The sequence below is a fragment of the Carcharodon carcharias genome, chromosome 8 (genome assembly GCF_017639515.1).
Source record: "Carcharodon carcharias isolate sCarCar2 chromosome 8, sCarCar2.pri, whole genome shotgun sequence".
Taxonomy (NCBI): Eukaryota; Metazoa; Chordata; class Chondrichthyes; order Lamniformes; family Lamnidae; genus Carcharodon; species Carcharodon carcharias.
Genome location: NC_054474.1, coordinates 146557379 through 146624619, shown reverse-complemented (window position 1 = coordinate 146624619; position 67241 = coordinate 146557379).

The window sequence follows — 67241 nt, the reverse complement described above, 5'->3', positions numbered from 1 at the left end:
CTCGTGTTTCGCTGTCTCAGTGTTTGGCTTTCTCGGGGTTTCACTGTCTCGGTTTTTCACTTTCTCGGTTTTTGGCTGGCTTGGTGCTTGGCTGTCTCAGTGTTTCACTGTCTCTGTGCTTCACAGTCTCAATGTTTCACTGTCTCAATGTTTCACTGTCTCAGTGTTTCGCTGTCTCGTTATTTCGCTGTCTCAGTGTTTGGCTGTCTCAGTGTTTCGCTGTCTCGGTGTTTCGCTGTCTCGATGTTTCACTGTCTCCGTGTTTGGCTGTCTTGGTGTTTCACTCTCTCGGTGTTTCGCTGTCTCGTGTTTCGCTGTCTCGTGTTTCTCTGTCTCGTGTTTCGCTGTCTCAGTGTTTCACTGTCTCGGTGTTTCGCTGTCTCAGTGTTTGGCTGTCTCGGTGTTTCACTGTCTCGGTGTTTCACTGTCTCGGAGTTTCGCTGTCTCTTGTGAGGCTGTCTCGATGTTTCGCTTTCTCAACGTTTGACTGCCTCGTGTTTCGCTGTCTCAGTGTTTCGCTCTCTCGATGTTTGACTGCCTCGTGTTTCGCTGTCTCAGTGTTTCGCTCTCTCGATGTTTCACTGTCTCCTGTTTGACTGCCTCGTGTTTCGCTGTCTCAGTGTTTCGCTGTATCGTGTTTGACTGTCTTGTGTTTCGCTGTCTCAGTGTTTCGCTGTCTCGATGTTTTACTGTCTCGGTGTTTCACTGTTTCGTTGTTTCACTGTCTCAATGTTTCGCTGTCTCGGTCTTTGGCTGTCTCGCTGTTTCGCTGTGTCGATGTTTGGCTGTCTCGTGTTTCGCTGTGTCGATGTTTGACTGTCTTGTGTTTCGCTGTCTTGGTGTTTCGCTGTCACACTGTTTCACTGTCTCGATGTTTCGCTGTCTCAGTGTTTCACTGTCTCGGTATTTCGCTGTCTCATTGTTTGGCTGTCTTGGAGTTTCACTGTCTCGGTGTTTCACTGTCTCGGTGTTTCGCTGTCTCTTGTTTGGCTGTCTCGATGTTTCGCTTTCTCAACGTTTGACTGTCTCGTGTTTCGCTGTCTCTGTGTTTCGCTCTCTCGATGTTTCACTGTCTCGTGTTTGACTGCCTCGTGTTTCGCTGTCTCAGTGTTTCGCTGTCTCGTGTTTGACTGTCTCGTATTTCGCTGTCTCCGTGTTTCGCTGTCTCGATGTTTCACTGTCTCAGTGTTTCACTGTTTCGTTGTTTCACTGTCTCAATGTTTCGCTGTCTTGGTCTTTGGCTGTCTCCATGTTTCGCTGTGGCGATGTTTGGCTGTCTCAGTGTTTCACTGTCTGGGTGTTTCACTGTCTCAGAGTTTCGCTGTCTCGTCTTTGGCTGTCTCGATGTTTCGATTTCTCGACGTTTGACTGCCTCGTGTTTCGCTCTCTCAATGTTTCGCTCTCTCGATGTTTCACTGTCTCGTGTTTGACTGCCTCGGGTTTCGCTGTCTCAGTGTTTCGCTGTATCGTGTTTGACTGTCTTGTGTTTCGCTGTCTCAGTGTTTCGCTGTCTCGATGTTTTACTGTCTCGGTGTTTCACTGTTTCGTTGTTTCACTGTCTCAATGTTTCGCTGTCTCGGTCTTTGGCTGTCTCGATGTTTCGCTGTGTCGATGTTTGACTGTCTCGTGTTTCACTGTCTTGGTGTTTCGCTGTCTCACTGTTTCACTGTCTCGATGTTTCGCTGTCTCGGTGTTTCACTGTCTCGGTGTTTTGCTGTCTTGATGTTTGGCTCTTTCGTGTTTCACTGTCTTGATGTTTCGCTGTCTCACTGTTTCACTGTCTCAATGTTTCGCTGTCTCGGTGTTTCACTGTCTCGGTGTTTTGCTGTCTTGATGTTTGGCTGTCTCGTGTTTCGCTGTCTTGATGTTTGGCTTTCTCAATGTTTCACTGTCTCGGTTTTTCGCTGTCTCATGTTTTGCTGTCTCAGTGTTTCGCTGTCTCGGTGTTTCGCTGTCTCGGTGTTTCACTCTCTCGGTGTTTCGCTGTCTTGTGTTTCGCTGTCTTGTGTTTCGCTGTCTCGTGTTTCGCTGTCTCAGTGTTTCACTGTCTCGGTGTTTCGCAGTCTCATTGTTTGGCTGCCTCGGTGTTTCACTGTCTCAGTGTTTGGCTGTCTCGGTGTTTTGGTGTCTCGTGTTTCGCTGTCTCAGTGTTTTGCTGTCTCAGTGTTTCGCTGTTTTGGTGTTTCACTGTCTCGGTGTCTCACTGTCTCGGTGTTACGCTGTCTCGTTTTTTGCTGTCTCGGTGTTTGGCTGTCACGATGTTTCGCTGTCTCGATGTTTGACTGCCTCGTGTTTCGCTGTCTCAGTGTTTCACTGTCTCGATATTTCACTGTCTCGGTGTTTCGCTGTTTCGGTGTTTCACTGTCTCAATGTTTCGCTGTCTCGGTCTTTGGCTGTCTCGATGTTTCGCTGTCTCGATGATTCACTTTCTCGGTGTTTCGCTGTCTCGGTGTTTCACTGTCTCAGTGTTTGGCTGTCTCAGTGTTTCACTGTCTCAGTGTTTGGCTGTCTCGGTGTTTCACTCTCTCAGTGTTTCGCTGTCTCCGTGTTTCACTGTCTCGTGTTTCGCTGTCTCGTGTTTCACTGTCTCAGTTTTTCACTGTCTCGGTGTTTCACTGTCTCAGTGTTTCAGAGTCTCGGTGGTTCTGGTGTTTCACTGTCTCCGTGTTTCACTTTTTCGGTGTTTCGCTGTCTCAGTGTTTGGCTGTCTCGGTGTTTCACTGTCTCAGTGTTTCAGAGTTTCAGTGTATCTCTGTTTCACTGTTTCCCTGTCTCAGTGTCTCAGAGTCTCGGTTTTTCACTGTTCTCCTGTCTCAGTGTTTCACTCTCTCAGTGTTTCACAGTCTCATTGTTTCACTGTCTCAGTGTTTCCCTGTCTCGTTATTTCGCTGTCTCGGTGTTTCACTGTCTCAGTGTTTCACTGACTCGGTGTTTGGCTGTCTCGGTGTTTGGCTGTCTCGGTGTTTGGCTGTCTCGATGTTTCGCTGTCTCGACGTTTGACTGCCTCGTTTTTCGCTGTCTCAGTGTTTCGCTGTCTCGATGTTTCACTGTCTCGGTGTTTCGGTGTTTCAATGTCTCAATGTTTCGCTGTCTCGGTCTTTGGCTGTCTCGAAGTTTCGCTGTGTCGATGTTTCGCTGTCTCGGTGTTTGGCTGTCTCGGTGTTTGGCTGTCTCGATGTTTCACTGTCTTGGTGTTTGGCTGTCTCAATGTTTCGCTGTCTCGATGTTACACTCTCTCAGTGTTTCACTTTCTCGATGTTTCGCTGTCTGAGTGTTTCGCTGTCTCGGTATTTCGCTGTCTCGATGTTTGGCTGTCTCGATGTTTCGCTGTCTCGATGTTTGGCTGTCTCGATGTTTCACTGTCTCGATGTTTCACTGTCTCGATGTTTCTCTGTCTCGATGTTTCGCTGTCTCGGTGTTTCATTGTCTCGATGTTTCACTGTCTTGATGTTTCGCTGTCTCGGTGCTTCACTGTCTCGATGTTTCATTGTCTCAATGTTTCACTGTCTCGGTGTTTCGCTGTCTCGATGTTTCACTGTATCAGTGTTTTGCGGTCTCGGTGTTTCGCTGTCTCGGTGTTTCACTTTCTCGGTGTTTCGCTGTCTCGGTGTTTCACTGTCTCAGCGTTTCACTGTCTCGTGTTTCTTTGTCTCAGTGTTTCACTTTCTCGGTGTTTCGCTGTCTCGGTGTTTCACTGTCTCAGTGTTTCGCTGTCTCAGTCTTTCACTGCCTCAGTGTTTGGCTGTCTCGATGTTTCGCTGTCTCGATATTTCACTTTCTCGGTGTTTCGCTATCTCGGTGTTTCACTGTCTCAGTGTTTGGCTGTCTCAGTGTTTCACTGTCTCAGTGTTTGGCTGTCTCGGTGTTTCACTCTCTCGGTGTTTGGCTGGCTCCGTGTTTCACTGTCTCGTGTTTCGCTGTCTCAGTGTTTGGCTTTCTCGATGTTTCACTGTCTCGGTGTTTCGCTGTCTCACTGTTTCACTGTCTCCGTGTTTCGCTGTCTCGTTGTTTCACTGTCTCAATGTTTCGCTGTCTCGGTCTTTGGCTGTCTCGATGTTTCGCTGTGTCGATGTTTGGCTGTCTCGTGTATCGCTGTGTCGATGTTTGACTGTCTCGTGTTTCACTGTCTTGGTGTTTCGCTGTCTCACTGTTTCACTGTCTCGATGTTTCGCTGTCTCGGTGTTTCACTGTCTCGGTGTTTTGCTGTCTTGATGTTTGGCTGTCTCGTGTTTCACTGTCTTGGTGTTTCGCTGTCTCACTGTTTCACTGTCTCAATGTTTCGCTGTCTCGGTGTTTCACTGTCTCGGTGTTTTGCTGCCTTGATGTTTGGCTGTCTCGTGTTTCGCTGTCTCGATGTTTGGCTTTCTCAATGTTTCACTGTCTCGGTTTTTCGCTGTCTCATGTTTTTCTGTCTCAGTGTTTCGCTGTCTCGTTGTTTCGCTGTCTCGGTGTTTCACTCTCTCGGTGTTTCGCTGTCTTGTGTTTCGCTGTCTTGTGTTTGGCTGTCTCGTGTTTCGCTGTCTCAGTGTTTCACTGTCTCGGTGTTTCGCAGTCTCATTGTTTGGCTGCCTCGGTGTTTCACTGTCTCAGTGTTTGGCTGTCTCGGTGTTTTGGTGTCTCGTGTTTCGCTGTCTCAGTGTTTTGCTGTCTCAGTGTTTCGCTGTCTTGGTGTTTCACTGTCTCGGTGTCTCACTGTCTCGGTGTTACGCTGTCTCGTTTTTTGCTGTCTCGGTGTTTGGCTGTCACGATGTTACGCTGTCTCGACGTTTGTCTGCCTCGTGTTTCGCTGTCTCAGTGTTTCGCTGTCTCGATGTTTCACTGTCTCGGTGTTTCACTGTCTCGGTGTTTCTCTGTCTCAATGTTTCGCTCTCTCGGTCTTTGGCTGTCTCGATGTTTCGCTGTCTCAATGATTCACTTTCTCGGTGTTTCGCTGTCTCGGTGTTTCACTGTCTCAGTGTTTGGCTGTCTCAGTGTTTCACTGTCTCAGTGTTTGGCTGTCTCGGTGTTTCACTCTCTCGGTGTTTCGCTGTCTCCGTGTTTCACTGTCTCGTGTTTCGCTGTCTCGTGTTTCACTGTCTCAGTTTTTCACTGTCTCGGTGTTTCACTGTCTCAGTGTTTCAGAGTCTCGGTGTTTCTGGTGTTTCACTGTCTCCGTGTTTCACTTTTTCGGTGTTTCGCTGTCTCAGTGTTTGGCTGTCTCGGTGTTTCACTGTCTCAGTGTTTCAGAGTTTCAGTGTATCTCTGTTTCACTGTTTCCCTGTCTCAGTGTCTCAGAGTCTCGGTTTTTCACTGTTCTCTTGTCTCAGTGTTTCACTCTCTCAGTGTTTCACAGTCTCATTGTTTCACTGTCTCAGTGTTTCCCTGTCTCGTTTTTTCGCTGTCTCGGTGTTTCACTGTCTCAGTGTTTCACTGACTCGGTGTTTGGCTGTCTCGGTGTTTGGCTGTCTCGGTGTTTGGCTGTCTCGATGTTTCGCTGTCTCGACGTTTGACTGCCTCGTTTTTCGCTGTCTCAGTGTTTCGCTGTCTCGATGTTTCACTGTCTCGGTGTTTCGGTGTTTCAATGTCTCAATGTTTCGCTGTCTCGGTCTTTGGCTGTCTCGAAGTTTCGCTGTGTCGATGTTTCGCTGTCTCGGTGTTTGGCTGTCTCGGTGTTTGGCTGTCTCGATGTTTCACTGTCTTGGTGTTTGGCTGTCTCAATGTTTCGCTGTCTCGATGTTACACTCTCTCAGTGTTTCACTTTCTCGATGTTTCGCTGTCTGAGTGTTTCGCTGTCTCGGTATTTCGCTGTCTCGATGTTTGGCTGTCTCGATGTTTCGCTGTCTCGATGTTTGGCTGTCTCGATGTTTCACTGTCTCGATGTTTCACTGTCTCGATGTTTCTCTGTCTCGATGTTTCGCTGTCTCGGTGTTTCATTGTCTCGATGTTTCACTGTCTTGATGTTTCGCTGTCTCGGTGCTTCACTGTCTCGATGTTTCATTGTCTCAATGTTTCACTGTCTCGGTGTTTCGCTGTCTCGATGTTTCACTGTATCAGTGTTTTGCGGTCTCGGTGTTTCGCTGTCTCGGTGTTTCACTTTCTCGGTGTTTCGCTGTCTCGGTGTTTCACTGTCTCAGCGTTTCACTGTCTCGTGTTTCTTTGTCTCAGTGTTTCACTTTCTCGGTGTTTCGCTGTCTCGGTGTTTCACTGTCTCAGTGTTTCGCTGTCTCAGTCTTTCACTGCCTCAGTGTTTGGCTGTCTCGATGTTTCGCTGTCTCGATATTTCACTTTCTCGGTGTTTCGCTATCTCGGTGTTTCACTGTCTCAGTGTTTGGCTGTCTCAGTGTTTCACTGTCTCAGTGTTTGGCTGTCTCGGTGTTTCACTCTCTCGGTGTTTGGCTGGCTCCGTGTTTCACTGTCTCGTGTTTCGCTGTCTCAGTGTTTGGCTTTCTCGATGTTTCACTGTCTCGGTGTTTCGCTGTCTCACTGTTTCACTGTCTCCGTGTTTCGCTGTCTCGTTGTTTCACTGTCTCAATGTTTCGCTGTCTCGGTCTTTGGCTGTCTCGATGTTTCGCTGTCTCGATGTTTGGCTGTCTCGATGTTTCACTGTCTCGATGTTTCACTGTCTCGATGTTTCTCTGTCTCGATGTTTCGCTGTCTCGGTGTTTCATTGTCTCGATGTTTCACTGTCTTGATGTTTCGCTGTCTCGGTGCTTCACTGTCTCGATGTTTCATTGTCTCAATGTTTCACTGTCTCGGTGTTTCGCTGTCTCGATGTTTCACTGTATCAGTGTTTTGCGGTCTCGGTGTTTCGCTGTCTCGGTGTTTCACTTTCTCGGTGTTTCGCTGTCTCGGTGTTTCACTGTCTCAGCGTTTCACTGTCTCGTGTTTCTTTGTCTCAGTGTTTCACTTTCTCGGTGTTTCGCTGTCTCGGTGTTTCACTGTCTCAGTGTTTCGCTGTCTCAGTCTTTCACTGCCTCAGTGTTTGGCTGTCTCGATGTTTCGCTGTCTCGATATTTCACTTTCTCGGTGTTTCGCTGTCTCGGTGTTTCACTGTCTCAGTGTTTGGCTGTCTCAGTGTTTCACTGTCTCAGTGTTTGGCTGTCTCAGTGTTTCACTCTCTCGGTGTTTCGCTGGCTCCGTGTTTCACTGTCTCGTGTTTCGCTGTCTCAGTGTTTGGCTTTCTCGGTGTTTCACTGTCTCGGTGTTTCGCTGTCTCACTGTTTCACTGTCTCGGTGTTTCGCTGTCTCGTGTTTCGCTGTCTCAGTGTTTCGCTGTCTCAGTGTTTCGCTGTCTCGGTGTTCCGCTGTCTCAGTGATTCGCTGCCTCGGTGTTTCGCTGTCTCGTGTTTCGCTGTCTCAATGTTTGGCTGTCTCGATGTTTTGCTGTCTCAATGTTTGGCTGTCTCGGTGTTTGGCTGTCTCGATGTTTGGCTTTCTCAATGTTTCACTGTCTCGGTTTTTCGCTTTCTCATGTTTTGCTGTCTCAGTGTTTCGCTGTCTCGATGATTTACTGTCTCGGTGTTTCACTGTTTCGTTGTTTCACTTTCTCAATGTTTTGCTCTCTCGGTCTTTGGCTGTCTCCATGTTTTGCTGTGTCGATGTTTGGCTGACTCAGTGTTTCACTGTCTCGGTGTTTCACTGTCTCGGAGTTTCGCTGTCTCGTCTTTGGCTGTCTCGATGTTTCGCTTTCTCGACGTTTGACTGCCTCGTGTTTCGCTGTCTCAGTGTTTTGCTCTCTTGATGTTTCACTGTCTCGTGTTTGACTGCCTCGGGTTTCGCTGTCTCAGTGTTTCGCTGTCTCGATGTTTTACTGTCTCGGTGTTTCACTGTTTCGTTGTTTCACTGTCTCAATGTTTCGCTGTTTCGGTCTTTGGCTGTCTCGATGTTTCGCTGTGTCGATGTTTGGCTGTCTCGTGTTTCACTGTCTCAGTGTTTCGCTGTCTCAGTGTTTCGCTGTCTCGATGTTTCGCTGTCTCGATGTTTCACTGTCTCAGTGTTTGGCTGTCTCGGTGTTTTACTCTCTTGGTGTTTTGTTGTCTCGTGTTTCGCTGTCTCGTGTTTCTCTGTCTCGTGTTTCGCTGTCTCAGTCTTTCACTGTCTCGGTTTTTCGCTGTCTCAGTATTTCACTGTCTCGTGTTTCGCTGTCTCAGTGTTTGGCTTTCTCGGGGTTTCACTGTCTCGGTTTTTCACTTTCTCGGTTTTTGGCTGGCTTGGTGCTTGGCTGTCTCAGTGTTTCACTGTCTCTGTGCTTCACAGTCTCAATGTTTCACTGTCTCAATGTTTCACTGTCTCAGTGTTTCGCTGTCTCGTTATTTCGCTGTCTCAGTGTTTGGCTGTCTCAGTGTTTCGCTGTCTCGGTGTTTCGCTGTCTCGATGTTTCACTGTCTCCGTGTTTGGCTGTCTTGGTGTTTCACTCTCTCGGTGTTTCGCTGTCTCGTGTTTCGCTGTCTCGTGTTTCTCTGTCTCGTGTTTCGCTGTCTCAGTGTTTCACTGTCTCGGTGTTTCGCTGTCTCAGTGTTTGGCTGTCTCGGTGTTTCACTGTCTCGGTGTTTCACTGTCTCGGAGTTTCGCTGTCTCTTGTGAGGCTGTCTCGATGTTTCGCTTTCTCAACGTTTGACTGCCTCGTGTTTCGCTGTCTCAGTGTTTCGCTCTCTCGATGTTTGACTGCCTCGTGTTTCGCTGTCTCAGTGTTTCGCTCTCTCGATGTTTCACTGTCTCGTGTTTGACTGCCTCGTGTTTCGCTGTCTCAGTGTTTCGCTGTATCGTGTTTGACTGTCTTGTGTTTCGCTGTCTCAGTGTTTCGCTGTCTCGATGTTTTACTGTCTCGGTGTTTCACTGTTTCGTTGTTTCACTGTCTCAATGTTTCGCTGTCTCGGTCTTTGGCTGTCTCGCTGTTTCGCTGTGTCGATGTTTGGCTGTCTCGTGTTTCGCTGTGTCGATGTTTGACTGTCTTGTGTTTCGCTGTCTTGGTGTTTCGCTGTCACACTGTTTCACTGTCTCGATGTTTCGCTGTCTCAGTGTTTCACTGTCTCGGTATTTCGCTGTCTCATTGTTTGGCTGTCTTGGAGTTTCACTGTCTCGGTGTTTCACTGTCTCGGTGTTTCGCTGTCTCTTGTTTGGCTGTCTCGATGTTTCGCTTTCTCAACGTTTGACTGTCTCGTGTTTCGCTGTCTCTGTGTTTCGCTCTCTCGATGTTTCACTGTCTCGTGTTTGACTGCCTCGTGTTTCGCTGTCTCAGTGTTTCGCTGTCTCGTGTTTGACTGTCTCGTATTTCGCTGTCTCCGTGTTTCGCTGTCTCGATGTTTCACTGTCTCAGTGTTTCACTGTTTCGTTGTTTCACTGTCTCAATGTTTCGCTGTCTTGGTCTTTGGCTGTCTCCATGTTTCGCTGTGGCGATGTTTGGCTGTCTCAGTGTTTCACTGTCTGGGTGTTTCACTGTCTCAGAGTTTCGCTGTCTCGTCTTTGGCTGTCTCGATGTTTCGATTTCTCGACGTTTGACTGCCTCGTGTTTCGCTCTCTCAGTGTTTCGCTCTCTCGATGTTTCACTGTCTCATGTTTGACTGCCTCGGGTTTCGCTGTCTCAGTGTTTCGCTGTATCGTGTTTGACTGTCTTGTGTTTCGCTGTCTCAGTGTTTCGCTGTCTCGATGTTTTACTGTCTCGGTGTTTCACTGTTTCGTTGTTTCACTGTCTCAATGTTTCGCTGTCTCGGTCTTTGGCTGTCTCGATGTTTCGCTGTGTCGATGTTTGACTGTCTCGTGTTTCACTGTCTTGGTGTTTCGCTGTCTCACTGTTTCACTGTCTCGATGTTTCGCTGTCTCGGTGTTTCACTGTCTCGGTGTTTTGCTGTCTTGATGTTTGGCTCTCTCGTGTTTCACTGTCTTGATGTTTCGCTGTCTCACTGTTTCACTGTCTCAATGTTTCGCTGTCTCGGTGTTTCACTGTCTCGGTGTTTTGCTGTCTTGATGTTTGGCTGTCTCGTGTTTCGCTGTCTTGATGTTTGGCTTTCTCAATGTTTCACTGTCTCGGTTTTTCGCTGTCTCATGTTTTGCTGTCTCAGTGTTTCGCTGTCTCGGTGTTTCGCTGTCTCGGTGTTTCACTCTCTCGGTGTTTCGCTGTCTTGTGTTTCGCTGTCTTGTGTTTCGCTGTCTCGTGTTTCGCTGTCTCAGTGTTTCACTGTCTCGGTGTTTCGCAGTCTCATTGTTTGGCTGCCTCGGTGTTTCACTGTCTCAGTGTTTGGCTGTCTCGGTGTTTTGGTGTCTCGTGTTTCGCTGTCTCAGTGTTTTGCTGTCTCAGTGTTTCGCTGTTTTGGTGTTTCACTGTCTCGGTGTCTCACTGTCTCGGTGTTACGCTGTCTCGTTTTTTGCTGTCTCGGTGTTTGGCTGTCACGATGTTTCGCTGTCTCGATGTTTGACTGCCTCGTGTTTCGCTGTCTCAGTGTTTCACTGTCTCGATATTTCACTGTCTCGGTGTTTCGCTGTTTCGGTGTTTCACTGTCTCAATGTTTCGCTGTCTCGGTCTTTGGCTGTCTCGATGTTTCGCTGTCTCGATGATTCACTTTCTCGGTGTTTCGCTGTCTCGGTGTTTCACTGTCTCAGTGTTTGGCTGTCTCAGTGTTTCACTGTCTCAGTGTTTGGCTGTCTCGGTGTTTCACTCTCTCAGTGTTTCGCTGTCTCCGTGTTTCACTGTCTCGTGTTTCGCTGTCTCGTGTTTCACTGTCTCAGTTTTTCACTGTCTCGGTGTTTCACTGTCTCAGTGTTTCAGAGTCTCGGTGGTTCTGGTGTTTCACTGTCTCCGTGTTTCACTTTTTCGGTGTTTCGCTGTCTCAGTGTTTGGCTGTCTCGGTGTTTCACTGTCTCAGTGTTTCAGAGTTTCAGTGTATCTCTGTTTCACTGTTTCCCTGTCTCAGTGTCTCAGAGTCTCGGTTTTTCACTGTTCTCCTGTCTCAGTGTTTCACTCTCTCAGTGTTTCACAGTCTCATTGTTTCACTGTCTCAGTGTTTCCCTGTCTCGTTATTTCGCTGTCTCGGTGTTTCACTGTCTCAGTGTTTCACTGACTCGGTGTTTGGCTGTCTCGGTGTTTGGCTGTCTCGGTGTTTGGCTGTCTCGATGTTTCGCTGTCTCGACGTTTGACTGCCTCGTTTTTCGCTGTCTCAGTGTTTCGCTGTCTCGATGTTTCACTGTCTCGGTGTTTCGGTGTTTCAATGTCTCAATGTTTCGCTGTCTCGGTCTTTGGCTGTCTCGAAGTTTCGCTGTGTCGATGTTTCGCTGTCTCGGTGTTTGGCTGTCTCGGTGTTTGGCTGTCTCGATGTTTCACTGTCTTGGTGTTTGGCTGTCTCAATGTTTCGCTGTCTCGATGTTACACTCTCTCAGTGTTTCACTTTCTCGATGTTTCGCTGTCTGAGTGTTTCGCTGTCTCGGTATTTCGCTGTCTCGATGTTTGGCTGTCTCGATGTTTCGCTGTCTCGATGTTTGGCTGTCTCGATGTTTCACTGTCTCGATGTTTCACTGTCTCGATGTTTCTCTGTCTCGATGTTTCGCTGTCTCGGTGTTTCATTGTCTCGATGTTTCACTGTCTTGATGTTTCGCTGTCTCGGTGCTTCACTGTCTCGATGTTTCATTGTCTCAATGTTTCACTGTCTCGGTGTTTCGCTGTCTCGATGTTTCACTGTATCAGTGTTTTGCGGTCTCGGTGTTTCGCTGTCTCGGTGTTTCACTTTCTCGGTGTTTCGCTGTCTCGGTGTTTCACTGTCTCAGCGTTTCACTGTCTCGTGTTTCTTTGTCTCAGTGTTTCACTTTCTCGGTGTTTCGCTGTCTCGGTGTTTCACTGTCTCAGTGTTTCGCTGTCTCAGTCTTTCACTGCCTCAGTGTTTGGCTGTCTCGATGTTTCGCTGTCTCGATATTTCACTTTCTCGGTGTTTCGCTGTCTCGGTGTTTCACTGTCTCAGTGTTTGGCTGTCTCAGTGTTTCACTGTCTCAGTGTTTGGCTGTCTCGGTGTTTCACTCTCTCGGTGTTTCGCTGGCTCCGTGTTTCACTGTCTCGTGTTTCGCTGTCTCAGTGTTTGGCTTTCTCGATGTTTCACTGTCTCGGTGTTTCGCTGTCTCACTGTTTCACTGTCTCGGTGTTTCGCTGTCTCGTGTTTCGCTGTCTCAGTGTTTCGCTGTCTCAGTGTTTCGCTGTCTCGGTGTTCCGCTGTCTCAGTGTTTCGCTGCCTCGGTGTTTCGCTGTCTCGTGTTTCGCTGTCTCAATGTTTGGCTGTCTCGATGTTTTGCTGTCTCAATGTTTGGCTGTCTCGGTGTTTGGCTGTCTCGATGTTTGGCTTTCTCAATGTTTCACTGTCTCGGTTTTTCGCTGTCTCATGTTTTGCTGTCTCAGTGTTTCGCTGTCTCGATGATTTACTGTCTCGGTGTTTCACTGTTTCGTTGTTTCACTTTCTCAATGTTTTGCTCTCTCGGTCTTTGGCTGTCTCCATGTTTTGCTGTGTCGATGTTTGGCTGACTCAGTGTTTCACTGTCTCGGTGTTTCACTGTCTCGGAGTTTCGCTGTCTCGTCTTTGGCTGTCTCGATGTTTCGCTTTCTCGACGTTTGACTGCCTCGTGTTTCGCTGTCTCAGTGTTTCGCTCTCTTGATGTTTCACTGTCTCGTGTTTGACTGCCTCGGGTTTCGCTGTCTCAGTGTTTCGCTGTCTCGATGTTTTACTGTCTCGGTGTTTCACTGTTTCGTTGTTTCACTGTCTTAATGTTTCGCTGTTTCGGTCTTTGGCTGTCTCGATGTTTCGCTGTCTCGATGTTTGGCTGTCTCGTGTTTCACTGTCTCAGTGTTTCGCTGTCTCAGTGTTTCGCTGTTTCGATGTTTCGCTGTCTCGATGTTTCACTGTCTCAGTGTTTGGCTGTCTCGGTGTTTTACTCTCTTGGTGTTTTGTTGTCTCGTGTTTCGCTGTCTCGTGTTTCTCTGTCTCGTGTTTCGCTGTCTCAGTCTTTCACTGTCTCGGTTTTTCGCTGTCTCAGTATTTCACTGTCTCGTGTTTCGCTGTCTCAGTGTTTGGCTTTCTCGGGGTTTCACTGTCTCGGTTTTTCACTTTCTCGGTGTTTGGCTGGCTTGGTGCTTGGCTGTCTCAGTGTTTCACTGTCTCAATGTTTCACTGTCTCAGTGTTTCGCTGTCTCGTTATTTCGCTGTCTCAGTGTTTCGCTGTATCGTGTTTGACTGTCTTGTGTTTCGCTGTCTCAGTGTTTCGCTGTCTCGATGTTTTACTGTCTCGGTGTTTCACTGTTTCGTTGTTTCACTGTCTTAATGTTTCGCTGTTTCGGTCTTTGGCTGTCTCGATGTTTCGCTGTCTCTATGTTTGGCTGTCTCGTGTTTCACTGTCTCAGTGTTTCGCTGTCTCAGTGTTTCGCTGTTTCGATGTTTCGCTGTCTCGATGTTTCACTGTCTCAGTGTTTGGCTGTCTCGGTGTTTTACTCTCTTGGTGTTTTGTTGTCTCGTGTTTCGCTGTCTCGTGTTTCTCTGTCTCGTGTTTCGCTGTCTCAGTCTTTCACTGTCTCGGTTTTTCGCTGTCTCAGTATTTCACTGTCTCGTGTTTCGCTGTCTCAGTGTTTGGCTTTCTCGGGGTTTCACTGTCTCGGTTTTTCACTTTCTCGGTGTTTGGCTGGCTTGGTGCTTGGCTGTCTCAGTGTTTCACTGTCTCAATGTTTCACTGTCTCAGTGTTTCGCTGTCTCGTTATTTCGCTGTCTCAGTGTTTGGCTGTCTCAGTGTTTCGCTGTCTCGGTGTTTCGCTGTCTCGATGTTTCACTGTCTCCGTGTTTGGCTGTCTTGGTGTTTCACTCTCTCAGTGTTTCGCTGTCTCGTGTTTCGCTGTCTCGTGTTTCTCTGTCTCGTGTTTCGCTGTCTCAGTGTTTCACTGTCTCGGTGTTTCGCTGTCTCAGTGTTTGGCTGTCTCGGTGTTTCACTGTCTCGGTGTTTCACTGTCTCGGAGTTTCGCTGTCTCTTGTGAGGCTGTCTCGATGTTTCGCTTTCTCAACGTTTGACTGCCTCGTGTTTCGCTGTCTCAGTGTTTCGCTCTCTCGATGTTTGACTGCCTCGTGTTTCGCTGTCTCAGTGTTTCGCTCTCTCGATGTTTCACTGTCTCCTGTTTGACTGCCTCGTGTTTCGCTGTCTCAGTGTTTCGCTGTATCGTGTTTGACTGTCTTGTGTTTCGCTGTCTCAGTGTTTCGCTGTCTCGATGTTTTACTGTCTCGGTGTTTCACTGTTTCGTTGTTTCACTGTCTCAATGTTTCGCTGTCTCGGTCTTTGGCTGTCTCGCTGTTTCGCTGTGTCGATGTTTGGCTGTCTCGTGTTTCGCTGTGTCGATGTTTGACTGTCTTGTGTTTCGCTGTCTTGGTGTTTCGCTGTCACACTGTTTCACTGTCTCGATGTTTCGCTGTCTCAGTGTTTCACTGTCTCGGTATTTCGCTGTCTCATTGTTTGGCTGTCTTGGAGTTTCACTGTCTCGGTGTTTCACTGTCTCGGTGTTTCGCTGTCTCGTGTTTGGCTGTCTCGATGTTTCGCTTTCTCAACGTTTGACTGTCTCGTGTTTCGCTGTCTCTGTGTTTCGCTCTCTCGATGTTTCACTGTCTCGTGTTTGACTGCCTCGTGTTTCGCTGTCTCAGTGTTTCGCTGTCTCGTGTTTGACTGTCTCGTATTTCGCTGTCTCCGTGTTTCGCTGTCTCGATGTTTCACTGTCTCAGTGTTTCACTGTTTCGTTGTTTCACTGTCTCAATGTTTCGCTGTCTTGGTCTTTGGCTGTCTCCATGTTTCGCTGTGGCGATGTTTGGCTGTCTCAGTGTTTCACTGTCTGGGTGTTTCACTGTCTCAGAGTTTCGCTGTCTCGTCTTTGGCTGTCTCGATGTTTCGATTTCTCGACGTTTGACTGCCTCGTGTTTCGCTCTCTCAGTGTTTCGCTCTCTCGATGTTTCACTGTCTCGTGTTTGACTGCCTCGGGTTTCGCTGTCTCAGTGTTTCGCTGTATCGTGTTTGACTGTCTTGTGTTTCGCTGTCTCAGTGTTTCGCTGTCTCGATGTTTTACTGTCTCGGTGTTTCACTGTTTCGTTGTTTCACTGTCTCAATGTTTCGCTGTCTCGGTCTTTGGCTGTCTCGATGTTTCGCTGTGTCGATGTTTGGCTGTCTCGTGTATCGCTGTGTCGATGTTTGACTGTCTCGTGTTTCACTGTCTTGGTGTTTCGCTGTCTCACTGTTTCACTGTCTCGATGTTTCGCTGTCTCGGTGTTTCACTGTCTCGGTGTTTTGCTGTCTTGATGTTTGGCTCTCTCGTGTTTCACTGTCTTGGTGTTTCGCTGTCTCACTGTTTCACTGTCTCAATGTTTCGCTGTCTCGGTGTTTCACTGTCTCGGTGTTTTGCTGTCTTGATGTTTGGCTGTCTCGTGTTTCGCTGTCTTGATGTTTGGCTTTCTCAATGTTTCACTGTCTCGGTTTTTCGCTGTCTCATGTTTTGCTGTCTCAGTGTTTCGCTGTCTCGGTGTTTCGCTGTCTCGGTGTTTCACTCTCTCGGTGTTTCGCTGTCTTGTGTTTCGCTGTCTTGTGTTTCGCTGTCTCGTGTTTCGCTGTCTCAGTGTTTCACTGTCTCGGTGTTTCGCAGTCTCATTGTTTGGCTGCCTCGGTGTTTCACTGTCTCAGTGTTTGGCTGTCTCGGTGTTTTGGTGTCTCGTGTTTCGCTGTCTCAGTGTTTTGCTGTCTCAGTGTTTCGCTGTTTTGGTGTTTCACTGTCTCGGTGTCTCACTGTCTCGGTGTTACGCTGTCTCGTTTTTTGCTGTCTCGGTGTTTGGCTGTCACGATGTTTCGCTGTCTCGACGTTTGACTGCCTCGTGTTTCGCTGTCTCAGTGTTTCGCTGTCTCGATATTTCACTGTCTCGGTGTTTCGCTGTTTCGGTGTTTCACTGTCTCAATGTTTCGCTGTCTCGGTCTTTGGCTGTCTCGATGTTTCGCTGTCTCGATGATTCACTTTCTCGGTGTTTCGCTGTCTCGGTGTTTCACTGTCTCAGTGTTTGGCTGTCTCAGTGTTTCACTGTCTCAGTGTTTGGCTGTCTCGGTGTTTTGGTGTCTCGTGTTTCGCTGTCTCAGTGTTTTGCTGTCTCAGTGTTTCGCTGTCTTGGTGTTTCACTGTCTCGGTGTCTCACTGTCTCGGTGTTACGCTGTCTCGTTTTTTGCTGTCTCGGTGTTTGGCTGTCACGATGTTTCGCTGTCTCGACGTTTGACTGCCTCGTGTTTCGCTGTCTCAGTGTTTCGCTGTCTCGATATTTCACTGTCTCGGTGTTTCGCTGTTTCGGTGTTTCACTGTCTCAATGTTTCGCTGTCTCGGTCTTTGGCTGTCTCGATGTTTCGCTGTCTCGATGATTCACTTTCTCGGTGTTTCGCTGTCTCGGTGTTTCACTGTCTCAGTGTTTGGCTGTCTCAGTGTTTCACTGTCTCAGTGTTTGGCTGTCTCGGTGTTTTGGTGTCTCGTGTTTCGCTGTCTCAGTGTTTTGCTGTCTCAGTGTTTCGCTGTCTTGGTGTTTCACTGTCTCGGTGTCTCACTGTCTCGGTGTTACGCTGTCTCGTTTTTTGCTGTCTCGGTGTTTGGCTGTCACGATGTTTCGCTGTCTCGACGTTTGACTGCCTCGTGTTTCGCTGTCTCAGTGTTTCGCTGTCTCGATATTTCACTGTCTCGGTGTTTCGCTGTTTCGGTGTTTCACTGTCTCAATGTTTCGCTGTCTCGGTCTTTGGCTGTCTCGATGTTTCGCTGTCTCGATGATTCACTTTCTCGGTGTTTCGCTGTCTCGGTGTTTCACTGTCTCAGTGTTTGGCTGTCTCAGTGTTTCACTGTCTCAGTGTTTGGCTGTCTCGGTGTTTCACTCTCTCAGTGTTTCGCTGTCTCCGTGTTTCACTGTCTCGTGTTTCGCTGTCTCGTGTTTCATTGTCTCAGTTTTTCACTGTCTCGGTGTTTCACTGTCTCAGTGTTTCAGAGTCTCGGTGGTTCTGGTGTTTCACTGTCTCCGTGTTTCACTTTTTCGGTTTTTCGCTGTCTCAGTGTTTGGCTGTCTCAGTGTTTCACTGACTCAGTGTTTGGCTGTCTCGGTGTTTGGCTGTCTCGGTGTTTGGCTGTCTCGATGTTTCGCTGTCTCGACGTTTGACTGCCTCGTTTTTCACTGTCTCAGTGTTTCGCTGTCTCGATGTTTCACTGTCTCGGTGTTTCGGTGTTTCAATGTCTCAATGTTTCACTGTCTCGGTCTTTGGCTGTCTCGAAGTTTCGCTGTGTCGATGTTTGGCTGTCTCGTGTTTCGCTGTCTCAGTGTTTGGCTTTCTCGGGGTTTCACTGTCTCGGTTTTTCACTGTCTCGGTGTTTGGCTGGCTCGGTGCTTGGCTGTCTCAGTGTTTCACTGTCTCTGTGCTTCACAGTCTCAATGTTTCACTGTCTCAATGTTTCACTGTCTCAGTGTTTCGCTGTCTCGTTATTTCGCTGTCTCAGTGTTTGGCTGTCTCAGTGTTTCGCTGTCTCGGTGTTTCGCTGTCTCGATGTTTCACTGTCTCCGTGTTTGGCTGTCTTGGTGTTTCACTCTCTCGGTGTTTCGCTGTCTCGTGTTTCGCTGTCTCGTGTTTCTCTGTCTCGTGTTTCGCTGTCTCAGTGTTTCACTGTCTCGGTGTTTCGCTGTCTCAGTGTTTGGCTGTCTCGGTGTTTCACTGTTTCGGTGTTTCACTGTCTCGGAGTTTCGCTGTCTCTTGTGAGGCTGTCTCGATGTTTCGCTTTCTCAACGTTTGACTGCCTCGTGTTTCGCTGTCTCAGTGTTTCGCTCTCTCGATGTTTGACTGCCTCGTGTTTCGCTGTCTCAGTGTTTCGCTCTCTCGATGTTTCACTGTCTCGTGTTTGACTGCCTCGTGTTTCGCTGTCTCAGTGTTTCGCTGTATCGTGTTTGACTGTCTTGTGTTTCGCTGTCTCAGTGTTTCGCTGTCTCGATGTTTTACTGTCTCGGTGTTTCACTGTTTCGTTGTTTCACTGTCTCAATGTTTCGCTGTCTCGGTCTTTGGCTGTCTCGCTGTTTCGCTGTGTCGATGTTTGGCTGTCTCGTGTTTCGCTGTGTCGATGTTTGACTGTCTTGTGTTTCGCTGTCTTGGTGTTTCGCTGTCACACTGTTTCACTGTCTCGATGTTTCGCTGTCTCGGTGTTTCGCTGTCTCGGTGTTTTGCTGTCTTGATGTTTGGCTGTCTCGTTTTTCGCTGTCTCGATGTTTGGCTGTCTCAATGTTTCACTGTCTTGGTGTTTCGCTGTCTCATGTTTTGCTGTCTCAGTGTTTCGCTGTCTCGTGTTTCGCTGTCTCGGTGTTTCACTCTCTCGGTGTTTCGCTGTCTTGTGTTTCGCTGTCTTGTAGTTCGCTGTCTCGTGTTTCGCTGTGTCAGTGTTTCACTATCTCGGTGTTTCGCAGTCTCATTGTTTGGCTGCCTCGGTGTTTCACTGTCTCAGTGTTTGGCTGTCTCGGTGTTTTGGTGTCTCGTGTTTCGCTGTCTCAGTGTTTTGCTGTCTCAGTGTTTCGCTGTCTTGGTGCTTCACAGTCTCAATGTTTCACTGTCTCGATGTTTCACTGTCTCGGTGTTTCGCTGTCTCGGTGTTTCACTGTCTCAGTGTTTGGCTGTCTCAGTGTTTCACTGTCTCAGTGTTTGGCTGTCTCGGTTTTTCACTCTCTCGGTGTTTCGCTGTCTCCATGTTTCACTGTCTCGTGTTTCGCTGTCTCGTGTTTCGCTGTCTCAGTGTTTGGCTGCCTCAGTGTTTCACCATCTCAGTGTTTGGCTGTCTCGGTGTTTCACAATCTCGGTGTTTCGCTGTCTCGGTGTTTCACTGTCTCAGTGTTTCAGAGTTTCGGTGTACCTCTGTTTCACTGTTTCCCTTTCTCAGTGTCTCACAGTCTCGGTTTTTCACTGTTCTGCTGTCTCAGTGTTTCACTCTCCCAGTTTTTCACAGTCTCATTGTTTCACTGTCTCAGTGTTTCGCTGTCTCGTTATTTTGCTGTCTCAGTGTTTCACTGTCTCAGTGTTTCCCTGTCTCGGTGTTTGGCTGTCTCGGTGTTTGGCTGTCTCGGTGTTTTGCTGTTTGGCTGTCTCGTGTTTCAATGTCTCAGTGTTTTGCTGTCTCAGTGTTTCGCTGTCTCGATTTTTCGCTGTCTCGATGTTTCCCTGTCTCAGTGTTTGGCTGTCTCGGTGTTTCACTCTCTCGGTGTTTCGCTGTCTCGTGTTTCGCTGTCTCGTGTTTCTCTGTCTCGTGTTTCGCTGTCTCGGTGTTTCACTGTCTCGTTGTTTCGCTCTCTCATTGTTTGGCTGCCTCTGTGTTTCACTGTCTCGGTGTTTCGCTGTCTCACTGTTTGTCTGCCTCGGTGTTTCTCTGTCTCGGTGTTTTGCTGTCTCACTGTTTCACTGTCTCATTGATTCACTGTCTCAGTGTTTGGCTGTCTCTGTGTTTCGCTGTCTTGATGTTTGGCTGTCTCAGTCTTTGGCTGTCTCGGTGTTTCGCTGTCTCGGTGTTTCGCTGTCTCAGTGTTTCACTGTCTCGGTATTTCGCTGTCTCATTGTTTGGCTGTCTTGGAGTTTCACTGTCTCGGTGTTTCACTGTCTCGGTGTTTCGCTGTCTCTTGTTTGGCTGTCTCGATGTTTCGCTTTCTCAACGTTTGACTGTCTCGTGTTTCGCTGTCTCTGTGTTTCGCTCTCTCGATGTTTCACTGTCTCGTGTTTGACTGCCTCGTGTTTCGCTGTCTCAGTGTTTCGCCGTCTCGTGTTTGACTGTCTTGTGTTTCGCTGTCTCCGTGTTTCGCTGTCTCGATGTTTCACTGTCTCAGTGTTTCACTGTTTCGTTGTTTCACTGTCTCAATGTTTCGCTGTCTTGGTCTTTGGCTGTCTCCATGTTTCGCTTTGTCGATGTTTGGCTGTCTCAGTGTTTCACTGTCTGGGTGTTTCACTGTCTCGGAGTTTCGCTGTCTCGTCTTTGGCTGTCTCGATGTTTCGCGTTCTCGACGTTTGACTGCCTCGTGTTTCGCTGTCTCAGTGTTTCGCTCTCTCGATGTTTCACTGTCTCGTGTTTGACTGCCTCGGGTTTCGCTGTCTCAGTGTTTCGATGTATCGTGTTTGACTGTCTTGTGTTTCGCTGTCTCAGTGTTTCGCTGTCTCGGTCTTTGGCTGTCTCGGTCTTTGTCTGTCTCGATGTTTCGCTGTGTCGATGTTTGTCTGTCTCGTGTATCGCTGTGTCGATGTTTGACTGTCTCGTGTTTCACTGTCTTGGTGTTTCGCTGTCTCACTGTTTCACTGTCTCGATGTTTCGCTGTCTCGGTGTTTCACTGTCTCAGCGTTTCACTGTCTCGTGTTTCTTTGTCTCAGTGTTTCACTTTCTCGGTGTTTCGCTGTCTCGGTGTTTCACTGTCTCAGTGTTTCGCTGTCTCAGTCTTTTACTGCCTCAGTGTTTGGCTGTCTCGATGTTTCGCTGTCTCGATATTTCACTTTCTCGGTGTTTCGCTGTCTCGGTGTTTCACTGTCTCAGTGTTTGGCTGTCTCAGTGTTTCACTGTCTCAGTGTTTGGCTGTCTCGTTGTTTCACTCTCTCGGTGTTTCGCTGGCTCCGTGTTTCACTGTCTCGTGTTTCGCTGTCTCAGTGTTTGGCTTTCTCGGTGTTTCACTGTCTCGGTGTTTCGCTGTCTCACTGTTTCACTGTCTCGGTGTTTCGCTGTCTCGTGTTTCGCTGTCTCAGTGTTTCGCTGTCTCAGTGTTTCGCTGTCTCGGTGTTCCGCTGTCTCAGTGTTTCGCTGCCTCGGTGTTTCGCTGTCTCGTGTTTCGCTGTCTCGATGTTTGGCTGTCTCGATGTTTTGCTGTCTCAATGTTTGACTGTCTCGGTGTTTGGCTGTCTCGATGTTTGGCTTTCTCAATGTTTCACTGTCACGGTTTTTCGCTGTCTCATGTTTTGCTGTCTCAGTGTTTCGCTGTCTCGATGTTTTACTGTCTCGGTGTTTCATTGTTTCGTTGTTTCACTTTCTCAATGTTTCGCTGTCTCGGTCTTTGGCTGTCTCCATGTTTTGCTGTGTCGATGTTTGGCTGTCTCAGTGTTTCACTGTCTCGGTGTTTCACTGTCTCGGAGTTTCGCTGTCTCGTCTTTGGCTGTCTCGATGTTTCGCTTTCTCGACGTTTGACTGCCTCGTGTTTCGCTGTCTCAGTGTTTCGCTCTCTCGATGTTTCACTGTCTCGTGTTTGACTGCCTCGGGTTTCGCTGTCTCAGTGTTTCGCTGTCTCGATGTTTTACTGTCTCGGTGTTTCACTGTTTCGTTGTTTCACTGTCTCAATGTTTCGCTGTTTCGGTCTTTGGCTGTCTCAATGTTTCACTGTCTCGATGTTTGGCTGTCTCGTGTTTCACTGTCTCAGTGTTTCGCTGTCTCAGTGTTTCGCTGTCTCGATGTTTGGCTGTCTCGGTGTTTGGCTGTCTCGGTGTTTGGCTGTCTCGATGTTTCACTGTCTTGGTGTTTGGCTGTCTCAATGTTTCGCTGTCTCGATGTTACACTCTCTCAGTGTTTCACTTTCTCGATGTTTCGCTGTCTCAGTGTTTCGCTGTCTCGGTATTTCGCTGTCTCGATGTTTCGCTGTCTCGATGTTTGGCTGTCTCGATGTTTCACTGTCTCGATGTTTCACTGTCTCCATGTTTCTCTGTCTCGATGTTTCGCTGTCTCGGTGTTTCATTGTCTCGATATTTCACTGTCTTGATGTTTCGCTGTCTCGGTGCTTCACTGTCTCGATGTTTCATTGTCTCAATGTTTCACTGTCTCGGTGTTTCGCTGTCTCGATGTTTCACTGTATCAGTGTTTTGCTGTCTCGGTGTTTCGCTGTCTCGGTGTTTCACTTTCTCGGTGTTTCGCTGTCTCGGTGTTTCACTGTCTCAGCGTTTCACTGTCTCGTGTTTCTTTGTCTCAGTGTTTCACTGTCTCAGTGTTTCGCTGTCTCAGTCTTTCACTGCCTCAGTTTTTGGCTGTCTCGATGTTTCGCTGTCTCGATATTTCACTTTCTCGATGTTTCGCTGTCTCGGTGTTTCACTGTCTCAGTGTTTGGCTGTCTCAGTGTTTCACTGTCTCAGTGTTTGGCTGTCTCGTTGTTTCACTCTCTCGGTGTTTCGCTGGCTCCGTGTTTCACTGTCTCGTGTTTCGCTGTCTCAGTGTTTGGCTTTCTCGGTGTTTCACTGTCTCGGTGTTTCGCTGTCTCACTGTTTCACTGTCTCGGTGTTTCGCTGTCTCGTGTTTCGCTGTCTCAGTGTTTCGCTGTCTCATTGTTTCGCTGTCTCGGTGTTCCGCTGTCTCAGTGTTTCGCTGCCTCGGTGTTTCGCTGTCTCGTGTTTCGCTGTCTCGATGTTTGGCTGTCTCGATGTTTTGCTGTCTCAATGTTTGGCTGTCTCGGTGTTTGGCTGTCTCGATGTTTGGCTTTCTCAATGTTTCACTGTCTCGGTTTTTCGCTGTCTCATGTTTTGCTGTCTCAGTGTTTCGCTGTCTCGATGTTTTACTGTCTCGGTGTTTCACTGTTTCGTTGTTTCACTTTCTCAATGTTTCGCTGTCTCGGTCTTTGGCTGTCTCCATGTTTTGCTGTGTCGATGTTTGGCTGTCTCAGTGTTTCACTGTCTCGGTGTTTCACTGTCTTGGAGTTTCGCTGTCTCGTCTTTGGCTGTCTCGATGTTTCGCTTTCTCGACGTTTGACTGCCTCGTGTTTCGCTGTCTCAGTGTTTCGCTCTCTCGATGTTTCACTGTCTCGTGTTTGACTGCCTCGGGTTTCGCTGTCTCAGTGTTTCGCTGTCTCGATGTTTTACTGTCTCGGTGTTTCACTGTTTCGTTGTTTCACTGTCTCAATGTTTCGCTGTTTCGGTCTTTGGCTGTCTCGATGTTTCGCTGTCTCGATGTTTGGCTGTCTCGTGTTTCACTGTCTCAGTGTTTCGCTGTCTCAGTGTTTCGCTGTCTCGATGTTTCGCTGTCTCGATGTTTCACTGTCTCAGTGTTTGGCTGTCTCGGTGTTTTACTCTCTTGGTGTTTTGCTGTCTCGTGTTTCGCTGTCTCGTGTTTCTCTGTCTCGTGTTTCGCTGTCTCAGTCTTTCACTGTCTCGGTTTTTCGCTGTCTCAGTATTTCACTGTCTCGTGTTTCGCTCTCTCAGTGTTTGGCTTTCTCGGGGTTTCACTGTCTCGGTTTTTCACTGTCTCGGTGTTTGGCTGGCTCGGTGCTTGGCTGTCTCAGTGTTTCACTGTCTCTGTGCTTCACAGTCTCAATGTTTCACTGTCTCAATGTTTCACTGTCTCAGTGTTTCGCTGTCTCGTTATTTCGCTGTCTCAGTGTTTGGCTGTCTCAATGTTTCGCTGTCTCGGTGTTTCGCTGTCTCGATGTTTCACTGTCTCCGTGTTTGGCTGTCTTGGTGTTTCACTCTCTCGGTGTTTCGCTGTCTCGTGTTTCGCTGTCTCGTGTTTTCTGTCTCGTGTTTCGCTGTCTCAGTGTTTCACTGTCTCGGTGTTTCGCTGTCTCAGTGTTTGGCTGTCTCGGTGTTTCACTGTCTCAGTGTTTCACTGTCTCGGTGTTTCGCTGTCTCTTGTTAGGCTGTCTCGATGTGTCGCTTTCTCAACGTTTGACTGTCTCAATGTTTCGCTGTCTCGGTCTTTGGCTGTCTCCATGTTTGGCTGTCTCGATGTTTTGCTGTCTCAATGTTTGGTTGTCTCGGTGTTTGGCTGTCTCGATGTTTGTCTGTCTCGATGTTTGGCTGTGTCGTGTTTCGCTGTCTCGATGTTTGGCTGTGTCGTGTTTCGCTGTCTCGATGTTTGGCTGTCTCGATGTTTTACTGTCTCGGTGTTTCACTGTTTCGTTGTTTCACTGTCTCAATGTTTCGCTGTCTCGGTCTTTGGCTGTCTCGATGTTTCGCTGTGTCGATGTTTGGCTGTCTCGTGTTTCGCTGTGTCGATGTTTGACTGTCTCGTGTATTGCTGTCTTGGTGTTTCGCTGTCTCGGTGTTTTGCTGTCTTGATGTTTGGCTGTCTCGTGTTTCGCTGTCTCGGTGTTTCACTGCCTCGTTGTTTCGCTGTCTCGTGTTTCGCTGTCTCGGTGTTTGGCTGTCTCGATGTAACGCTGTCTCAATGTTTGGCTGTCTCGGTGTTTGGCTATCTCGATGTTTGGCTGTCTCGATGTTTGGCTGTGTCGTGTTTCGCTGTCTCGATGTTTGGCTGTCTCGATGTTTGGCTGTCTCGGTGTTTGGCTGTATCGATGTTTCACTGTCTTGGTGTTTGGCTGTCTCATTATTTTGCTGTCTCGGTGTTTCACTGTCTCAGTGTTTCACTGTTTCGGTGTTTGGCTGTCTCAGTGTTTCGCTGTCTTGGTGTTTCGCTGTCTCGATGTTTGGCTGTCTCGTGTTTCACTGTCTCAGTGTTTCGCTGTCTCAGTGTTTCGCTGTCTCGATATTTCGCTGTCTCGATGTTTCACTGTCTCAGTGTTTGGCTGTCTCGGTGTTTTACTCTCTTGGTGTTTTGCTGTCTCGTGTTTCGCTGTCTCGTGTTTCTCTGTCTCGTGTTTCGCTGTCTCAGTCTTTCACTGTCTCGGTTTTTCGCTGTCTCAGTATTTCACTGTCTCGTGTTTCGCTGTCTCAGTGTTTGGCTTTCTCGGGGTTTCACTGTCTCGGTTTTTCACTGTCTCGGTGTTTGGCTGTCTCGGTGCTTGGCTGTCTCAGTGTTTCACTGTCTCGGTGCTTCACAGTCTCAATGTTTCACTGTCTCAATGTTTCACTGTCTCAGTGTTTCGCTGTCTCGTTATTTCGCTGTCTCAGTGTTTGGCTGTCTCAGTGTTTCGCTGTCTCGGTGTTTCGCTGTCTCGATGTTTCACTGTCTCCGTGTTTGGCTGTCTTGGTGTTTCACTCTCTCGGTGTTTCGCTGTCTCGTGTTTCACTGTCTCGGTGTTTCGCTGTCTCAGTGTTTGGCTGTCTCGGTGTTTCACTGTCTCGGTGTTTCACTGTCTCGGAGTTTCGCTGTCTCTTGTGAGGCTGTCTCGATGTTTCGCTTTCTCAACGTTTGACTGCCTCGTTTTTCGCTGTCTCAGTGTTTCGCTCTCTCGATGTTTGACTGCCTCGTGTTTCGCTGTCTCAGTGTTTCGCTCTCTCGATGTTTTACTGTCTCGGTGTTGCACTGTTTCGTTGTTTCACTGTCTCAATGTTTCGCTGTCTCGGTCTTTGGCTGTCTCGATGTTTCGCTGTGTCGATGTTTGGCTGTCTCGTGTTTCGCTGTGTCGATGTTTGACTGTCTTGTGTTTCGCTGTCTTGGTGTTTCGCTGTCACACTGTTTCACTGTCTCGATGTTTCGCTGTCTCGGTGTTTCGCTGTCTCGGTGTTTTGCTGTCTTGATGTTTGGCTGTCTCGTGTTTCGCTGTCTCGTTGTTTGGCTGTCTCAATGTTTCACTGTCTCGGTGTTTCGCTGTCTCATGTTTTGCTGTATCAGTGTTTCGCTGTCTCGTGTTTCGCTGTCTCGATGTTTCACTCTCTCGGTGTTTCGCTGTCTTGTGTTTCGCTGTCTTGTATTTCGCTGTCTCGTGTTTTGCTGTGTCAGTGTTTCACTATCTCGGTGTTTCGCAGTCTCATTGTTTGGCTGTCTCGGTGTTTTGGTGTCTCGTGTTTCGCTGTCTCAATGTTTTGCTGTCTCAGTGTTTCGCTGTCTTGGTGTTTCACTGTCTCGGTGTTTCACTGTCTCGGTGTTTCGCTGTCTCGGTGTTTGGCTGTCACGATGTTTCGCTGTCTCGACGTTTGACTGCATCGTGTTTCGCTGTCTCAGTGTTTCGCTGTCTCGATGTTTCACTGTCTCGGTGTTTCGCTGTCTCGGTGTTTCACTGTCTCAGTGTTTGGCTGTCTCAGTGTTTCACTGTCTCAGTGTTTGGCTGTCTCGGTTTTTCACTCTCTCGGTTTTTCGCTGTCTCCGTGTTTCACTGTCTCGTGTTTCGCTGTCTCGTGTTTCGCTGTCTCAGTGTTTGGCTGCCTCAGTGTTTCACCGTCTCAGTGTTTGGCTGTCTCGGTGTTTCACAATCTCGGTGTTTCGCTGTCTCGGTGTTTCACTGTCTCGTGTTTCGCTGTCTCATGTTTCACTGTCTCAGTGTTTCACTGTCTCAGTGTTTCGCTGTCTCAGTGTTTGGCTGTCTCGGTGTTTCACTGTCTCAGTGTTTCAGAGTCTCGGTGTTTCTGGTGTTTCACTGTCTCCGTGTTTCACTTTCTCAGTGTTTTGCTGTCTCAGTGTTTGGCTGTCTCGGTGTTTCACTGTCTCAGTGTTTCAGAGTTTCGGTGTACCTCTGTTTCACTGTTTCCCTGTCTCAGTGTCTCACAGTCTCGGTTTTTCACTGTTCTGCTGTCTCAGTGTTTCACTCTCCCAGTTTTTCACAGTCTCATTGTTTCACTGTCTCAGTGTTTCGCTGTCTCGTTATTTCGCTGTCTCGGTGTTTCACTGTCTCAGTGTTTCACTGTCTCGGTGTTTGGCTGTCTCGGTGTTTGGCTGTCTCGGTGTTTCGCTGTCTCGCTGTTTGGCTGTCTCGTGTTTCAATGTCTCAGTGTTTTGCTGTCTCAGTGTTTCGCTGTCTCGATTTTTCGCTGTCTCGATGTTTCCCTGTCTCAGTGTTTGGCTGTCTCGGTGTTTCACTCTCTCGGTGTTTCGCTGTCTCGTGTTTCGCTGTCTCGTGTTTCTCTGTCTCGTGTTTCGCTGTCTCGGTGTTTCACTGTCTCGGTGTTTCGCTCTGTCATTGTTTGGCTGCCTCTGTGTTTCACTGTCTCGGTGTTTCGCTGTCTCACTGTTTGTCTGCCTCGGTGTTTCTCTGTCTCGGTGTTTTGCTGTCTCACTGTTTCACTGTCTCATTGATTCACTGTCTCAGTGTTTGGCTGTCTCTGTGTTTCGCTGTCTTGATGTTTGGCTGTCTCAGTCTTTGGCTGTCTCGGTGTTTCGCTGTCACGGTGTTTCGCTGTCTCAGTGTTTCACTGTCTCGGTGTTTCGCTGTCTCTTGTTTGGCTGTCTCGATGTTTCGCTTTCTCAACGTTTGACTGTCTCGTGTTTCGCTGTCTCTGTGTTTCGCTCTCTCGATGTTTCACTGTCTCGTGTTTGACTGCCTCGTGTTTCGCTGTCTCAGTGTTTCGCTGTCTCGTGTTTGACTGTCTCGTATTTCGCTGTCTCCGTGTTTCGCTGTCTCGATGTTTCACTGTCTCAGTGTTTCACTGAATCGTTGTTTCACTGTCTTAATGTTTCGCTGTCTCGGTCTTTGGCTGTCTCCATGTTTCGCTGTGTCGATGTTTGGCTGTCTCAGTGTTTCACTGTCTGGGTGTTTCACTGTCTCGGAGTTTCGCTGTCTCGTCTTTGGCTGTCTCGATGTTTCGCTTTCTCGACGTTTGACTGCCTCGTGTTTCGCTGTCTCAGTGTTTCGCTCTCTCGATGTTTCACTGTCTCGTGTTTGACTGCCTCGGGTTTCGCTGTCTCAGTGTTTCGCTGTATCGTGTTTGACTGTCTTGTGTTTCGCTGTCTCAGTGTTTCGCTGTCTCGATGTTTTACTGTCTCGGTGTTTCACTGTTTCGTTGTTTCACTGTCTCAATGTTTCGCTGTCTCGGTCTTTGGCTGTCTCGATGTTTCGCTGTGTCGATGTTTGGCTGTCTCGTGTATCGCTGTGTCGATGTTTGACTGTCTCGTGTTTCGCTGTCTTGGTGTTTCGCTGTCTCACTGTTTCACTGTCTCGACGTTTCGCTGTCTCGGTGTTTCACTGTCTCGGTGTTATGCTGTCTTGATGTTTGGCTGTCTCGTGTTTCGCTGTCTTGGTGTTTCGCTGTCTCACTGTTTCACTGTCTCAATGTTTCGCTGTCTCGGTGTTTCACTGTCTCGGTGTTTTGCTGTCTTAATGTTTGGCTGTCTCGTGTTTCGCTGTCTCGATGTTTGGCTTTCTCAGTGTTTCACTGTCTCGGTTTTTCGCTGTCTCATGTTTTGCTGTCTCAGTGTTTCGCTGTCTCGGTGTTTCGCTGTCTCGGTGTTTCACTCTCTCGGTGTTTCGCTGTCTTGTGTTTCGCTGTCTTTTATTTCGCTGTCTCGTGTTTCGCTGTGTCAGTGTTTCACTGTCTCGGTGTTTCGCAGTCTCATTGTTTGGCTGCCTCGGTGTTTCACTGTCTCAGTGTTTGGCTGTCTCGGTGTTTTGGTGTCTCGTGTTTCGCTGTCTCAGTGTTTTGCTGTCTCAGTGTTTCGCTGTCTTGGTGTCTCACTGTCTCGGTGTCTCACTGTCTCGGTGTTTCGCTGTCTCGTTTTTTGCTGTCTCGGTGTTTGGCTGTCACGATGTTTCGCTGTCTCGACATTTGACTGCCTCGTGTTTCGCTGTCTCAGTGTTTCGCTGTCTCGATGTTTCACTGTCTCGGTGTTTCGTTGTTTCGGTGTTTCACTGTCTCAATGTTTCGCTGTCTCGGTCTTTGGCTGTCTCGATGTTTCGCTGTCTCGATGATTCAATTTCTCGGTGTTTCGCTGTCTCGGTGTTTCACTGTCTCAGTGTTTGGCTGTCTCCGTGTTTCACTGTCTCGTGTTTCGCTGTCTCGTGTTTCGCTGTCTCGGTGTTTGGCTGTCTCAGTTTTTCACTGTCTCAGTGTTTCGCTGTCTCGGTGTTTCACTCTATCGGTGTTTGGCTGTCTCCGTGTTTCACTGTCCCTTGTTTCGCTGTCTCGTGTTTCACTGTCTCAGTGTTTCACTGTCTCGGTGTTTCGCTGTCTCAGTGTTTGGCTGTCTCGGTGTTTCACTGTCTCAGTGTTTCAGAGTCTCGGTGTTTCTGGTGTTTCACTGTCTCCGTGTTTCACTTTTTCGGTGTTTCGCTGTCTCAGTGTTTGGCTGTCTCGGTGTTTCACATTCTCAGTGTTTCAGAGTTTCAGTGTATCTCTGTTTCACAGTTTCCCTGTCTCAGTGTCTCACAGTCTCGGTTTTACACTGTTCTCCTGTCTCAGTGTTTCACTCTCTCAGTGTTTCACAGTCTCATTGTTTCACTGTCTCAGTGTTTCCCTGTCTCGTTATTTCGCTGTCTCGGTGTTTCACTGTCTCAGTGTTTCACTGACTCGGTGTTTGGCTGTCTCGGTGTTTGGCTGTCTCGGTGTTTCGCTGTCTCGATGTTTCGCTGTCTCGACGTTTGACTGCCTCGTTTTTCACTGTCTCAGTGTTTCGCTGTCTCGATGTTTCACTGTCTCGGTGTTTCGGTGTTTCAATGTCTCAATGTTTCGCTGTCTCGGTCTTTGGCTGTCTCGAAGTTTCGCTGTGTCGATGTTTGGCTGTCTCGTGTTTCGCTGTCTTGGTGTTTCGCTGACTCGCTGTTTCACTGTCTCGACGTTTCACTGTCTCGGTGTTTGGCTGTCTCGGTGTTTGGCTGTCTCGATGTTTCACTGTCTTGGTGTTTGGCTGTCTCAATGTTTCGCTGTCTCAATGTTACACTCTCTCAGTGTTTCACTTTCTCGATGTTTCGTTGTCTCAGTGTTTCGCTGTCTCAGTATTTCGCTGTCTCGATGTTTGGCTGTCTCGATGTTTCGCTGTCTCGATGTTTGGCTGTCTCGATGTTTCACTGTCTCGATGTTTCACTGTCTCGATGTTTCGCTGTCTCGGTGTTTCATTGTCTCGATGTTTCACTGTCTTGATGTTTCGATGTCTCGGTGCTTCACTGTCTCGATGTTTCATTGTCTCAATATTTCACTGTCTCGGTGTTTCGCTGTCTCGATGTTTCACTGTATCAGTGTTTTGCTGTCTCGGTGTTTCGCTGTCTCGGTGTTTCACTCTCTCGGTGTTTCGCTGTCTTGTGTTTCGCTGTCTTGTATTTCGCTGTCTCGTGTTTCGCTGTGTCAGTGTTTCACTATCTCGGTGTTTCGCAGTCTCATTGTTTGGCTGCCTCGGTGTTTCACTGTCTCAGTGTTTGGCTGTCTCGGTGTTTTGGTGTCTCGTGTTTCGCTGTCTCAGTGTTTTGCTGTCTCAGTGTTTCGCTGTCTTGGTGTTTCACTGTCTCGGTGTTTCACTGTCTCGGTGTTTCACTGTCTCGGTGTTTGGCTGTCACGATGTTTCGCTGTCTCGACGTTTGACTGCATCGTGTTTCGCTGTCTCAGTGTTTCGCTGTCTCAGTGTTTGGCTGCCTCAGTGTTTCACCGTCTCAGTGTTTGGCTGTCTCGGTGTTTCACAATCTCGGTGTTTCGTTGTCTCGGTGTTTCACTGTCTCGTGTTTCGCTGTCTCGTGTTTCACTGTCTCAGTGTTTCACTGTCTCGGTGTTTCGCTGTCTCAGTGTTTGGCTGTCTCGGTGTTTCACTGTCTCAGTGTTTCAGAGTCTCGGTGTTTCTGGTGTTTCACTGTCTCCGTGTTTCACTTTTTCGGTGTTTCGCTGTCTCAGTGTTTGGCTGTCTCGGTGTTTCACTGTCTCAGTGTTTCAGAGTTTCGGTGTACCTCTGTTTCACTGTTTCCCTGTCTCAGTGTCTCACAGTCTCGGTTTTTCACTGTTCTGCTGTCTCAGTGTTTCACTCTCCCAGTTTTTCACAGTCTCATTGCTTCAGTGTCTCAGTGTTTCGCTGTCTCGTTATTTCGCTGTCTCGGTGTTTCACTGTCTCAGTGTTTCACTGTCTCGGTGTTTGGCTGTCTCGCTGTTTGGCTGTCTCGGTGTTTCGCTGTCTCGCTGTTTGGCTGTCTCGTGTTTCAATGTCTCAGTGTTTTGCTGTCTCAGTGTTTCGCTGTCTCGATTTTTCGCTGTCTCGTGTTTCGCTGTCTCGTGTTTCTCTGTCTCGTGTTTCGCTGTCTCGGTGTTTCACTGTCTCGGTGTTTCGCTCTCACATTGTTTGGCTTCCTCTGTGTTTCACTGTCTCGGTGTTTCGCTGTCTCACTGTTTGTCTGCCTCGGTGTTTCTCTGTCTCGGTGTTTTGCTGTCTCACTGTTTCACTGTCTCATTGATTCACTGTCTCAGTGTTTGGCTGTCTCTGTGTTTCGCTGTCTTGATGTTTGGCTGTCTCAGTCTTTGGCTGTCTCGGTGTTTCGCTGTCTCGGTGTTTCGCTGTCTCAGTGTTTCACTGTCTCGGTATTTCGCTGTCTCATTGTTTGGCTGTCTTGGAGTTTCACTGTCTCGGTGTTTCACTGTCTCGGTGTTTCGCTGTCTCTTGTTTGGCTGTCTCGATGTTTCGCTTTCTCAACGTTTGACTGTCTCGTGTTTCGCTGTCTCTGTGTTTCGCTGTCTCGTGTTTGACTGTCTCGTATTTCGCTGTCTCCGTGTTTCGCTGTCTCGATGTTTCACTGTCTCAGTGTTTCACTGAATCGTTGTTTCACTGTCTTAATGTTTCGCTGTCTCGGTCTTTGGCTGTCTCCATGTTTCGCTGTGTCGATGTTTGGCTGTCTCAGTGTTTCACTGTCTGGGTGTTTCACTGTCTCGGAGTTTCGCTGTCTCGTCTTTGGCTGTCTCGATGTTTCGCTTTCTCGACGTTTGACTGCCTCGTGTTTCGCTGTCTCAGTGTTTCGCTCTCTCGATGTTTCACTGTCTCGTGTTTGACTGCCTCGGGTTTCGCTGTCTCAGTGTTTCGCTGTATCGTGTTTGACTGTCTTGTGTTTCGCTGTCTCAGTGTTTCGCTGTCTCGATGTTTTACTGTCTCGGTGTTTCACTGTTTCGTTGTTTCACTGTCTCAATGTTTCGCTGTCTCGGTCTTTGGCTGTCTCGATGTTTCGCTGTGTCGATGTTTGGCTGTCTCGTGTATCGCTGTGTCGATGTTTGACTGTCTCGTGTTTCGCTGTCTTGGTGTTTCGCTGTCTCACTGTTTCACTGTCTCGACGTTTCGCTGTCTCGGTGTTTCACTGTCTCGGTGTTATGCTGTCTTGATGTTTGGCTGTCTCGTGTTTCGCTGTCTTGGTGTTTCGCTGTCTCACTGTTTCACTGTCTCAATGTTTCGCTGTCTCGGTGTTTCACTGTCTCGGTGTTTTGCTGTCTTAATGTTTGGCTGTCTCGTGTTTCGCTGTCTCGATGTTTGGCTTTCTCAGTGTTTCACTGTCTCGGTTTTTCGCTGTCTCATGTTTTGCTGTCTCAGTGTTTCGCTGTCTCGGTGTTTCGCTGTCTCGGTGTTTCACTCTCTCGGTGTTTCGCTGTCTTGTGTTTCGCTGTCTTTTATTTCGCTGTCTCGTGTTTCGCTGTGTCAGTGTTTCACTGTCTCGGTGTTTCGCAGTCTCATTGTTTGGCTGCCTCGGTGTTTCACTGTCTCAGTGTTTGGCTGTCTCGGTGTTTTGGTGTCTCGTGTTTCGCTGTCTCAGTGTTTTGCTGTCTCAGTGTTTCGCTGTCTTGGTGTCTCACTGTCTCGGTGTCTCACTGTCTCGGTGTTTCGCTGTCTCGTTTTTTGCTGTCTCGGTGTTTGGCTGTCACGATGTTTCGCTGTCTCGACATTTGACTGCCTCGTGTTTCGCTGTCTCAGTGTTTCGCTGTCTCGATGTTTCACTGTCTCGGTGTTTCGTTGTTTCGGTGTTTCACTGTCTCAATGTTTCGCTGTCTCGGTCTTTGGCTGTCTCGATGTTTCGCTGTCTCGATGATTCAATTTCTCGGTGTTTCGCTGTCTCGGTGTTTCACTGTCTCAGTGTTTGGCTGTCTCCGTGTTTCACTGTCTCGTGTTTCGCTGTCTCGTGTTTCGCTGTCTCGGTGTTTGGCTGTCTCAGTTTTTCACTGTCTCAGTGTTTCGCTGTCTCGGTGTTTCACTCTATCGGTGTTTGGCTGTCTCCGTGTTTCACTGTCTCTTGTTTCGCTGTCTCGTGTTTCACTGTCTCAGTGTTTCACTGTCTCGGTGTTTCGCTGTCTCAGTGTTTGGCTGTCTCGGTGTTTCACTGTCTCAGTGTTTCAGAGTCTCGGTGTTTCTGGTGTTTCACTGTCTCCGTGTTTCACTTTTTCGGTGTTTCGCTGTCTCAGTGTTTGGCTGTCTCGGTGTTTCACATTCTCAGTGTTTCAGAGTTTCAGTGTATCTCTGTTTCACAGTTTCCCTGTCTCAGTGTCTCACAGTCTCGGTTTTACACTGTTCTCCTGTCTCAGTGTTTCACTCTCTCAGTGTTTCACAGTCTCATTGTTTCACTGTCTCAGTGTTTCCCTGTCTCGTTATTTCGCTGTCTCGGTGTTTCACTGTCTCAGTGTTTCACTGACTCGGTGTTTGGCTGTCTCGGTGTTTGGCTGTCTCGGTGTTTCGCTGTCTCGATGTTTCGCTGTCTCGACGTTTGACTGCCTCGTTTTTCACTGTCTCAGTGTTTCGCTGTCTCGATGTTTCACTGTCTCGGTGTTTCGGTGTTTCAATGTCTCAATGTTTCGCTGTCTCGGTCTTTGGCTGTCTCGAAGTTTCGCTGTGTCGATGTTTGGCTGTCTCGTGTTTCGCTGTCTTGGTGTTTCGCTGACTCGCTGTTTCACTGTCTCGACGTTTCACTGTCTCGGTGTTTGGCTGTCTCGGTGTTTGGCTGTCTCGATGTTTCACTGTCTTGGTGTTTGGCTGTCTCAATGTTTCGCTGTCTCAATGTTACACTCTCTCAGTGTTTCACTTTCTCGATGTTTCGTTGTCTCAGTGTTTCGCTGTCTCAGTATTTCGCTGTCTCGATGTTTCGCTGTCTCGATGTTTCGCTGTCTCGATGTTTGGCTGTCTCGATGTTTCACTGTCTCGATGTTTCACTGTCTCGATGTTTCGCTGTCTCGGTGTTTCATTGTCTCGATGTTTCACTGTCTTGATGTTTCGATGTCTCGGTGCTTCACTGTCTCGATGTTTCATTGTCTCAATATTTCACTGTCTCGGTGTTTCGCTGTCTCGATGTTTCACTGTATCAGTGTTTTGCTGTCTCGGTGTTTCGCTGTCTCGGTGTTTCACTCTCTCGGTGTTTCGCTGTCTTGTGTTTCGCTGTCTTGTATTTCGCTGTCTCGTGTTTCGCTGTGTCAGTGTTTCACTATCTCGGTGTTTCGCAGTCTCATTGTTTGGCTGCCTCGGTGTTTCACTGTCTCAGTGTTTGGCTGTCTCGGTGTTTTGGTGTCTCGTGTTTCGCTGTCTCAGTGTTTTGCTGTCTCAGTGTTTCGCTGTCTTGGTGTTTCACTGTCTCGGTGTTTCACTGTCTCGGTGTTTCACTGTCTCGGTGTTTGGCTGTCACGATGTTTCGCTGTCTCGACGTTTGACTGCATCGTGTTTCGCTGTCTCAGTGTTTCGCTGTCTCAGTGTTTGGCTGCCTCAGTGTTTCACCGTCTCAGTGTTTGGCTGTCTCGGTGTTTCACAATCTCGGTGTTTCGTTGTCTCGGTGTTTCACTGTCTCGTGTTTCGCTGTCTCGTGTTTCACTGTCTCAGTGTTTCACTGTCTCGGTGTTTCGCTGTCTCAGTGTTTGGCTGTCTCGGTGTTTCACTGTCTCAGTGTTTCAGAGTCTCGGTGTTTCTGGTGTTTCACTGTCTCCGTGTTTCACTTTTTCGGTGTTTCGCTGTCTCAGTGTTTGGCTGTCTCGGTGTTTCACTGTCTCAGTGTTTCAGAGTTTCGGTGTACCTCTGTTTCACTGTTTCCCTGTCTCAGTGTCTCACAGTCTCGGTTTTTCACTGTTCTGCTGTCTCAGTGTTTCACTCTCCCAGTTTTTCACAGTCTCATTGCTTCAGTGTCTCAGTGTTTCGCTGTCTCGTTATTTCGCTGTCTCGGTGTTTCACTGTCTCAGTGTTTCACTGTCTCGGTGTTTGGCTGTCTCGCTGTTTGGCTGTCTCGGTGTTTCGCTGTCTCGCTGTTTGGCTGTCTCGTGTTTCAATGTCTCAGTGTTTTGCTGTCTCAGTGTTTCGCTGTCTCGATTTTTCGCTGTCTCGTGTTTCGCTGTCTCGTGTTTCTCTGTCTCGTGTTTCGCTGTCTCGGTGTTTCACTGTCTCGGTGTTTCGCTCTCACATTGTTTGGCTTCCTCTGTGTTTCACTGTCTCGGTGTTTCGCTGTCTCACTGTTTGTCTGCCTCGGTGTTTCTCTGTCTCGGTGTTTTGCTGTCTCACTGTTTCACTGTCTCATTGATTCACTGTCTCAGTGTTTGGCTGTCTCTGTGTTTCGCTGTCTTGATGTTTGGCTGTCTCAGTCTTTGGCTGTCTCGGTGTTTCGCTGTCTCGGTGTTTCGCTGTCTCAGTGTTTCACTGTCTCGGTATTTCGCTGTCTCATTGTTTGGCTGTCTTGGAGTTTCACTGTCTCGGTGTTTCACTGTCTCGGTGTTTCGCTGTCTCTTGTTTGGCTGTCTCGATGTTTCGCTTTCTCAACGTTTGACTGTCTCGTGTTTCGCTGTCTCTGTGTTTCGCTGTCTCGTGTTTGACTGTCTCGTATTTCGCTGTCTCCGTGTTTCGCTGTCTCGATGTTTCACTGTCTCAGTGTTTCACTGAATCGTTGTTTCACTGTCTTAATGTTTCGCTGTCTCGGTCTTTGGCTGTCTCCATGTTTCGCTGTGTCGATGTTTGGCTGTCTCAGTGTTTCACTGTCTGGGTGTTTCACTGTCTCGGAGTTTCGCTGTCTCGTCTTTGGCTGTCTCGATGTTTCGCTTTCTCGACGTTTGACTGCCTCGTGTTTCGCTGTCTCAGTGTTTCGCTCTCTCGATGTTTCACTGTCTCGTGTTTGACTGCCTCGGGTTTCGCTGTCTCAGTGTTTCGCTGTATCGTGTTTGACTGTCTTGTGTTTCGCTGTCTCAGTGTTTCGCTGTCTCGATGTTTTACTGTCTCGGTGTTTCACTGTTTCGTTGTTTCACTGTCTCAATGTTTCGCTGTCTCGGTCTTTGGCTGTCTCGATGTTTCGCTGTGTCGATGTTTGGCTGTCTCGTGTATCGCTGTGTCGATGTTTGACTGTCTCGTGTTTCGCTGTCTTGGTGTTTCGCTGTCTCACTGTTTCACTGTCTCGACGTTTCGCTGTCTCGGTGTTTCACTGTCTCGGTGTTATGCTGTCTTGATGTTTGGCTGTCTCGTGTTTCGCTGTCTTGGTGTTTCGCTGTCTCACTGTTTCACTGTCTCAATGTTTCGCTGTCTCGGTGTTTCACTGTCTCGGTGTTTTGCTGTCTTAATGTTTGGCTGTCTCGTGTTTCGCTGTCTCGATGTTTGGCTTTCTCAGTGTTTCACTGTCTCGGTTTTTCGCTGTCTCATGTTTTGCTGTCTCAGTGTTTCGCTGTCTCGGTGTTTCGCTGTCTCGGTGTTTCACTCTCTCGGTGTTTCGCTGTCTTGTGTTTCGCTGTCTTTTATTTCGCTGTCTCGTGTTTCGCTGTGTCAGTGTTTCACTGTCTCGGTGTTTCGCAGTCTCATTGTTTGGCTGCCTCGGTGTTTCACTGTCTCAGTGTTTGGCTGTCTCGGTGTTTTGGTGTCTCGTGTTTCGCTGTCTCAGTGTTTTGCTGTCTCAGTGTTTCGCTGTCTTGGTGTCTCACTGTCTCGGTGTCTCACTGTCTCGGTGTTTCGCTGTCTCGTTTTTTGCTGTCTCGGTGTTTGGCTGTCACGATGTTTCGCTGTCTCGACATTTGACTGCCTCGTGTTTCGCTGTCTCAGTGTTTCGCTGTCTCGATGTTTCACTGTCTCGGTGTTTCGTTGTTTCGGTGTTTCACTGTCTCAATGTTTCGCTGTCTCGGTCTTTGGCTGTCTCGATGTTTCGCTGTCTCGATGATTCAATTTCTCGGTGTTTCGCTGTCTCGGTGTTTCACTGTCTCAGTGTTTGGCTGTCTCCGTGTTTCACTGTCTCGTGTTTCGCTGTCTCGTGTTTCGCTGTCTCGGTGTTTGGCTGTCTCAGTTTTTCACTGTCTCAGTGTTTCGCTGTCTCGGTGTTTCACTCTATCGGTGTTTGGCTGTCTCCGTGTTTCACTGTCTCTTGTTTCGCTGTCTCGTGTTTCACTGTCTCAGTGTTTCACTGTCTCGGTGTTTCGCTGTCTCAGTGTTTGGCTGTCTCGGTGTTTCACTGTCTCAGTGTTTCAGAGTCTCGGTGTTTCTGGTGTTTCACTGTCTCCGTGTTTCACTTTTTCGGTGTTTCGCTGTCTCAGTGTTTGGCTGTCTCGGTGTTTCACATTCTCAGTGTTTCAGAGTTTCAGTGTATCTCTGTTTCACAGTTTCCCTGTCTCAGTGTCTCACAGTCTCGGTTTTACACTGTTCTCCTGTCTCAGTGTTTCACTCTCTCAGTGTTTCACAGTCTCATTGTTTCACTGTCTCAGTGTTTCCCTGTCTCGTTATTTCGCTGTCTCGGTGTTTCACTGTCTCAGTGTTTCACTGACTCGGTGTTTGGCTGTCTCGGTGTTTGGCTGTCTCGATGTTTCGCTGTCTCGATGTTTCGCTGTCTCGACGTTTGACTGCCTCGTTTTTCACTGTCTCAGTGTTTCGCTGTCTCGATGTTTCACTGTCTCGGTGTTTCGGTGTTTCAATGTCTCAATGTTTCGCTGTCTCGGTCTTTGGCTGTCTCGAAGTTTCGCTGTGTCGATGTTTGGCTGTCTCGTGTTTCGCTGTCTTGGTGTTTCGCTGACTCGCTGTTTCACTGTCTCGACGTTTCACTGTCTCGGTGTTTGGCTGTCTCGGTGTTTGGCTGTCTCGATGTTTCACTGTCTTGGTGTTTGGCTGTCTCAATGTTTCGCTGTCTCAATGTTACACTCTCTCAGTGTTTCACTTTCTCGATGTTTCGTTGTCTCAGTGTTTCGCTGTCTCAGTATTTCGCTGTCTCGATGTTTCGCTGTCTCGATGTTTGGCTGTCTCGATGTTTCACTGTCTCGATGTTTCACTGTCTCGATGTTTCGCTGTCTCGATGTTTCATTGTCTCGATGTTTCACTGTCTTGATGTTTCGATGTCTCGGTGCTTCACTGTCTCGATGTTTCATTGTCTCAATATTTCACTGTCTCGGTGTTTCGCTGTCTCGATGTTTCACTGTATCAGTGTTTTGCTGTCTCGGTGTTTCGCTGTCTCGGTGTTTCACTCTCTCGGTGTTTCGCTGTCTTGTGTTTCGCTGTCTTGTATTTCGCTGTCTCGTGTTTCGCTGTGTCAGTGTTTCACTATCTCGGTGTTTCGCAGTCTCATTGTTTGGCTGCCTCGGTGTTTCACTGTCTCAGTGTTTGGCTGTCTCGGTGTTTTGGTGTCTCGTGTTTCGCTGTCTCAGTGTTTTGCTGTCTCAGTGTTTCGCTGTCTTGGTGTTTCACTGTCTCGGTGTTTCACTGTCTCGGTGTTTCGCTGTCTCGGTGTTTGGCTGTCACGATGTTTCGCTGTCTCGACGTTTGACTGCATCGTGTTTCGCTGTCTCAGTGTTTCGCTGTCTCAGTGTTTGGCTGTCTCAGTGTTTCACCGTCTCAGTGTTTGGCTGTCTCGGTGTTTCACAATCTCGGTGTTTCGTTGTCTCGGTGTTTCACTGTCTCGTGTTTCGCTGTCTCGTGTTTCACTGTCTCAGTGTTTCACTGTCTCGGTGTTTCGCTGTCTCAGTGTTTGGCTGTCTCGGTGTTTCACTGTCTCAGTGTTTCAGAGTCTCGGTGTTTCTGGTGTTTCACTGTCTCCGTGTTTCACTTTTTCGGTGTTTCGCTGTCTCAGTGTTTGGCTGTCTCGGTGTTTCACTGTCTCAGTGTTTCAGAGTTTCGGTGTACCTCTGTTTCACTGTTTCCCTGTCTCAGTGTCTCACAGTCTCGGTTTTTCACTGTTCTGCTGTCTCAGTGTTTCACTCTCCCAGTTTTTCACAGTCTCATTGCTTCAGTGTCTCAGTGTTTCGCTGTCTCGTTATTTCGCTGTCTCGGTGTTTCACTGTCTCAGTGTTTCACTGTCTCGGTGTTTGGCTGTCTCGCTGTTTGGCTGTCTCGGTGTTTCGCTGTCTCGCTGTTTGGCTGTCTCGTGTTTCAATGTCTCAGTGTTTTGCTGTCTCAGTGTTTCGCTGTCTCGATTTTTCGCTGTCTCGTGTTTCGCTGTCTCGTGTTTCTCTGTCTCGTGTTTCGCTGTCTCGGTGTTTCACTGTCTCGGTGTTTCGCTCTCACATTGTTTGGCTTCCTCTGTGTTTCACTGTCTCGGTGTTTCGCTGTCTCACTGTTTGTCTGCCTCGGTGTTTCTCTGTCTCGGTGTTTTGCTGTCTCACTGTTTCACTGTCTCATTGATTCACTGTCTCAGTGTTTGGCTGTCTCTGTGTTTCGCTGTCTTGATGTTTGGCTGTCTCAGTCTTTGGCTGTCTCGGTGTTTCGCTGTCTCGGTGTTTCGCTGTCTCAGTGTTTCACTGTCTCGGTATTTCGCTGTCTCATTGTTTGGCTGTCTTGGAGTTTCACTGTCTCGGTGTTTCACTGTCTCGGTGTTTCGCTGTCTCTTGTTTGGCTGTCTCGATGTTTCGCTTTCTCAACGTTTGACTGTCTCGTGTTTCGCTGTCTCTGTGTTTCGCTGTCTCGTGTTTGACTGTCTCGTATTTCGCTGTCTCCGTGTTTCGCTGTCTCGATGTTTCACTGTCTCAGTGTTTCACTGAATCGTTGTTTCACTGTCTTAATGTTTCGCTGTCTCGGTCTTTGGCTGTCTCCATGTTTCGCTGTGTCGATGTTTGGCTGTCTCAGTGTTTCACTGTCTGGGTGTTTCACTGTCTCGGAGTTTCGCTGTCTCGTCTTTGGCTGTCTCGATGTTTCGCGTTCTCGACGTTAGACTGCCTCGTGTTTCGCTGTCTCAGTGTTTCGCTCTCTCGATGTTTCACTGTCTCGTGTTTGACTGCCTCGGGTTTCGCTGTCTCAGTGTTTTGATGTATCGTGTTTGACTGTCTTGTGTTTCGCTGTCTCAGTGTTTCGCTGTCTCGATGTTTTACTGTCTCGGTGTTTCACTGTTTCGTTGTTTCACTGTCTCAATGTTTCGCTGTCTCGGTCTTTGGCTGTCTCGGTCTTTGTCTGTCTCGATGTTTCGCTGTGTCGATGTTTGGCTGTCTCGTGTATCGCTGTGTCGATGTTTGACTGTCTCGTGTTTCACTGTCTTGGTGTTTCGCTGTCTCACTGTTTCACTGTCTCGATGTTTCGCTGTCTCGGTGTTTCACTGTCTCGGTGTTTTGCTGTCTTGATGTTTGGCTGTCTCGTGTTTCACTGTCTTGGTGTTTCGCTGTCTCACTGTTTCACTGTCTCAATGTTTCGCTGTCTCGGTGTTTCACTGTCTCGGTGTTTTGCTGTCTTGATGTTTGGCTGTCTCGTGTTTCGCTGTCTCGATGTTTGGCTTTCTCAATGTTTCACTGTCTCGGTTTTTCGCTGTCTCATGTTTTGCTGTCTCAGTGTTTCGCTGTCTCGGTGTTTCGCTGTCTCGGTGTTTCACTCTCTCGGTGTTTCGCTGTCTTGTGTTTCGCTGTCTTGTGTTTCGCTGTTTCGTGTTTGGCTCTCTCAGTGTTTCACTGTCTCGGTGTTTCGCAGTCTCATTGTTTGGCTGCCTCGGTGTTTCACTGTCTCAGTGTTTGGCTGTCTCGGTGTTTTGGTGTCTCGTGTTTCGCTGTCTCAGTGTTTTGCTGTCTCAGTGTTTCACTGTCTTGGTGTTTCACTGTCTCGGTGTCTCACTGTCTCGGTGTTACGCTGTCTCGTTTTTTGCTGTCTCGGTTTTTGGCTGTCACGATGTTTCGCTGTCTCGACGTTTGACTGCCTCGTGTTTCGCTGTCTCAGTGTTTCGCTGTCTCGATGTTTCACTGTCTCGGTGTTTCGCTGTTTCTGTGTTTCACTGTCTCAATGTTTCGCTGTCTCGGTCTTTGGCTGTCTCAATGTTTCGCTGTCTCGATGATTCACTTTCTCGGTGTTTCGCTGTCTCGGTGTTTCACTGTCTCAGTGTTTGGCTGTCTCAGTGTTTCACTGTCTCAGTGTTTGGCTGTCTCGGTGTTTCACTCTCTCGGTGTTTCGCTGTCTCCGTGTTTCACTGTCTCGTGTTTCGCTGTCTCGTGTTTCACTGTCTCAGTTTTTCACTGTCTCGGTGTTTCACTGTCTCAGTGTTTCAGAGTCTCGGTGTTTCTGGTGTTTCACTGTCTCCGTGTTTCACTTTTTCGGTGTTTCGCTGTCTCAGTGTTTGGCTGTCTCGGTGTTTCACTGTCTCAGTGTTTCAGAGTTTCAGTGTATCTCTGTTTCACTGTTTCCCTGTCTCAGTGTCTCACAGTCTCGGTTTTTCACTGTTCTCCTGTCTCAGTGTTTCACTCTCTCAGTGTTTCACAGTCTCATTGTTTCACTGTCTCAGTGTTTCCCTGTCTCGTTATTTCGCTGTCTCGGTGTTTCACTGTCTCAGTGTTTCACTGACTCGGTGTTTGGCTGTCTCGGTGTTTGGCTGTCTCGGTGTTTGGCTGTCTCAATGTTTCGCTGTCTCGACGTTTGACTGCCTCGTTTTTCGCTGTCTCAGTGTTTCGCTGTCTCGATGTTTCACTGTCTCGGTGTTTCGGTGTTTCAATGTCTCAATGTTTCGCTGTCTCGGTCTTTGGCTGTCTCGAAGTTTCGCTGTGTCGATGTTTGGCTGTCTCGTGTTTCGCTGTCTCGGTGTTTCGCTGACTCACTGTTTCACTGTCTCGATGTTTCGCTGTCACGGTGTTTGGCTGTCTCGGTGTTTGGCTGTCTGGATGTTTCACTGTCTTGGTGTTTGGCTGTCTCAATGTTTCGCTGTCTCGATGTTACACTCTCTCAGTGTTTCACTTTCTCGATGTTTCGCTGTCTCAGTGTTTCGCTGTCTCAGTATTTCGCTGTCTCTATGTTTCGCTGTCTCGATGTTTGGCTGTCTCGATGTTTCACTGTCTCGATGTTTCACTGTCTCGATGTTTCTCTGTCTCGATGTTTCGCTGTCTCGGTGTTTCATTGTCTCGATGTTTCACTGTCTTGATGTTTCGCTGTCTCGGTGCTTCACTGTCTCGATGTTTCATTGTCTCAATGTTTCACTGTCTCGGTGTTTCGCTGTCTCGATGTTTCACTGTATCAGTGTTTTGCTGTCTCGGTGTTTCGCTGTCTCGGTGTTTCACTTTCTCGGTGTTTCGCTGTCTCGGTGTTTCACTGTCTCAGCGTTTCACTGTCTCGTGTTTCTTTGTCTCAGTGTTTCACTTTCTCGGTGTTTCGCTGTCTCGGTGTTTCACTGTCTCAGTGTTTCGCTGTCTCAGTCTTTTACTGCCTCAGTGTTTGGCTGTCTCGATGTTTCGCTGTCTCGATATTTCACTTTCTCGGTGTTTCGCTGTCTCGGTGTTTCACTGTCTCAGTGTTTGGCTGTCTCAGTGTTTCACTGTCTCAGTGTTTGGCTGTCTCGTTGTTTCACTCTCTCGGTGTTTCGCTGGCTCCGTGTTTCACTGTCTCGTGTTTCGCTGTCTCAGTGTTTGGCTTTCTCGGTGTTTCACTGTCTCGGTGTTTCGCTGTCTCACTGTTTCACTGTCTCGGTGTTTCGCTGTCTCGTGTTTCGCTGTCTCAGTGTTTCGCTGTCTCAGTGTTTCGCTGTCTCGGTGTTCCGCTGTCTCAGTGTTTCGCTGCCTCGGTGTTTCGCTGTCTCGTGTTTCGCTGTCTCGATGTTTGGCTGTCTCGATGTTTTGCTGTCTCAATGTTTGGCTGTCTCGGTGTTTGGCTGTCTCGATGTTTGGCTTTCTCAATGTTTCACTGTCACGGTTTTTCGCTGTCTCATGTTTTGCTGTCTCAGTGTTTCGCTGTCTCGATGTTTTACTGTCTCGGTGTTTCACTGTTTCGTTGTTTCACTTTCTCAATGTTTCGCTGTCTCGGTCTTTGGCTGTCTCCATGTTTTGCTGTGTCGATGTTTGGCTGTCTCAGCGTTTCACTGTCTCGGTGTTTCACTGTCTCGGAGTTTCGCTGTCTCGTCTTTGGCTGTCTCGATGTTTCGCTTTCTCGACGTTTGACTGCCTCGTGTTTCGCTGTCTCAGTGTTTCGCTCTCTCGATGTTTCACTGTCTCGTGTTTGACTGCCTCGGGTTTCGCTGTCTCAGTGTTTCGCTGTCTCGATGTTTTACTGTCTCGGTGTTTCACTGTTTCGTTGTTTCACTGTCTCAATGTTTCGCTGTTTCGGTCTTTGGCTGTCTCGATGTTTCGCTGTCTCGATGTTTGGCTGTCTCGAGTTTCACTGTCTCAGTGTTTCGCTGTCTCAGTGTTTCGCTGTCTCGATGTTTGGCTGTCTCGGTGTTTGGCTGTCTCGGTGTTTGGCTGTCTCGATGTTTCACTGTCTTGGTGTTTGGCTGTCTCAATGTTTCGCTGTCTCGATGTTACACTCTCTCAGTGTTTCACTTTCTCGATGTTTCGCTGTCTCAGTGTTTCGCTGTCTCGGTATTTCGCTGTCTCGATGTTTCGCTGTCTCGATGTTTGGCTGTCTCGATGTTTCACTGTCTCGATGTTTCACTGTCTCCATGTTTCTCTGTCTCGATGTTTCGCTGTCTCGGTGTTTCACTTTCTCGGTGTTTCGCTGTCTCGGTGTTTCACTGTCTCAGCGTTTCACTGTCTCGTGTTTCTTTGTCTCAGTGTTTCACTTTCTCGGTGTTTCGCTGTCTCGGTGTTTCACTGTCTCAGTGTTTCGCTGTCTCAGTCTTTCACTGCCTCAGTGTTTGGCTGTCTCGATGTTTCGCTGTCTCGATATTTCACTTTCTCGATGTTTCGCTGTCTCGGTGTTTCACTGTCTCAGTGTTTGGCTGTCTCAGTGTTTCACTGTCTCAGTGTTTGGCTGTCTCGTTGTTTCACTCTCTCAGTGTTTCGCTGGCTCCGTGTTTCACTGTCTCGTGTTTCGCTGTCTCAGTGTTTGGCTTTCTCGGTGTTTCACTGTCTCGGTGTTTCGCTGTCTCACTGTTTCACTGTCTCGGTGTTTCGCTGTCTCGTGTTTCGCTGTCTCAGTGTTTCGCTGTCTCATTGTTTCGCTGTCTCGGTGTTCCGCTGTCTCAGTGTTTCGCTGCCTCGGTGTTTCGCTGTCTCGTGTTTCGCTGTCTCGATGTTTGGCTGTCTCGATGTTTTGCTGTCTCAATGTTTGGCTGTCTCGGTGTTTGGCTGTCTCGATGTTTGGCTTTCTCAATGTTTCACTGTCTCGGTTTTTCGCTGTCTCATGTTTTGCTGTCTCAATGTTTCGCTGTCTCGATGTTTTACTGTCTCGGTGTTTCACTGTTTCGTTGTTTCACTTTCTCAATGTTTCGCTGTCTCGGTCTTTGGCTGTCTCCATGTTTTGCTGTGTCGATGTTTGGCTGTCTCAGTGTTTCACTGTCTCGGTGTTTCACTGTCTTGGAGTTTCGCTGTCTCGTCTTTGGCTGTCTCGATGTTTCGCTTTCTCGACGTTTGACTGCCTCGTGTTTCGCTGTCTCAGTGTTTCGCTCTCTCGATGTTTCACTGTCTCGTGTTTGACTGCCTCGGGTTTTGCTGTCTCAGTGTTTCGCTGTCTCGATGTTTTACTGTCTCGGTGTTTCACTGTTTCGTTGTTTCACTGTCTCAATGTTTCGCTGTTTCGGTCTTTGGCTGTCTCGATGTTTCGCTGTCTCGATGTTTGGCTGTCTCGTGTTTCACTGTCTCAGTGTTTCGCTGTCTCGGTGTTTCGCTGTCTCGATGTTTCGCTGTCTCGATGTTTCACTGTCTCAGTGTTTGGCTGTCTCGGTGTTTTAATCTCTTGGTGTTTTGCTGTCTCGTGTTTCGCTGTCTCGTGTTTCTCTGTCTCGTGTTTCGCTGTCTCAGTCTTTCACTGTCTCGGTTTTTCGCTGTCTCAGTATTTCACTGTCTCGTGTTTCGCTCTCTCAGTGTTTGGCTTTCTCGGGGTTTCACTGTCTCGGTTTTTCACTGTCTCGGTGTTTGGCTGGCTCGGTGCTTGGCTGTCTCAGTGTTTCACTGTCTCTGTGCTTCACAGTCTCAATGTTTCACTGTCTCAATGTTTCACTGTCTCAGTGTTTCGCTGTCTCGTTATTTCGCTGTCTCAGTGTTTGGCTGTCTCAATGTTTCGCTGTCTCGGTGTTTCGCTGTCTCGATGTTTCACTGTCTCCGTGTTTGGCTGTCTTGGTGTTTCACTCTCTCGGTGTTTCGCTGTCTCGTCTTTCGCTGTCTCGTGTTTTCTGTCTCGTGTTTCGCTGTCTCAGTGTTTCACTGTCTCGGTGTTTCGCTGTCTCAGTGTTTGGCTGTCTCGGTGTTTCACTGTCTCAGTGTTTCACTGTCTCGGTGTTTCGCTGTCTCTTGTTAGGCTGTCTCGATGTGTCGCTTTCTCAACGTTTGACTGTCTCAATGTTTCGCTGTCTCGGTCTTTGGCTGCCTCCATGTTTGGCTGTCTCGATGTTTTGCTGTCTCAATGTTTGGTTGTCTCGGTGTTTGGCTGTCTCGATGTTTGTCTGTCTCGATGTTTGGCTGTGTCGTGTTTCGCTGTCTCGATGTTTGGCTGTGTCGTGTTTCGCTGTCTCGATGTTTGGCTGTCTCGATGTTTTACTGTCTCGGTGTTTCACTGTTTCGTTGTTTCACTGTCTCAATGTTTCGCTGTCTCGGTCTTTGGCTGTCTCGATGTTTCGCTGTGTCGATGTTTGGCTGTCTCGTGTTTCGCTGTGTCGATGTTTGACTGTCTCGTGTATTGCTGTCTTGGTGTTTCGCTGTCTCGGTGTTTTGCTGTCTTGATGTTTGGCTGTCTCGTGTTTCGCTGTCTCGGTGTTTCACTGCCTCGTTGTTTCGCTGTCTCGTGTTTCGCTGTCTCGGTGTTTGGCTGTCTCGATGTAACGCTGTCTCAATGTTTGGCTGTCTCGGTGTTTGGCTGTCTCGATGTTTGGCTGTCTCGATGTTTGGCTGTGTCGTGTTTCGCTGTCTCGATGTTTGGCTGTCTCGATGTTTGGCTGTCTCGGTGTTTGGCTGTATCGATGTTTCACTGTGTCGCTGTTTGGCTGTCTCGATGTTTCACTGTCTTGGTGTTTGGCTGTCTCATTATTTTGCTGTCTCGGTGTTTCACTGTCTCAGTGTTTCACTGTTTCGGTGTTTGGCTGTCTCAGTGTTTCGCTGTCTTGGTGTTTCGCTGTCTCGATGTTTGGCTGTCTCGTGTTTCACTGTCTCAGTGTTTCGCTGTCTCAGTGTTTCGCTGTCTCGATGTTTCGCTGTCTCGATGTTTCACTGTCTCAGTGTTTGGCTGTCTCGGTGTTTTACTCTCTTGGTGTTTTGCTGTCTCGTGTTTCGCTGTCTCGTGTTTCTCTGTCTCGTGTTTCGCTGTCTCAGTCTTTCACTGTCTCGGTTTTTCGCTGTCTCAGTATTTCACTGTCTCGTGTTTCGCTCTCTCAGTGTTTGGCTTTCTCGGGGTTTCACTGTCTCGGTTTTTCACTGTCTCGGTGTTTGGCTGTCTCGGTGCTTGGCTGTCTCAGTGTTTCACTGTCTCGGTGCTTCACAGTCTCAATGTTTCACTGTCTCAATGTTTCACTGTCTCAGTGTTTCGCTGTCTCGTTATTTCGCTGTCTCAGTGTTTGGCTGTCTCAGTGTTTCGCTGTCTCGGTGTTTTCGCTGTCTCGATGTTTCACTGTCTCCGTGTTTGGCTGTCTTGGTGTTTCACTCTCTCGGTGTTTCGCTGTCTCGTGTTTCACTGTCTCGGTGTTTCGCTGTCTCAGTGTTTGGCTGTCTCGGTGTTTCACTGTCTCGGTGTTTCACTGTCTCGGAGTTTCGCTGTCTCTTGTGAGGCTGTCTCGATGTTTCGCTTTCTCAACGTTTGACTGCCTCGTGTTTCGCTGTCTCAGTGTTTCGCTCTCTCGATGTTTGACTGCCTCGTGTTTCGCTGTCTCAGTGTTTCGCTCTCTCGATGTTTTACTGTCTCGGTGTTGCACTGTTTCGTTGTTTCACTGTCTCAATGTTTCGCTGTCTCGGTCTTTGGCTGTCTCGATGTTTCGCTGTGTCGATGTTTGGCTGTCTCGTGTTTCGCTGTGTCGATGTTTGACTGTCTTGTGTTTCGCTGTCTTGGTGTTTCGCTGTCACACTGTTTCACTGTCTCGATGTTTCGCTGTCTCGGTGTTTCGCTGTCTCGGTGTTTTGCTGTCTTGATGTTTGGCTGTCTCGTGTTTCGCTGTCTCGTTGTTTGGCTGTCTCAATGTTTCACTGTCTCGGTGTTTCGCTGTCTCATGTTTTGCTGTATCAGTGTTTCGCTGTCTCGTGTTTCGCTGTCTCGATGTTTCACTCTCTCGGTGTTTCGCTGTCTTGTGTTTCGCTGTCTTGTATTTCGCTGTCTCATGTTTTGCTGTGTCAGTGTTTCACTATCTCGGTGTTTCGCAGTCTCATTGTTTGGCTGTCTCGGTGTTTTGGTGTCTCGTGTTTCGCTGTCTCAGTGTTTTGCTGTCTCAGTGTTTCGCTGTCTTGGTGTTTCACTGTCTCGGTGTTTCACTGTCTCGGTGTTTCGCTGTCTCGGTGTTTGGCTGTCACGATGTTTCGCCGTCTCGACGTTTGACTGCATCGTGTTTCGCTGTCTCAGTGTTTCGCTGTCTCGATGTTTCACTGTCTCGGTGTTTCGCTGTCTCGGTGTTTCACTGTCTCAGTGTTTGGCTGTCTCAGTGTTTCACTGTCTCAGTGTTTGGCTGTCTCGGTTTTTCACTCTCTCGGTTTTTCGCTGTCTCCGTGTTTCACTGTCTCGGTGTTTTGCTGTCTTGATGTTTGGCTGTCTCGTGTTTGGCTGTCTCGACGTTTCGCTTTCTCAATGTTTCACTGTCTCGGTTTTTCGCTGTCTCATGTTTTGCTGTCTCAGTGTTTCGCTGTCTCGGTGTTTCGCTGTCTCGGTGTTTCACTCTCTCGGTGTTTCGCTGTCTTGTGTTTCGCTGTCTTGTGTTTGGCTGTCTCGTGTTTCGCTGTCTCAGTGTTTCACTGTCTCGGTGTTTCGCAGTCTCATTGTTTGGCTGCCTCGGTGTTTCACTGTCTCAGTGTTTGGCTGTCTCGGTGTTTTGGTGTCTCGTGTTTCGCTGTCTCAGTGTTTTGCTGTCTCAGTGTTTCGCTGTATTGGTGTTTCACTGTCTCGGTGTCTCACTGTCTCGGTGTTTCGCTGTCTCGTTTTTTGCTGTCTCGGTGTTTGGCTGTCACGATGTTTCGCTGTCTCGACGTTTGACTGCCTCGTGTTTCGCTGTCTCAGTGTTTCGCTGTCTCGATGTTTCACTGTCTCGGTGTTTCGCTGTTTCGGTGTTTCACTGTCTCAATGTTTCGCTGTCTCGGTCTTTGGCTGTCTCGATGTTTCGCTGTCTCGATGATTCAATTTATCGGTGTTTCGCTGTCTCGGTGTTTCACTGTCTCAGTGTTTGGCTGTCTCAGTGTTTCACTGTCTCAGTGTTTCTCTGTCTCGGTGTTTCAATCTCTCGGTGTTTCGCTGTCTCGTGTTTCGCTGTCTCAGTGTTTGGCTGTCTCAGTGTTTCACTGTCTCAGTGTTTGGCTGTCTCGGTGTTTCAATCTCTCGGTGTTTCGCTGTCTCCGTGTTTCACTGTCTCGTGTTTCGCTGTCTCGTGTTTCACTGTCTCAGTGTTTCACTGTCTCGGTGTTTCGCTGTCTCAGTGTTTGGCTGTCTCGGTGTTTCACTGTCTCAGTGTTTCAGAGTCTCGGTGTTTCTGGTGTTTCACTGTCTCCGTGTTTCACTTTCTCGGTGTTTCGCTGTCTCAGTGTTTGGCTGTCTCGGTGTTTCACTGTCTCAGTGTTTCAGAGTTTCAGTGAATCTCTGTTTCACTGTTTCCCTGTCTCAGTGTCTCACAGTCTCGGTTTTTCACTGTTCTCCTGTCTCAGTGTTTCACTCTCTCAGTGTTTCACAGTCTCATTGTTTCACTGTCTCAGTGTTTTGCTGTCTCGTTATTTCGCTGTCTCGGTGTTTCACTGTCTCAGTGTTTCACTGACTCGGTGTTTGGCTGTCTCGGTGTTTGGCTGTCTCGGTGTTTGGCTGTCTCGATGTTTCGCTGTCTCGACGTTTGACTGCCTCGTTTTTCGCTGTATCAGTGTTTCGCTGTCTCGATGTTTCACTGTCTCGGTGTTTCGCTGTTTCGGTGTTTCACTGTCTCAATGTTTCGCTGTCTCGGTCTTTGGCTGTCTCGATGTTTCGCTGTCTCGATGATTCAATTTCTCGGTGTTTCGCTGTCTCGGTGTTTCACTGTCTCAGTGTTTGGCTGTCTCAGTGTTTCACTGTCTCAGTGTTTGGCTGTCTCGGTGTTTCACTCTCTCGGTGTTTCGCTGTCTCCGTGTTTCACTGTCTCGTGTTTCGCTGTCTCGTGTTTCGCTGTCTCAGTGTTTGGCTGTCTCAGTGTTTCACTGTCTCAGTGTTTGGCTGTCTCGGTGATTCACTCTCTCGGTGTTGTGCTGTCTCCGTGTTTCACTGTCTCGTGTTTCGCTGTCTCGTGTTTCACTGTCTCAGTGTTTCACTGTCTCGGTGTTTCGCTGTCTCTGTGTTTGGCTGTCTCGGTGTTTCACTGTCTCAGTGTTTCAGAGTCTCGGTGTTTCTGGTGTTTCACTGTCTCCGTGTTTCACTTTTTCGGTGTTTCGCTGTCTCAGTGTTTGGCTGTCTCGGTGTTTTACTCTCTTGGTGTTTTGCTGTCTCGTGTTTCGCTGTCTCGTGTTTCTCTGTCTCGTGTTTCGCTGTCTCAGTCTTTCACTGTCTCGGTTTTTCGCTGTCTCAGTATTTCACTGTCTCGTGTTTCGCTCTCTCAGTGTTTGGCTTTCTCGGGGTTTCACTGTCTCGGTTTTTCACTGTCTCGGTGTTTGGCTGTCTCGGTGCTTGGCTGTCTCAGTGTTTCACTGTCTCGGTGCTTCACAGTCTCAATGTTTCACTGTCTCAATGTTTCACTGTCTCAGTGTTTCGCTGTCTCGTTATTTCGCTGTCTCAGTGTTTGGCTGTCTCAGTGTTTCGCTGTCTCGGTGTTTTCGCTGTCTCGATGTTTCACTGTCTCCGTGTTTGGCTGTCTTGGTGTTTCACTCTCTCGGTGTTTCGCTGTCTCGTGTTTCACTGTCTCGGTGTTTCGCTGTCTCAGTGTTTGGCTGTCTCGGTGTTTCACTGTCTCGGTGTTTCACTGTCTCGGAGTTTCGCTGTCTCTTGTGAGGCTGTCTCGATGTTTCGCTTTCTCAACGTTTGACTGCCTCGTGTTTCGCTGTCTCAGTGTTTCGCTCTCTCGATGTTTGACTGCCTCGTGTTTCGCTGTCTCAGTGTTTCGCTCTCTCGATGTTTTACTGTCTCGGTGTTGCACTGTTTCGTTGTTTCACTGTCTCAATGTTTCGCTGTCTCGGTCTTTGGCTGTCTCGATGTTTCGCTGTGTCGATGTTTGGCTGTCTCGTGTTTCGCTGTGTCGATGTTTGACTGTCTTGTGTTTCGCTGTCTTGGTGTTTCGCTGTCACACTGTTTCACTGTCTCGATGTTTCGCTGTCTCGGTGTTTCGCTGTCTCGGTGTTTTGCTGTCTTGATGTTTGGCTGTCTCGTGTTTCGCTGTCTCGTTGTTTGGCTGTCTCAATGTTTCACTGTCTCGGTGTTTCGCTGTCTCATGTTTTGCTGTATCAGTGTTTCGCTGTCTCGTGTTTCGCTGTCTCGATGTTTCACTCTCTCGGTGTTTCGCTGTCTTGTGTTTCGCTGTCTTGTATTTCGCTGTCTCGTGTTTTGCTGTGTCAGTGTTTCACTATCTCGGTGTTTCGCAGTCTCATTGTTTGGCTGTCTCGGTGTTTTGGTGTCTCGTGTTTCGCTGTCTCAGTGTTTTGCTGTCTCAGTGTTTCGCTGTCTTGGTGTTTCACTGTCTCGGTGTTTCACTGTCTCGGTGTTTCGCTGTCTCGGTGTTTGGCTGTCACGATGTTTCGCTGTCTCGACGTTTGACTGCATCGTGTTTCGCTGTCTCAGTGTTTCGCTGTCTCGATGTTTCACTGTCTCGGTGTTTCGCTGTCTCGGTGTTTCACTGTCTCAGTGTTTGGCTGTCTCAGTGTTTCACTGTCTCAGTGTTTGGCTGTCTCGGTTTTTCACTCTCTCGGTTTTTCGCTGTCTCCGTGTTTCACTGTCTCGGTGTTTTGCTGTCTTGATGTTTGGCTGTCTCGTGTTTGGCTGTCTCGACGTTTCGCTTTCTCAATGTTTCACTGTCTCGGTTTTTCGCTGTCTCATGTTTTGCTGTCTCAGTGTTTCGCTGTCTCGGTGTTTCGCTGTCTCGGTGTTTCACTCTCTCGGTGTTTCGCTGTCTTGTGTTTCGCTGTCTTGTGTTTGGCTGTCTCGTGTTTCGCTGTCTCAGTGTTTCACTGTCTCGGTGTTTCGCAGTCTCATTGTTTGGCTGCCTCGGTGTTTCACTGTCTCAGTGTTTGGCTGTCTCGGTGTTTTGGTGTCTCGTGTTTCGCTGTCTCAGTGTTTTGCTGTCTCAGTGTTTCGCTGTATTGGTGTTTCACTGTCTCGGTGTCTCACTGTCTCGGTGTTTCGCTGTCTCGTTTTTTGCTGTCTCGGTGTTTGGCTGTCACGATGTTTCGCTGTCTCGACGTTTGACTGCCTCGTGTTTCGCTGTCTCAGTGTTTCGCTGTCTCGATGTTTCACTGTCTCGGTGTTTCGCTGTTTCGGTGTTTCACTGTCTCAATGTTTCGCTGTCTCGGTCTTTGGCTGTCTCGATGTTTCGCTGTCTCGATGATTCAATTTATCGGTGTTTCGCTGTCTCGGTGTTTCACTGTCTCAGTGTTTGGCTGTCTCAGTGTTTCACTGTCTCAGTGTTTCTCTGTCTCGGTGTTTCAGTCTCTCGGTGTTTCGCTGTCTCGTGTTTCGCTGTCTCAGTGTTTGGCTGTCTCAGTGTTTCACTGTCTCAGTGTTTGGCTGTCTCGGTGTTTCAATCTCTCGGTGTTTCGCTGTCTCCGTGTTTCACTGTCTCGTGTTTCGCTGTCTCGTGTTTCACTGTCTCAGTGTTTCACTGTCTCGGTGTTTCGCTGTCTCAGTGTTTGGCTGTCTCGGTGTTTCACTGTCTCAGTGTTTCAGAGTCTCGGTGTTTCTGGTGTTTCACTGTCTCCGTGTTTCACTTTCTCGGTGTTTCGCTGTCTCAGTGTTTGGCTGTCTCGGTGTTTCACTGTCTCAGTGTTTCAGAGTTTCAGTGAATCTCTGTTTCACTGTTTCCCTGTCTCAGTGTCTCACAGTCTCGGTTTTTCACTGTTCTCCTGTCTCAGTGTTTCACTCTCTCAGTGTTTCACAGTCTCATTGTTTCACTGTCTCAGTGTTTTGCTGTCTCGTTATTTCGCTGTCTCGGTGTTTCACTGTCTCAGTGTTTCACTGACTCGGTGTTTGGCTGTCTCGGTGTTTGGCTGTCTCGGTGTTTGGCTGTCTCGATGTTTCGCTGTCTCGACGTTTGACTGCCTCGTTTTTCGCTGTATCAGTGTTTCGCTGTCTCGATGTTTCACTGTCTCGGTGTTTCGCTGTTTCGGTGTTTCACTGTCTCAATGTTTCGCTGTCTCGGTCTTTGGCTGTCTCGATGTTTCGCTGTCTCGATGATTCAATTTCTCGGTGTTTCGCTGTCTCGGTGTTTCACTGTCTCAGTGTTTGGCTGTCTCAGTGTTTCACTGTCTCAGTGTTTGGCTGTCTCGGTGTTTCACTCTCTCGGTGTTTCGCTGTCTCCGTGTTTCACTGTCTCGTGTTTCGCTGTCTCGTGTTTCGCTGTCTCAGTGTTTGGCTGTCTCAGTGTTTCACTGTCTCAGTGTTTGGCTGTCTCGGTGATTCACTCTCTCGGTGTTGTGCTGTCTCCGTGTTTCACTGTCTCGTGTTTCGCTGTCTCGTGTTTCACTGTCTCAGTGTTTCACTGTCTCGGTGTTTCGCTGTCTCTGTGTTTGGCTGTCTCGGTGTTTCACTGTCTCAGTGTTTCAGAGTCTCGGTGTTTCTGGTGTTTCACTGTCTCCGTGTTTCACTTTTTCGGTGTTTCGCTGTCTCAGTGTTTGGCTGTCTCGGTGTTTTACTCTCTTGGTGTTTTGCTGTCTCGTGTTTCGCTGTCTCGTGTTTCTCTGTCTCGTGTTTCGCTGTCTCAGTCTTTCACTGTCTCGGTTTTTCGCTGTCTCAGTATTTCACTGTCTCGTGTTTCGCTCTCTCAGTGTTTGGCTTTCTCGGGGTTTCACTGTCTCGGTTTTTCACTGTCTCGGTGTTTGGCTGTCTCGGTGCTTGGCTGTCTCAGTGTTTCACTGTCTCGGTGCTTCACAGTCTCAATGTTTCACTGTCTCAATGTTTCACTGTCTCAGTGTTTCGCTGTCTCGTTATTTCGCTGTCTCAGTGTTTGGCTGTCTCAGTGTTTCGCTGTCTCGGTGTTTTCGCTGTCTCGATGTTTCACTGTCTCCGTGTTTGGCTGTCTTGGTGTTTCACTCTCTCGGTGTTTCGCTGTCTCGTGTTTCACTGTCTCGGTGTTTCGCTGTCTCAGTGTTTGGCTGTCTCGGTGTTTCACTGTCTCGGTGTTTCACTGTCTCGGAGTTTCGCTGTCTCTTGTGAGGCTGTCTCGATGTTTCGCTTTCTCAACGTTTGACTGCCTCGTGTTTCGCTGTCTCAGTGTTTCGCTCTCTCGATGTTTGACTGCCTCGTGTTTCGCTGTCTCAGTGTTTCGCTCTCTCGATGTTTTACTGTCTCGGTGTTGCACTGTTTCGTTGTTTCACTGTCTCAATGTTTCGCTGTCTCGGTCTTTGGCTGTCTCGATGTTTCGCTGTGTCGATGTTTGGCTGTCTCGTGTTTCGCTGTGTCGATGTTTGACTGTCTTGTGTTTCGCTGTCTTGGTGTTTCGCTGTCACACTGTTTCACTGTCTCGATGTTTCGCTGTCTCGGTGTTTCGCTGTCTCGGTGTTTTGCTGTCTTGATGTTTGGCTGTCTCGTGTTTCGCTGTCTCGTTGTTTGGCTGTCTCAATGTTTCACTGTCTCGGTGTTTCGCTGTCTCATGTTTTGCTGTATCAGTGTTTCGCTGTCTCGTGTTTCGCTGTCTCGATGTTTCACTCTCTCGGTGTTTCGCTGTCTTGTGTTTCGCTGTCTTGTATTTCGCTGTCTCGTGTTTTGCTGTGTCAGTGTTTCACTATCTCGGTGTTTCGCAGTCTCATTGTTTGGCTGTCTCGGTGTTTTGGTGTCTCGTGTTTCGCTGTCTCAGTGTTTTGCTGTCTCAGTGTTTCGCTGTCTTGGTGTTTCACTGTCTCGGTGTTTCACTGTCTCGGTGTTTCGCTGTCTCGGTGTTTGGCTGTCACGATGTTTCGCTGTCTCGACGTTTGACTGCATCGTGTTTCGCTGTCTCAGTGTTTCGCTGTCTCGATGTTTCACTGTCTCGGTGTTTCGCTGTCTCGGTGTTTCACTGTCTCAGTGTTTGGCTGTCTCAGTGTTTCACTGTCTCAGTGTTTGGCTGTCTCGGTTTTTCACTCTCTCGGTTTTTCGCTGTCTCCGTGTTTCACTGTCTCGGTGTTTTGCTGTCTTGATGTTTGGCTGTCTCGTGTTTGGCTGTCTCGACGTTTCGCTTTCTCAATGTTTCACTGTCTCGGTTTTTCGCTGTCTCATGTTTTGCTGTCTCAGTGTTTCGCTGTCTCGGTGTTTCGCTGTCTCGGTGTTTCACTCTCTCGGTGTTTCGCTGTCTTGTGTTTCGCTGTCTTGTGTTTGGCTGTCTCGTGTTTCGCTGTCTCAGTGTTTCACTGTCTCGGTGTTTCGCAGTCTCATTGTTTGGCTGCCTCGGTGTTTCACTGTCTCAGTGTTTGGCTGTCTCGGTGTTTTGGTGTCTCGTGTTTCGCTGTCTCAGTGTTTTGCTGTCTCAGTGTTTCGCTGTATTGGTGTTTCACTGTCTCGGTGTCTCACTGTCTCGGTGTTTCGCTGTCTCGTTTTTTGCTGTCTCGGTGTTTGGCTGTCACGATGTTTCGCTGTCTCGACGTTTGACTGCCTCGTGTTTCGCTGTCTCAGTGTTTCGCTGTCTCGATGTTTCACTGTCTCGGTGTTTCGCTGTTTCGGTGTTTCACTGTCTCAATGTTTCGCTGTCTCGGTCTTTGGCTGTCTCGATGTTTCGCTGTCTCGATGATTCAATTTATCGGTGTTTCGCTGTCTCGGTGTTTCACTGTCTCAGTGTTTGGCTGTCTCAGTGTTTCACTGTCTCAGTGTTTCTCTGTCTCGGTGTTTCAGTCTCTCGGTGTTTCGCTGTCTCGTGTTTCGCTGTCTCAGTGTTTGGCTGTCTCAGTGTTTCACTGTCTCAGTGTTTGGCTGTCTCGGTGTTTCAATCTCTCGGTGTTTCGCTGTCTCCGTGTTTCACTGTCTCGTGTTTCGCTGTCTCGTGTTTCACTGTCTCAGTGTTTCACTGTCTCGGTGTTTCGCTGTCTCAGTGTTTGGCTGTCTCGGTGTTTCACTGTCTCAGTGTTTCAGAGTCTCGGTGTTTCTGGTGTTTCACTGTCTCCGTGTTTCACTTTCTCGGTGTTTCGCTGTCTCAGTGTTTGGCTGTCTCGGTGTTTCACTGTCTCAGTGTTTCAGAGTTTCAGTGAATCTCTGTTTCACTGTTTCCCTGTCTCAGTGTCTCACAGTCTCGGTTTTTCACTGTTCTCCTGTCTCAGTGTTTCACTCTCTCAGTGTTTCACAGTCTCATTGTTTCACTGTCTCAGTGTTTTGCTGTCTCGTTATTTCGCTGTCTCGGTGTTTCACTGTCTCAGTGTTTCACTGACTCGGTGTTTGGCTGTCTCGGTGTTTGGCTGTCTCGGTGTTTGGCTGTCTCGCTGTTTCGCTGTCTCGACGTTTGACTGCCTCGTTTTTCGCTGTATCAGTGTTTCGCTGTCTCGATGTTTCACTGTCTCGGTGTTTCGCTGTTTCGGTGTTTCACTGTCTCAATGTTTCGCTGTCTCGGTCTTTGGCTGTCTCGATGTTTCGCTGTCTCGATGATTCAATTTCTCGGTGTTTCGCTGTCTCGGTGTTTCACTGTCTCAGTGTTTGGCTGTCTCAGTGTTTCACTGTCTCAGTGTTTGGCTGTCTCGGTGTTTCACTCTCTCGGTGTTTCGCTGTCTCCGTGTTTCACTGTCTCGTGTTTCGCTGTCTCGTGTTTCGCTGTCTCAGTGTTTGGCTGTCTCAGTGTTTCACTGTCTCAGTGTTTGGCTGTCTCGGTGATTCACTCTCTCGGTGTTGTGCTGTCTCCGTGTTTCACTGTCTCGTGTTTCGCTGTCTCGTGTTTCACTGTCTCAGTGTTTCACTGCCTCGGTGTTTCGCTGTCTCTGTGTTTGGCTGTCTCGGTGTTTCACTGTCTCAGTGTTTCAGAGTCTCGGTGTTTCTGGTGTTTCACTGTCTCCGTGTTTCACTTTTTCGGTGTTTCGCTGTCTCAGTGTTTGGCTGTCTCGGTGTTTTACTCTCTTGGTGTTTTGCTGTCTCGTGTTTCGCTGTCTCGTGTTTCTCTGTCTCGTGTTTCGCTGTCTCAGTCTTTCACTGTCTCGGTTTTTCGCTGTCTCAGTATTTCACTGTCTCGTGTTTCGCTCTCTCAGTGTTTGGCTTTCTCGGGGTTTCACTGTCTCGGTTTTTCACTGTCTCGGTGTTTGGCTGTCTCGGTGCTTGGCTGTCTCAGTGTTTCACTGTCTCGGTGCTTCACAGTCTCAATGTTTCACTGTCTCAATGTTTCACTGTCTCAGTGTTTCGCTGTCTCGTTATTTCGCTGTCTCAGTGTTTGGCTGTCTCAGTGTTTCGCTGTCTCGGTGTTTTCGCTGTCTCGATGTTTCACTGTCTCCGTGTTTGGCTGTCTTGGTGTTTCACTCTCTCGGTGTTTCGCTGTCTCGTGTTTCACTGTCTCGGTGTTTCGCTGTCTCAGTGTTTGGCTGTCTCGGTGTTTCACTGTCTCGGTGTTTCACTGTCTCGGAGTTTCGCTGTCTCTTGTGAGGCTGTCTCGATGTTTCGCTTTCTCAACGTTTGACTGCCTCGTGTTTCGCTGTCTCAGTGTTTCGCTCTCTCGATGTTTGACTGCCTCGTGTTTCGCTGTCTCAGTGTTTCGCTCTCTCGATGTTTTACTGTCTCGGTGTTGCACTGTTTCGTTGTTTCACTGTCTCAATGTTTCGCTGTCTCGGTCTTTGGCTGTCTCGATGTTTCGCTGTGTCGATGTTTGGCTGTCTCGTGTTTCGCTGTGTCGATGTTTGACTGTCTTGTGTTTCGCTGTCTTGGTGTTTCGCTGTCACACTGTTTCACTGTCTCGATGTTTCGCTGTCTCGGTGTTTCGCTGTCTCGGTGTTTTGCTGTCTTGATGTTTGGCTGTCTCGTGTTTCGCTGTCTCGTTGTTTGGCTGTCTCAATGTTTCACTGTCTCGGTGTTTCGCTGTCTCATGTTTTGCTGTATCAGTGTTTCGCTGTCTCGTGTTTCGCTGTCTCGATGTTTCACTCTCTCGGTGTTTCGCTGTCTTGTGTTTCGCTGTCTTGTATTTCGCTGTCTCGTGTTTTGCTGTGTCAGTGTTTCACTATCTCGGTGTTTCGCAGTCTCATTGTTTGGCTGTCTCGGTGTTTTGGTGTCTCGTGTTTCGCTGTCTCAGTGTTTTGCTGTCTCAGTGTTTCGCTGTCTTGGTGTTTCACTGTCTCGGTGTTTCACTGTCTCGGTGTTTCGCTGTCTCGGTGTTTGGCTGTCACGATGTTTCGCCTGTCTCGACGTTTGACTGCATCGTGTTTCGCTGTCTCAGTGTTTCGCTGTCTCGATGTTTCACTGTCTCGGTGTTTCGCTGTCTCGGTGTTTCACTGTCTCAGTGTTTGGCTGTCTCAGTGTTTCACTGTCTCAGTGTTTGGCTGTCTCGGTTTCTCACTCTCTCGGTTTTTCGCTGTCTCCGTGTTTCACTGTCTCGGTGTTTTGCTGTCTTGATGTTTGGCTGTCTCGTGTTTGGCTGTCTCGACGTTTCGCTTTCTCAATGTTTCACTGTCTCGGTTTTTCGCTGTCTCATGTTTTGCTGTCTCAGTGTTTCGCTGTCTCGGTGTTTCGCTGTCTCGGTGTTTCACTCTCTCGGTGTTTCGCTGTCTTGTGTTTCGCTGTCTTGTGTTTGGCTGTCTCGTGTTTCGCTGTCTCAGTGTTTCACTGTCTCGGTGTTTCGCAGTCTCATTGTTTGGCTGCCTCGGTGTTTCACTGTCTCAGTGTTTGGCTGTCTCGGTGTTTTGGTGTCTCGTGTTTCGCTGTCTCAGTGTTTTGCTGTCTCAGTGTTTCGCTGTATTGGTGTTTCACTGTCTCGGTGTCTCACTGTCTCGGTGTTTCGCTGTCTCGTTTTTTGCTGTCTCGGTGTTTGGCTGTCACGATGTTTCGCTGTCTCGACGTTTGACTGCCTCGTGTTTCGCTGTCTCAGTGTTTCGCTGTCTCGATGTTTCACTGTCTCGGTGTTTCGCTGTTTCGGTGTTTCACTGTCTCAATGTTTCGCTGTCTCGGTCTTTGGCTGTCTCGATGTTTCGCTGTCTCGATGATTCAATTTATCGGTGTTTCGCTGTCTCGGTGTTTCACTGTCTCAGTGTTTGGCTGTCTCAGTGTTTCACTGTCTCAGTGTTTCTCTGTCTCGGTGTTTCAGTCTCTCGGTGTTTCGCTGTCTCGTGTTTCGCTGTCTCAGTGTTTGGCTGTCTCAGTGTTTCACTGTCTCAGTGTTTGGCTGTCTCGGTGTTTCAATCTCTCGGTGTTTCGCTGTCTCCGTGTTTCACTGTCTCGTGTTTCGCTGTCTCGTGTTTCACTGTCTCAGTGTTTCACTGTCTCGGTGTTTCGCTGTCTCAGTGTTTGGCTGTCTCGGTGTTTCACTGTCTCAGTGTTTCAGAGTCTCGGTGTTTCTGGTGTTTCACTGTCTCCGTGTTTCACTTTCTCGGTGTTTCGCTGTCTCAGTGTTTGGCTGTCTCGGTGTTTCACTGTCTCAGTGTTTCAGAGTTTCAGTGAATCTCTGTTTCACTGTTTCCCTGTCTCAGTGTCTCACAGTCTCGGTTTTTCACTGTTCTCCTGTCTCAGTGTTTCACTCTCTCAGTGTTTCACAGTCTCGGTGTTTCACTGTCTCAGTGTTTCACTGACTCGGTGTTTGGCTGTCTCGGTGTTTGGCTGTCTCGGTGTTTGGCTGTCTCGATGTTTCGCTGTCTCGACGTTTGACTGCCTCGTTTTTCGCTGTATCAGTGTTTCGCTGTCTCGATGTTTCACTGTCTCGGTGTTTCGCTGTTTCGGTGTTTCACTGTCTCAATGTTTCGCTGTCTCGGTCTTTGGCTGTCTCGATGTTTCGCTGTCTCGATGATTCAATTTCTCGGTGTTTCGCTGTCTCGGTGTTTCACTGTCTCAGTGTTTGGCTGTCTCAGTGTTTCACTGTCTCAGTGTTTGGCTGTCTCGGTGTTTCACTCTCTCGGTGTTTCGCTGTCTCCGTGTTTCACTGTCTCGTGTTTCGCTGTCTCGTGTTTCGCTGTCTCAGTGTTTGGCTGTCTCAGTGTTTCACTGTCTCAGTGTTTGGCTGTCTCGGTGATTCACTCTCTCGGTGTTGTGCTGTCTCCGTGTTTCACTGTCTCGTGTTTCGCTGTCTCGTGTTTCACTGTCTCAGTGTTTCACTGTCTCGGTGTTTCGCTGTCTCTGTGTTTGGCTGTCTCGGTGTTTCACTGTCTCAGTGTTTCAGAGTCTCGGTGTTTCTGGTGTTTCACTGTCTCCGTGTTTCACTTTTTCGGTGTTTCGCTGTCTCAGTGTTTGGCTGTCTCGGTGTTTCACTGTCTCAGTGTTTCAGAGTTTCAGTGTATCTCTGTTTCACTGTTTCCCTGTGTCAGTGTCTCACAGTCTCGGTTTTTCACTGTTCTCCTGTCTCAGTGTTTCACTCTCTCAGTGTTTCACAGCCTCATTGTTTCGCTGTCTCAGTGTTTCGCTGCCTCGGTGTTTCGCTGTCTCGTGTTTCGCTGTCTCGGTGTTTGGCTGTCTCGATGTTTTGCTGTCTCAATGTTTGGCTGTCTCGGTGTTTGGCTGTCTCGATGTTTGTCTGTCTCGATGTTTGGCTGTGTCGCGTTTCGCTGTCTCGATGATTCAATTTCTCGGTGTTTCGCTGTCTCGGTGTTTCACTGTCTCAGTGTTTGGCTGTCTCAGTGTTTCACTGTCTCAGTGTTTGGCTGTCTCGGTGTTTCACTCTCTCGGTGTTTCGCTGTCTCCGTGTTTCACTGTCTCGTGTTTCGCTGTCTCGTGTTTCGCTGTCTCAGTGTTTGTCTGTCTCAGTGTTTCACTGTCTCAGTTTTTGGCTGTCTCGGTGATTCACTCTCTCGGTGTTGTGCTGTCTCCGTGTTTCACTGTCTCGTGTTTCGCTGTCTCGTGTTTCACTGTCTCAGTGTTTCACTGTCTCGGTGTTTCGCTGTCTCTGTGTTTGGCTGTCTCGGTGTTTCACTGTCTCAGTGTTTCAGAGTCTCGGTGTTTCTGGTGTTTCACTGTCTCCGTGTTTCACTTTTTCGGTGTTTCGCTGTCTCAGTGTTTGGCTGTCTCGGTGTTTCACTGTCTCAGTGTTTCAGAGTTTCAGTGTATCTCTGTTTCACTGTTTCCCTGTGTCAGTGTCTCACAGTCTCGGTTTTTCACTGTTCTCCTGTCTCAGTGTTTCACTCTCTCAGTGTTTCACAGCCTCATTGTTTCGCTGTCTCAGTGTTTCGCTGCCTCGGTGTTTCGCTGTCTCGTGTTTCGCTGTCTCGGTGTTTGGCTGTCTCGATGTTTTGCTGTCTCAATGTTTGGCTGTCTCGGTGTTTGGCTGTCTCGATGTTTGTCTGTCTCGATGTTTGGCTGTGTCGCGTTTCGCTGTCTCGATGTTTTGCTGTCTCGATGTTTCGCTGTCTCGTTATTTCGCTGTCTCGGTGTTTCACTGTCTCAGTGTTTCACTGTCTCGGTGTTTGGCTGTCTCAGTGTTTCGCTGTCTCGGTGTTTCGCTGTCTCGATGTTTGGCTGTCACGTGTTTCACTGTCTCAGTGTTTCGCTGTCTCAGTGTTTCGCTGTCTCGATGTTTCGCTGTCTCGATGTTTCACTGTCTCAGTGTTTGGCTGTCTAGGTGTTTTACTCTCTCGGTGTTTTGCTTTCTCGTGTTTCGCTGTCTCGTGTTTCTCTGTCTCATGTTTTGCTGTCTCAGTCTTTCACTGTCTCGGTTTTTCGCTGTCTCAGTGTTTCACTGTCTCGTGTTTCGCTGTCTCGTGTTTCACTGTCTCAGTGTTTCACTGTCTCGGTGTTTCGCTGTCTCAGTGTTTGGCTGTCTCGGTGTTTCACTGTCTCAGTGTTTTAGAGTCTCGGTGTTTCTGGTGTTTCACTGTCTCCGTGTTTCACTTTCTCGGTGTTTCGCTGTCTCAGTGTTTGGCTGTCTCGGTGTTTCACTGTCTCAGTGTTTCAGAGTTTCGGTGTATCTCTGTTTCACTGTTTCCCTGTCTCAGTGTCTCACTGTCTCGGTTTTTCACTGTTCTGCTGTCTCAGTGTTTCACTCTCTCAGTGTTTCACAGTCTCATTGTTTCACTGTCTCAGTGTTTCGCTGTCTCGTTATTTCGCTGTCTCGGTGTTTCACTGTCTCAGTGTTTCACTGACTCGGTGTTTGGCTGTCTTGGTGTTTGGCTGTCTCGGTGTTTCGCTGTCTCGATGTTTCGCTGTCTCGATGTTTGACTGCCTCGTTTTTCGCTGTCTCAGTGTTTCGCTGTCTCGATGTTTCACTGTCTCGGTGTTTCGGTGTTTCAATGTCTCAACGTTTCGCTGTCTCGGTCTTTGGCTGTCTCGAAGTTTCGCTGTGTCGATGTTTGGCTGTCTCGTGTTTCGCTGTCTTGGTGTTTCGCTGACTCACTGTTTCACTGTCTCGATGTTTCGCTGTCTCGGTGTTTGGCTGTCTCGGTGTTTGGCTGTCTCGATGTTTCACTGTCTTGGTGTTTGGCTGTCTCAATGTTTCGCTGTCTCGATGTTACACTCTCTCAGTGTTTCACTTTCTCGATGTTTCGCTGTCTCAGTGTTTCGCTGTCTCGATGTTTCGCTGTCTCGATGTTTCGCTGTCTCGATGTTTCGCTGTCTCGATGTTTCACTGTCTCGATGTTTCACTGTCTCGATGTTTCGCTGTCTCGGTGTTTCATTGTCTCGATGTTTCACTGTCTTGATGTTTCGCTGTCTCGGTGCTTCACTGTCTCGATGTTTCACTGTATCAGTGTTTTGCTGTCTCGGTGTTTCGCTGTCTCGGTGTTTCACTTTCTTGGTGTTTCGCTGTCTCGGTGTTTCACTGTCTCAGCGTTTCACTGTCTCGTGTTTCGCTGTCTCAGTGTTTCACTGTCTCGGTGTTTCGCTATCTCGTGTTTCTTTGTCTCAGTGTTTCACTTTCTTGGTGTTTCGCTGTCTCGGTGTTTCACTGTCTCAGTGTTTCGCTGTCTCAGTCTTTCACTGCCTCCGTGTTTGGCTGTCTCGATGTTTCGCTGTCTCGATGTTTCACTTTCTCGGTGTTTCGCTGTCTCAGTGTTTCACTGTCTCAGTGTTTGGCTGTCTCAGTGTTTCACTGTCTCAGTGTTTGGCTGTCTCGGTGTTTCACTCTCTCGGTGTTTCGCTGTCTCACTGTTTCACTGTCTCGGTGTTTCGCTGTCTCGTATTTCGCTGTCTCAGTGTTTCGCTGTCTCAGTGTTTCACTTTCTCGGTGTTTCGCTGTCTCAGTGTTTCGCTGCCTCGGTGTTTCGCTGTCTCGTGTTTCGCTGTCTCGGTGTTTGGCTGTCTCGATGTTTTGCTGTCTCAATGTTTGGCTGTCTCGGTGTTTGGCTGTCTCGATGTTTGTCTGTCTCGATGTTTGGCTGTGTCGCGTTTCGCTGTCTCGATGTTTCGCTGTCTCGGTGTTTCGCTGTCTCGGTGTTTTGCTGTCTTGATGTTTGGCTGTCTCGTGTTTCGCTGTCTCGATGTTTGGCTGTCTCAATGTTTCGCTGTCTCGGTGTTTCGCTGTCTCATGTTTTGCTGTCTCAGTGTTTCGCTGTCTCGTGTTTCGCTGTCTCGGTGTTTCACTGTCTCGGTGTTTCACTGTCTTGTGTTTCGCTGTCTTGTGTTTCGCTGTCTCGTGTTTCGCTGTGTCAGTGTTTCACTGTCTCGGTGTTTCGCAGTCTCATTGTTTGGCTGCCTCGGTGTTTCACTGTCTCAGTGTTTGGCTGTCTCGGTGTTTTGGTGTCTCGTGTTTCGCTGTCTCAGTGTTTTGCTGTCTCAGTGTTTCGCTGTCTTGGTGTTTCACTGTCTCGGTGTTTCACTGTCTCGGTGTTTCACTGTCTCGGTGTTTCGCTGTCTCGTTTTTTGCTGTCTCGGTGTTTGGCTGTCACGATGTTTCGCTGTCTCGACGTTTGACTGCATCGTGTTTCGCTGGCTCAGTGTTTCGCTGTCTCAATGTTTGGCTGTCTCGGTGTTTGGCTGTCTCGATGTTTGGCTTTCTCAATGTTTCACTGTCTCGGTTTTTCGCTGTCTCATGTTTTGCAGTCTCAGTGTTTCGCTGTCTCGATGTTTCGCTGTCTCGGTGTTTCACTCTCTCGGTGTTTCGCTGTCTTGTGTTTCGCTGTCTTGTGTTTCGCTGTCTCGTGTTTCACTGTCTCAGTGTTTCACTGTCTCGGTGTTTCGCAGTCTCATTGTTTGGCTGCCTCGGTGTTTCACTGTCTCAGTGTTTGGCTGTCTCGGTGTTTTGGTGTCTCGTGTTTCGCTGTCTCAGTGTTTTGCTGTCTCAGTGTTTCGCTGTCTCAGTGTTTCACTGTCTCGGTGTCTCACTGTCACGATGTTTCGCTGTCTCGACGTTTGACTGCCTCGTGTTTCGCTGTCTCAGTGTTTCGCTGTCTCGATGTTTCACTGTCTCGGTGTTTCGCTGTTTCGGTGTTTCACTGTCTCAATGTTTCGCTGTCTTGGTCTTTGGCTGTCTCGATGTTTCGCTGTCTCGATGATTCACTTTCTCGGTGTTTCGCTGTCTCGGTGTTTCACTGTCTCAGTGTTTGGCTGTCTCAGTGTTTCACTGTCTCAGTGTTTGGCTGTCTCGGTGTTTCACTCTCTCGGTGTTTCGCTGTCTCCGTGTTTCACAGTCTCGTGTTTCGCTGTCTCTTGTTTCGCATTCTCGGTGTTTGGCTGTCTCAGTGTTTCACTGTCTCAGTGTTTGGCTGTCTCGGTGTTTCACTCTCTCGGTGTTTGGCTGTCTCGGTGATTCACTGTCTCGTGTTTCGCTGTCTCGTGTTTCACTGTCTCAGTGTTTCACTGTCTCGGTGTTTCGCTGTCTCAGTGTTTGGCTGTCTCGGTGTTTCACTGTCTCAGTTTTTCAGAGTCTCGGTGTTTCTGGTGTTTCACTGTCTCCGTGTTTCACTTTCTAGGTGTTTCGCTGTCTCAGTGTTTGGCTGTCTCGGTGTTTCACTGTCTCAGTGTTTCAGAGTTTCGGTGTATCTCTGTTTCACTGTTTCCCTGTCTCAGTGTCTCACTGTCTCGGTTTTTCACTGTTCTCCTGTCTCAGTGTTTCACTCTCTCAGTGTTTCACAGTCTCATTGTTTCACTGTCTCAGTGTTTCGCTGTCTCGTTATTTCGCTGTCTCGGTGTTTCACTGTCTCAGTGTTTCACTGACTCGGTGTTTGGCTGTCTTGGTGTTTGGCTGTCTCGGTGTTTCGCTGTCTCGATGATTCGCTGTCTCGACGCTTGACTGCCTCGTTTTTCGCTGTCTCAGTGTTTCGCTGTCTCGATGTTTCACTGTCTCGGTGTTTCGGTGTTTCAATGTCTCAATGTTTCGCTGTCTCGGTCTTTGGCTGTCTCGAAGTTTCGCTGTGTCGATGTTTGGCTGTCTCGTGTTTCGCTGTCTTGGTGTTTCGCTGACTCACTGTTTCACTGTCTCGATGTTTCGCTGTCTCGGTGTTTGGCTGTCTCGGTGTTTGGCTGTCTCGATGTTTCACTGTCTTGGTGTTTGGCTGTCTCAATGTTTCGCTGTCTCGATGTTACACTCTCTCAGTGTTTCACTTTCTCGATGTTTCGCTGTCTCAGTGTTTCGCTGTCTCAGTATTTCGCTGTCTCGATGTTTCGCTGTCTCGATGTTTCGCTGTCTCGATGTTTGGCTGTCTCGATGTTTCACTGTCTCGATGTTTCACTGTCTCGATGTTTCGCTGTCTCGGTGTTTCATTGTCTCGATGTTTCACTGTCTTGATGTTTCGCTGTCTCGGTGCTTCACTGTCTCGATGTTTCACTGTATCAGTGTTTTGCTGTCTCGGTGTTTCGCTGTCTCGGTGTTGCACTTTCTCGGTGTTTCGCTGTCTCGGTGTTTCACTGTCTCAGCGTTTCACTGTCTCGTGTTTCGCTGTCTCAGTGTTTCAGAGTCTCGGTGTTTCGCTATCTCGTGTTTCTTTGTCTCAGTGTTTCACTTTCTTGGTGTTTCGCTGTCTCGGTGTTTCACTGCCTCGGTGTTTCGCTGTCTCGTGTTTCGCTGTCTCGGTGTTTGGCTGTCTCGATGTTTTGCTGTCTCAATGTTTGGCTGTCTCGGTGTTTGGCTGTCTCGATGTTTGTCTGTCTCGATGTTTGGCTGTGTCGCGTTTCGCTGTCTCGATGTTTCGCTGTCTCGATGTTTCGCTGTCTCGGTGTTTGGCTGTATCGATGTTTCACTGTGTCGCTGTTTGGCTGTCTCGATGTTTTGCTGTCTCGATGTTTCGCTGTCTCGTTATTTCGCTGTCTCGGTGTTTCACTGTCTCTTTGTTTCACTGTCTCGGTGTTTGGCTGTCTCAGTGTTTCGCTGTCTCGGTGTTTCGCTGTCTCGATGTTTGGCTGTCACGTGTTTCACTGTCTCAGTGTTTCGCTGTCTCAGTGTTTCGCTGTCTCGATGTTTCGCTGTCTCGATGTTTCACTGTCTCAGTGTTTGGCTGTCTAGGTGTTTTACTCTCTCGGTGTTTTGCTGTCTCGTGTTTCGCTGTCTCGTGTTTCTCTGTCTCATGTTTTGCTGTCTCAGTCTTTCACTGTCTCGGTTTTTCGCTGTCTCAGTGTTTCACTGTCTCGTGTTTCGCTGTCTCGTGTTTCACTGTCTCAGTGTTTCACTGTCTCAGTGTTTGGCTGTCTCGGTGTTTCACTCTCTCGGTGTTTCGCTGGCTCCGTGTTTCACTGTCTCGTGTTTCGCTGTCTCAGTGTTTGGCTTTCTCGGTGTTTCACCGTCTCAGTGTTTCACTGTCTCACTGTTTCACTGTCTCGGTGTTTCGCTGTCTCGTATTTCGCTGTCTCAGTGTTTCGCTGTCTCAGTGTTTCACTTTCTCGGTGTTTCGCTGTCTCTGTGTTTCGCTGCCTCGGTGTTTCGCTGTCTCGTGTTTCGCTGTCTCGGTGTTTGGCTGTCTCGATGTTTTGCTGTCTCAATGTTTGGCTGTCTCGGTGTTTGGCTGTCTCGATGTTTGTCTGTCTCGATGTTTGGCTGTGTCGCGTTTCGCTGTCTCGATGTTTCGCTGTCTCGATGTTTCGCTGTCTCGGTGTTTGGCTGTATCGATGTTTCACTGTGTCGCTGTTTGGCTGTCTCGATGTTTTGCTGTCTCGATGTTTCGCTGTCTCGTTATTTCGCTGTCTCGGTGTTTCACTGTCTCAGTGTTTCACTGTCTCGGTGTTTGGCTGTCTCAGTGTTTCGCTGTCTCGGTGTTTCGCTGTCTCGATGTTTGGCTGTCACGTGTTTCACTGTCTCAGTGTTTCGCTGTCTCAGTGTTTCGCTGTCTCGATGTTTCGCTGTCTCGATGTTTCACTGTCTCAGTGTTTGGCTGTCTCAGTGTTTCGCTGTCTCAGTGTTTGGCTGTCTCGGTGTTTCACTCTCTCGGTGTGTCGCTGTCTCCGTGTTTCACTGTCTCGTGTTTCGCTGTCTCGTGTTTCGCTGTCTCAGTGTTTGGCTGCCTCAGTGTTTCACTGTCTCAGTGTTTGGCTGTCTCGGTGTTTCACAATCTCGGTGTTTCGCTGTCTCAGTGTTTGGCTGTCTCGGTGTTTCACTGTCTCAGTGTTTCAGAGTCTCGGTGTTTCTGGTGTTTCACTGTCTCCGTGTTTCAATTTCTCGGTGTTTCGCTGTCTCAGTGTTTGGCTGTCTCGGTGTTTCACTGTCTCAGTGTTTCAGAGTTTCGGTGTATCTCTGTTTCACTGTTTCCCTGTCTCAGTGTCTCACAGTCTCGGTTTTTCACTGTTCTGCTGTCTCAGTGTTTCACTCTCTCAGTGTTTCACAGTCTCATTGTTTCACTGTCTCAGTGCTTCGCTGTGTCGTTATTTCGCTGTCTCGGTGTTTCACTGTCTCAGTGTTTCACTGTCTCGGTGTTTGGCTGTCTCGGTGTTTGGCTGTCTCCGTGTTTCACTGTCTCGCTGTTTGGCTGTCTCGTGTTTCAATGTCTCAGTGTTTCGCTGTCTCAGTGTTTCACTGTCTCAGTGTTTCACTGTCTCAGTGTTTCAGAGTCTCCTTGTTTCGCTGTCTCAGTGTTTCACTGTCTCAGTGTTTCACTGTCTCAGTGTTTCAGAGTCTCGGAGTTTCAGGTGTTTTGCTGTCTCAGTGTTTCGCAGTCTCGGTGTTTCAGTCTCGGTGTTTCAGGTGTTTCGCTGTCTCAGTGTTTCGCAGTCTCTT